At 28.7% G+C, this 58,842-nt stretch overlaps 8 protein-coding genes and 1 long non-coding RNA gene across 14 annotated transcripts; 4 read left to right on the top strand and 5 right to left on the bottom strand.

The window, feature by feature from the left end:
* Positions 1-7,785: 7,785 nt before the first annotated feature.
* On the bottom strand, positions 7,786-10,285 carry LOC113385014 (juvenile hormone esterase-like). The gene is made up of 5 exons (XM_026622810.1): positions 10,229-10,285; positions 9,906-10,153; positions 9,557-9,760; positions 8,734-9,479; positions 7,786-8,257 (listed from the first exon to the last, which is right to left on the bottom strand). The coding sequence occupies exons 2-5, from the start codon at positions 10,083-10,085 to the stop codon at positions 8,107-8,109; spliced, it is 1,281 nt and encodes a 426-aa protein (XP_026478595.1). The 5' UTR covers positions 10,086-10,153; positions 10,229-10,285; the 3' UTR covers positions 7,786-8,106.
* A 3,783-nt stretch (positions 10,286-14,068) lies between these two features.
* LOC113385476 lies at positions 14,069-14,675 on the bottom strand. Its single transcript, XR_003368001.1, has 3 exons — positions 14,637-14,675; positions 14,235-14,331; positions 14,069-14,157 (listed from the first exon to the last, which is right to left on the bottom strand). It is a non-coding gene; the product is annotated as an uncharacterized LOC113385476 (long non-coding RNA).
* A 10,493-nt stretch (positions 14,676-25,168) lies between these two features.
* LOC113386369 (aldo-keto reductase family 1 member C4-like) lies at positions 25,169-28,104 on the top strand. The gene is made up of 6 exons (XM_026624153.1): positions 25,169-25,227; positions 25,289-25,441; positions 25,760-25,948; positions 26,707-26,815; positions 27,472-27,630; positions 27,796-28,104. The coding sequence occupies exons 1-6, from the start codon at positions 25,169-25,171 to the stop codon at positions 28,102-28,104; spliced, it is 978 nt and encodes a 325-aa protein (XP_026479938.1).
* Positions 28,105-29,328: 1,224 nt separating this feature from the next.
* LOC113386368 (aldose reductase-like) lies at positions 29,329-32,070 on the top strand. The gene is made up of 7 exons (XM_026624152.1): positions 29,329-29,462; positions 29,583-29,729; positions 29,974-30,102; positions 30,175-30,382; positions 30,660-30,818; positions 31,286-31,455; positions 31,926-32,070. The coding sequence occupies exons 1-7, from the start codon at positions 29,329-29,331 to the stop codon at positions 32,068-32,070; spliced, it is 1,092 nt and encodes a 363-aa protein (XP_026479937.1).
* A 422-nt stretch (positions 32,071-32,492) lies between these two features.
* LOC113385472 (ubiquitin-like domain-containing CTD phosphatase 1) lies at positions 32,493-42,587 on the bottom strand. Of its 4 annotated transcripts, XM_026623322.1 has the most exons (8): positions 36,374-36,433; positions 36,137-36,299; positions 35,851-36,074; positions 33,936-34,121; positions 33,663-33,764; positions 33,441-33,595; positions 32,958-33,336; positions 32,493-32,581 (listed from the first exon to the last, which is right to left on the bottom strand). In XM_026623322.1, the coding sequence occupies exons 1-8, from the start codon at positions 36,416-36,418 to the stop codon at positions 32,567-32,569; spliced, it is 1,269 nt and encodes a 422-aa protein (XP_026479107.1). In that variant the 5' UTR covers positions 36,419-36,433; the 3' UTR covers positions 32,493-32,566. The 4 variants fall into 4 exon arrangements, with proteins under 4 accessions (XP_026479107.1, XP_026479106.1, XP_026479108.1 ...); XM_026623321.1 differs by lacking the exon at positions 32,493-32,581 and having other exon boundaries at positions 32,759-33,336; positions 36,374-36,451; XM_026623323.1 differs by lacking the exons at positions 32,493-32,581; positions 32,958-33,336; positions 33,663-33,764; ... (2 more) ...; positions 36,137-36,299; positions 36,374-36,433 and adding exons at positions 40,949-41,204; positions 41,336-41,547; positions 41,626-41,943; positions 42,199-42,587 and having other exon boundaries at positions 33,432-33,595.
* Positions 37,586-38,687, top strand: LOC113384753 (beta-1,4-galactosyltransferase 7). The gene is made up of 3 exons (XM_026622514.1): positions 37,586-38,056; positions 38,119-38,347; positions 38,417-38,687. Exons 1-3 carry the CDS (start codon positions 37,618-37,620, stop codon positions 38,685-38,687), a joined length of 939 nt encoding a protein of 312 aa, XP_026478299.1. The 5' UTR covers positions 37,586-37,617.
* On the bottom strand, positions 38,737-40,483 carry LOC113385475 (peroxiredoxin-like). Of its 2 annotated transcripts, none has more exons than XM_026623328.1 (7): positions 40,323-40,483; positions 40,184-40,244; positions 39,731-39,878; positions 39,520-39,655; positions 39,273-39,401; positions 39,047-39,152; positions 38,737-38,915 (listed from the first exon to the last, which is right to left on the bottom strand). In XM_026623328.1, the coding sequence occupies exons 1-7, from the start codon at positions 40,350-40,352 to the stop codon at positions 38,827-38,829; spliced, it is 699 nt and encodes a 232-aa protein (XP_026479113.1). In that variant the 5' UTR covers positions 40,353-40,483; the 3' UTR covers positions 38,737-38,826. The 2 variants fall into 2 exon arrangements, with proteins under 2 accessions (XP_026479113.1, XP_026479114.1); XM_026623329.1 differs by having other exon boundaries at positions 39,731-39,872.
* Positions 42,588-43,274: 687 nt separating the features above from the next.
* LOC113385474 (vesicular integral-membrane protein VIP36) lies at positions 43,275-45,275 on the top strand. 2 transcript variants are annotated; one of them, XM_026623326.1, is made up of 6 exons: positions 43,275-43,483; positions 43,639-43,754; positions 43,844-44,041; positions 44,108-44,270; positions 44,441-44,608; positions 44,919-45,275. In XM_026623326.1, the coding sequence occupies exons 1-6, from the start codon at positions 43,363-43,365 to the stop codon at positions 45,125-45,127; spliced, it is 975 nt and encodes a 324-aa protein (XP_026479111.1). In that variant the 5' UTR covers positions 43,275-43,362; the 3' UTR covers positions 45,128-45,275. The 2 variants fall into 2 exon arrangements, with proteins under 2 accessions (XP_026479111.1, XP_026479110.1); XM_026623325.1 differs by having other exon boundaries at positions 43,277-43,483; positions 44,441-44,604; positions 44,912-45,273.
* Positions 45,276-45,627: 352 nt separating this feature from the next.
* On the bottom strand, positions 45,628-50,721 carry LOC113384964. Its single transcript, XM_026622743.1, has 2 exons — positions 49,932-50,721; positions 45,628-48,525 (listed from the first exon to the last, which is right to left on the bottom strand). Exons 1-2 carry the CDS (start codon positions 50,708-50,710, stop codon positions 45,687-45,689), a joined length of 3,618 nt encoding a protein of 1,205 aa, XP_026478528.1. The 5' UTR covers positions 50,711-50,721; the 3' UTR covers positions 45,628-45,686.
* Between the last annotated feature and the right edge of the window lie 8,121 nt (positions 50,722-58,842).

Here is a 58,842-nt window from a genome sequence, read left to right as displayed (position 1 = left end):
AAGCTGAAAATGATGATGGATCGTCTGTAACACACCTTTGGAAACTGATAGGGTGCTTCATACTGTGCAAACGTTGGTCATTTGAGTAACAAGGTTGCTCGTAGGGTTTACAGGAATGTTGCAGAGCAATTAAAATTTGAACAAGGAAGATGTCCAAAGAATATGTTGCTTGCTTCGTTAATAGCTGTTTTAAGATTAACCCAATATCTTAGTTTCCTGAATAATAAGAGAGCCGTGCAAGAAAACAAGAAGAAAATGGAAAGCTGTTGCTGAACATTAAATTGAACTGAATTTTTGATGTTGTGAATGACCTTTTGTGCATGAATGATGATAATTGGTAGTTTTTAATTTAAATTGTGTTTTGTGAAACAAAGTCTGAAATGAAATGGATATAAAGTTTAATGAATAATTTTTATAAATAATTTGTTATGAAATTTTCTTATTCTTATATGATTCCAGAGTCATTAATTAACGGTCACTATATAATAAGCAATGGATACTATAATTTTGTATTTAAATTCTCTTTCTATCTAACTAACATTGCAATGAGTGACAATGTTTGAAAATTTTTGTGGGAACAACGTCTGAATATACGTACTGATTTCTAATAACAATAAGTTAAGATTCTTAAGGGTTCCTACTTATAATTATTTATTAATTATATTATTGCTAAAATAAAATATTATTATTCGTCTCATATTATTAAGTTTAATATATACATATAGACAGATTAGCAAAAAAGATAGCATTTAATAATATATGTTTTGTATACCCTAAGGCAATAATGTAGTGGAATAAAAAAATTGTTAGACGTAAATTTACATTTTATAAAGATATTGAATAAAATGTTATATAAATTATCTGTTTCAATTTAAACATACAACTTTTAAATATGTAAGAAGATAAAATTTATCAAATTGGGGAGTAAATACAAATTTACAATTAACCAAGGTTGAACTTAGTTTAGTAACATGATATTTTTTCGTGATTAAAATTCTTCGAGCACAGTTTTAAAATCTTGTTTTTTTATAAAACAGCATTTCAATCAAAATGTAATTGAAGAATTGAAATATATCAGAAAAGAAAAGCTATCGAATTTTACAATTGGCAAAAAAAGTGTCATGGTATTGATATTAAACATTACAACACTGAATGCAAAATAACCAAATTTATCGATTAGATTTTTTACAACTCTGTTTCACTTCTAAGCTTTTTATTAGTTTTTGCTTCAAAGATTTCATAAGCATGTCAATGCTTCAATAAGGTTTCTAATACACGATTTCATTTTCGATCAAAATTTTTGATTTTCAGTTTGATTCAAATTTTTTAGGAAAGTCTGTGAATCAATGGATATACAGGACTTCATTTTTTGAAGATGCTCTAAATGAAGATATAATCATCAAGCCTCATAAAAATCAAGACAATGAATTATTCAAGCAATTCTTCATTGTTTTGTATTTCGATTATGGTTTTTTATCTTAAGAATTGTGAACACACAACACACTCATTGTGGACTTCAATTTAATATTGTTAAATCCTGTGAATCTATTTAAATCTAATAAATGTAAATTTAATCCAATAAATATTCCGTGCTCAAACTAAAGAAAATGTATATACTAAACATAATACGATTATAATGCAAAATTTAGAATATTACAAATCATTAATTTTCATTTCAAATTCGGCGCCATTAATTTGAATGGCGATAACAGCGCCATCGCGTCGGAAAGTAGAACCGTTTTTCCTAGCTCTCTGAACGTAAATATCAAGAAAGAAAAACGTTTATTTAAATATATTATATTCTAATATCTAAGAGAAGAAAATATCTGAAAAGATTTGTCGATGCGACAAAAGATATTTCAATATTTGACATAAAATGTCAACTAAACTTTCCTGCCGACAAACGTTTTGTTTGAATATCTTGGACGTTATACAAATTTAGTCATTTTGGTAAAAATTTAAATTACACAAATTGCTTCGTTCAATTTACTCCATGAAACCAAGCATCATATCAAAATAAACTAAAGAAATCTATTATTTAAGTTTATCTATTACAATCACGTGACACGATCCTTGAAATGTCAAATTTTGAGACGAGTCCTGTCAAAATATATTATTTCACTTTATAAAATGACATGTTTTGGCAAATATAATGCAATTTATGCAACATAAATTGCACATAATACTAAATCCTTGATATCAACTCCGTTTATATCTATAGAAAGAAATTTAAATGACTCACCCTCCGCCAACATCCTCGCCATCAGTACAAACCTAATATATTGTGCAAAATTGTAAAAACATGATTCTGCAAATATATGCCGTATTCAACTTAAATAAAATGTTATAATACCTGCATATTGTGTTAATTATGTCGATGCCCATGTATAATGCACTAAAACCATCACTAACACTCATTTTAAGCACGTTTTTTATAACAAAATTGACACATACCACTTGTAACGTCCATGATTGTTTACAGAACGACATTTCGCAAAGACGATTTAACATGAAGAGGAAAACAGCATTACCATCCCAAAAAAAATCGTTTTTTTCAAAATGGCGGTTATATTCAAAATTGTAACAAATAATAATAATATTAATTATAGGTAATTAGTATTATAGGGTAATAATAGTAATTATAGTATCGTTATTAATTTAAGTGCCTCAGATTATATATTGAGATTTTAGGAAATAATATTTTTCAATGTGGAATTTTTACTTTCAAATAATTTTTATTTGTCCATGTGCAGGTTACTTCATTATATAAAGTCCATAATTATTTATTTAAGAAAATCAAAATAAAAATTATTAAACTGCAGCATTTTGCCTTAAGGCCAGATAATAATTCCGATAATAATTTTAATCAACAAAAATTAATTTTCAGCTATTTGGGTAAAATGTTCAACTGTTCTTTTCGAAATTATAATCTTTGTTTTAATTAAAAAATAATCAATACGATATCCAATTTGTGTTTTAGATTTATAGATTCTGATTAGAATCCTTTAATCTAAACTTTGACGATTATTTATAATTTAACCGCTTATCGTTCGTAGGCCTATATATTTTTGCATGAAATTTCAGACTACAAAATCTATCGTTATATAAAGTTTCATCAAAATCGCCAGAAAAAATTCAACAAATAATAATTTGGCCATGTAGATCTTTACCAAACGATAATCCAATGATATGTTTCAAACAGTTCTTGAATTTTCCAAATCGAATCAAGATTTTTTGCAAAAACATAAACAAATGATTTAGTACTTTTCTGCTAAAAGTCAAGTTCTTTTTCCACATCGACTGGCTTTTAAATTTTTGAAATCGTCTAATATAAATGATTAGTGAAACAACATTTTACCTTTCAGATATTTTTATTAACAAAACATTGAATATATGCATAAAATGAAAAGTCTGATAAAATCATATTGATATGTACAAAATAAAATTTTATATCCAGCCTAAATATCACAATTTACATGTCACAAAAGTATCTTAAATAATATAATAGACTTTTATCAACTAATACTATCGGCAGACAATTTCAAATCATCGCCTCGTCAATCACATTTAATTTTAAACAATACATGATAAAAAATTGTTTAGATAAATATTGTTTATAAATTTTGGAAATACTGTATGTATATATTCTAATCTAAGAAAATACTATTTACTGAGTTATTTGGATCGTATTGGACCTGTATTTTTGTGCTTAATATCATATATTTAATTTTAACACGTTATTCGCCATGTCAGTCATATGCGTCTGACGCTAAAAAGTTCTACATGAGTTATGTCAGACATACACGATTTCAGTTTTGGACAAGTCAGTCAAATATGTGCGACATAACAAATAATTTTTTCCAGGAATTTTGGTAAAAACAAATTTTCTTCGATACATTCTGTTTCTTTGATACATTTTTAACTAATTTATCTAATAAAGTGACCAAAACCCACAAAGAAATATTTCTGAAATATTCGTGGCGATTAACGTGTTAAGAACATTTCAAAAGAATATTCGAGATATTCAATTCTTACAAGAATCACATATGTTCTAATTTCAGATTCGTCAAAATTTTGATGAATTTGATGAAGTTTGAATTAATTGATGAATGTGATAGTTGTAACTTCTTTTATTTAAAAAAAACAATTTATTATATATATATCAAATATAAAAAAACTGAATATATAGTTTTTTCAACGATAAAACAAATTTGTATTGAATAGACGACCAATACTTCGAACTGAAAAAAGAAATTAATATTCTTAAACAATTATTAATTTAATTAATCATTTATACGTTTAAGAATAAATTATTTCATTCAGCTATATCTTCAATGTCAGTTTTTTTATTTAAAAACAAAAAATCTCTTTATAAGGTTGTGTTTCTACGATTTCTATAATTTGAGTCCCTTCCATTTGTTTATGCTATTTTTTGTTACTCAATTTATTCTTGTTTTATATTATTTTAGCTGAATAGTGGCACATATCAAGTGTCGAAACGTATAATTAAATAATTGTCTATATTTTTTTCATATTAGATACGAGTATATTGGTCTATCTATATAAATAATACAAATATGTATATAATGATGTATGTGACCCACCTCTTAATTTGTAGAAGTAAGTAGATGTGGATTGCGCCTTGGTATGAAAATGGTGATGACTGCACACGCTGAAATAAATAATAATCTTATATATAAAAATGGAGCTCTCTTTCAAATGTCCGAATAAAACTCGAAAACGGCTGAATCGATTTGGCCAGTCTTAGTCTTGAAAAATTCGTGCCAATCCAGAGAATGTCCAAAAGGTGAGAAATTATTTCAAATCCGTGTAGAAACTTTACATTTATAATTTGAAAATTTTTGTAGAAGCGTAATTTAAATAGAACAATGGACGGTGGCAATTTCGTGAAATGTCAAACGCTTTTGACAGATGATGTTCAATTACGTTTAATAGGATGTTTTACGCGAATATTATTTATTTGTGATAAATTTGTAGTAAGTAGTTTTGTTTGTAGTTTTATTTATATACAAAAACGTTAGTAAACGGGCCCCAAGTGTTACTAGAGACTCAAAATATAAACTTTTTCGATATGTTAATATGAAAATGCATTTTTGGCATATTTTTCTCAAACACGGTGCTCTGAAAGATCTTATTTGTATAATTATATGCTCATTGGTATTTATAAAACATTTTCTAGGTTGTTATATTATTTTTTATTTATGTTATTTAAATTCAGAACCTAAATTTGGTATCGATCAAATGGACCTTTTGTCGAATAACATTTTTCCAGTTATAATTTTCCAGAATTTATCGCAGAATAGATTATCCGGAATTCGGATTATCCGGAATTCGGATTATCCGGAATTCGGATTATCCGGAATTCCGATTATCCGGAATTCCGATTATCCGAAATTCCGATTATCCGGAATTCCGATTATCCGGAATTTCGATTATCCGGAATTCGGATTATCCGGAATTCGGATTATCCGGAATTCGGATTATCCGGAATTCGGATTATCCGGAATTCCGATTATCCGGAATTCGGATTTTCCGGAATTCCGATTATCCGGAATTCCGATTATCCGGAATTCCGATCATCCGGAATTCGGATTATCCGGAATTCGGATTATCCGGAATTCGGATTATCCGGAATTTGGATTATCCGGACTTCGGATTATCCGGACTTCGGATTATCCTGACTTCGGATTATCCGGACTTCGGATTATCCGGACTTCGGATTATCCGGACTTCGGATTATCCGGACTTCGGATTATCCGGACTTCGGATTATCCGGACTTCGGATTATCCGGACTTCGGATTATCCGGACTTCGGATTATCCGGAACCAATGGGGTTTATTGTTTTTATAATACTTCATTGTATATAGCATTCAAACAACACATCCTTATACACTTAAGGTATTAATATTTTTGATTCTCTAGAAATTGTCTAGAATATACCTTATTTAGCAAAACAACGTTTGCCGGGTCAGCTAGTATATAATAAATGTAATAACTAGCTGTAAGTGGAATTCTGTCTTAAGGCAATTAGGGCATCGTGCCTTAAGGCAAATTGCTGGAACTTCCCGTACCAAAAATTATTATTTTTTTAAAAACGATTAACATTTTTGAAAAAAAATTAATTAAAAAAAAATAAGATTTCTGAGAAACTATAAATTTGACAAAAAATTACTTTTTTTTGAAAAAAAAAATTTATATGAAAAAAAAATTTTTTTTTGAAAAAAAAATTTTTTTTTGGATACAAAAAATTTTTTTGAAAAAAATGTTTTCTTCATTTTGACATATTTTGGAAATTCTGAACTTTTTTTCAAAGCAATCGCACTGCTTGAACTGCATAGAGACGAAATGTCAAAGCGCGCATGTGCCGCGCCGCCGTCTAACGCATAAGCATTGGTACGGAACCCATAAAAATGTAAAAAAAAAATATACTTATTGTTAAAATCTCTATAAAATATCTGATAATTTGATGTGCATATGTCTAATGATAATTTTTAACCGCCGAATGGCATTATTTTTTACTTTTTTCATTAGATCTCCGAAACCGCTAGACCTGCCTCCATGAAAATTTGATCAATGCTACATCTTGTCAATACAAGTAAAATGTTTTTTGAATTATTCAAATCGGACGCTCCGTTCTCTTAAAAACGGAGGTACCGTTCTTGGCACTTTTTGCCCCGTATCTTCGGAACGGCTAGACCTGCCTTTGCCAAAAACTAATCAGCACGTCTCCTTATCAATACGAATCGAATGTTTTTTGAATTATTCAAATCGGTTGATCCGTGTTCCCAAAATCGTCGACGAAAATTTGTATCCGCACATACATACACACACATACATACATACATACATACATACACACACACACACACACACACACACACATACATCCATTTTTTCTAAGGTATGCCAAAATGTTCAGAAGGTTTTGAAACGTCGAGAAATGCAAAAATTTTCATTTTCGATTTTTTTGCGATTACTATAACTTACCCTACGGGAAGTTAATAAAAATCAATACAGTTGGGAATGTGATCAATATACTAGTGTTGTAATAAAAATAGTCAAATGTAAATTTATATTGTTCGTGGATCTATGGTAAGAGAATCCGTCTTGCAACCACAGAGTTTCAAGTTCAATGCCGGACAGCTTGATATCAAGCAGTGGTTATATTTGTATTCGCTGCAAAATACAAATATAAATCAAAGAAATAAATTAAAAATGTGTATATATATGAAATTACCTCCAATTTCATTACGAAATACTGACACATTAAAAGGCAAACACATATTTCCTGGTAAAGTGGCATCCAAAATGCCTTCCCATGGTACTGCCTTTTGTGGTGGCTAATAAAATTGTAAAAATAATTTTACATCATAATAAAACATTTATATAAATAACATAAAGTAAAAAATGACTTACCCTAAATCTAAGTTCTCCTAAAGGAGGTTTAGCATAAGGGATACCCGTAAAACTATAATATTCCTTTCCATTGACATTGATCAAAACTTGACCAACTAATTCTCCTTGTGGCAGTATTATTGTCGGTGAATCACATTTTATATAACAAACATTACTTACAAAAAGCAAAATTGCAACAAATTTATTGAACATGTTTTAGACGTTATTTTGGCACCAACTGAAATACTTAAGAGATGATCAAATTGTGATAGAAATATAAAAAAGTGATTATTCGTGAAATTTGATTATTGGAGTTCACAAAGTTCAATGTAATTTTTTGTGATTTTTCTATAACAAAAATAAAAATATTAGACCACAAAATGCATATATTCATTATTATTGAATTAGTTAATATAAATAATTTTAGCAATAAATAAACCAATATTAAAAAAATGTAATAATTATAAAATTACACTTTACATAATATTATAATTAATTTACAAGTCAATCAAACATTTAGATATGATTAAATTTTCAAAAAATTCAAATTCCAAACAAATACTTTTTTATTAGTAGACGTTGGTTTTGTAAGGAATTAAATTTACTAAAAAGGCAACAAAGAATTGTGAATGATTATTAATATTCCTATACTATTGTTATGTAAATTATTGTTGGTATAAGTAATTTAATTATTTTATTTTTTTCCAAAATTGCATACGACTTTTTAGTGGGTCAGTACTCAGATTTAAATCGGTGTCAATTAGAAGAAAATTCATTTTTTCTTTGGATGCAGGTTCCCATTTTATTGGAAGTGTATCCGTAATAGTAGGTGTAGGATTTCTAAAATTATAGAAATTAATTAGTATTTCTTAGTTTTCTCGTAATTTCATAGAAATGTTAATATAAAGTAATAAATCAGCTCTGAAACCATTAAGTGCAATATATTTATAAATTAAAAAAATAGTTTGTAAAAATAAATTCTCGAGTATTTACCTTCTCTCTTGTAAACAAGACCAAATATGGAAAAAAATATTATGAGATTTTATTTTATGACTACATTGTGAATAAATATTTCAAACTAAATAAAAACTTGAAATAAATAAATGTGAAAAATTAAATTTTCATATGCATACTTATTGTATGCTATTAGGGATATAATAATGATATTAAATTATTTTATTTCAAAATCTAAATGCATCGTCATTTAAGAAATGATTAAAGTTATTTCCTAAAGTATTTGATTTATTGCTCATGTGGCATTTGTGAAACTATTGGTAATTTCTAATATAATATAAATATCATATCATTTTACATACCCAAATTTGGTAAAATTAGTCCACATCTCCAGCATCCTTCTCTGAACCAACACAGCATTTGGTGTTTCCTTCCCAAAATTTGCACTTTTGGCTTTAAATATATTACCCAATTCATCAGCATGACCACCGCCTTTTATTCCAAAATCACCAAAAACTTTCCGACTTGGAGAATTTTCATCAAAATTATAAACATAATAAAAAACTGGTTCTTCCTGATTTTTAACAGTTAACTTTACTTGCTCATCAATTCCACGTGTAAACCAATTATCACTTAAAACATCTACAAAATTCTGCATATTTTCTGATATGGTTTTGTTTTGGAAATAAAATTCCCTGATTGCTTCACCCAGTGCAATAGATTTTTGTGATCGCAAAGGTAATTCTAAGTCAGTTGGTATAAATCTTTCAAAATCAGCTTCAAATTTATTTAATAAATCTGGATCTGTTTTTAAGTACATGAAAAATAGATTGCCTTCGGCACTGTTGTAACCTGTCAACAATGGAACTTTGTGGAATTTTCCTGAATTTATTATTGATATTGGCAAGTCAGTTAAGTACGAATCTTGTTCTGGAAATGTTTTTTCAATCGAAGGTACAAACACGAAGTCATCCAGCAGTTGACCATCAATTTCTTGGGGTAATTTGGTATTTAACAATGTTTCTACTGGTAGGTTTTTCAAAAAATCCAAGGCTTCTTGAGGGTTGTTTGTGGTAAGGCCTAAGGTTTTGCATAGTCGAAGTGCATTCTGAAAAGTAGAAATTATTGAAACTGAAAGTAATACCATTCAATAATAGTTGACAATAGGACTAATTTTTTATATACCTTAACAGGATTTTTTTGGAAAGCCCAGGGATTAAAAGCACTTCCACTTTGTGCTATAGCCTTGTGGAATAAACCTTTGGTAAGTTGTGACAAAATGTGATAATGTACACTTGCAGCTCCAGCAGTTGCTCCACAAATTGTAATATTTTTTGGGTCTCCACTAAAGGTTGCAATATTTTCATTTACCCATTTTAGGGCTGCAACCTTCAAAAAAATAATTGACATTGATATTTTGTATACGATCAAATAATTCTAGAGGATAAAATATCATTCATTTTCTCTGATGATAGATAATAACTGGTCTTCGAAAAGTACCAAAAACAACTTTTTATTACAATTCTATTCTTACTTGATCCATCAATCCAACATTCCCAGGCGCATCTTCGATTTCCAAATTAAGAAAACCAAGTGGTCCTAGACGATAATTAATAGTTACTAAGATAATATCATATTCTATTAAATAATCAGGACCATGTATATCAGAATTTCCTGATCCGACCACAAATGCTCCTCCATGAATCCAAAACATTACTGGCAAAGGATTTTCTGAAGTGTTTTGTGGGACATAGATATTTAAGTAAAGGCAATCTTCGCAACCTGGTAAAAAACAGTAATAATTCATAAACATACATACATACTTTGTTTCTATTTTAATTTTTTACTAATTATTACCCCCAGCTGATTTCAAAAACCATTTCCCAGCAGCACAATTATTTCCATACTGAGTGGCGTCAAAAACACCATTCCAAGGATCAAGTTTTTGTGGTGGCTAAAATATATTAATATTAATTTTATTATAATACCAACATAATACTTTTGTTAAAATTTATTATACCTTGAATCTGAGATCATTTACAGGAGATTTTGCATAGGGTATACCTGTGTAACTATAGTAAATTTTACCATTTTCGTTTACAACTTTCTTGCCTTTCAGAATTCCATATGTTGTTGTTTTTAGTAATGGATCACACATTATAAAATGTTATTATATATCCAAAATATAATATGGTTTAATTTTATACTAGCTCAAAAATAATGTAAATCATAGCCAAAACACACACTCATAAACATAAATAAAAATTTCTTTTCGATCATAAAAAAAATATTTTTTTATAAATAAAACTATATATATTTAAATTAAAATTAGATTAAAATAAAAATTAAATACATTTATATCAAATAAAATTATTTACACTGTGAATTACTGTTGTTCATTTGACATATCAATATCAAATACAACAGCAAAAACAATTCTCTAGATTGAGTTTTCCTTATCAAATACATAGTAATTATATTAGATAAAAAGTGTAATATTTTTAATGTAATATTCGGTAATTATATATGCTGGGAATGGTATGTATATATCCATAAAATTTAATGTATTAAATTTTTTGCTAGTTACATGATAATAGTATTATTAAAATTAATTTAATTTTAAGTTACATGCAGTAAGTTTTAAGTTAGAAATTTGTTAAAAATTAATACATATCTGAGTCAGAAATATTTTTGACTTATTTATACAAACCAAGAAAAAAATTTGGGTGAGGTATTCAATAAAATTTCGGTTTCAAATAATACAAAGTTTTTATATTATAGATCCCCAGATTCTATTTGTGCCTCAACATTTTCCCAAAATTCCATTCGTTCTTGTTCAGGATAAACACCCATAGAAAATGTTTCATTTATCGACAAATAGTTCAAAGATTCACTTGTGGCTGGTAACCATTTTACTGGTAAAATATCCGTAACTTCGGGAGTTGGATCACTAAAAAATAAACCAAAATTGAATAAAACTTATAAGAAAGTTTGGTAATTGTGTAAATCTAGACAGCCAAATGAGTAAACCAACAAATTGTTATTGCTAAAATAAATTTGCGAAAATGGTGACCTCAACGTGATACCAATTTGGTAACTTCTGTTCAATGTTTCCGTTAGTATAATAAAATGTTTTATTTACTTACCCAAATTTAATAAAGTTGGTCCACATTTCCAAAACTCTTTGTTGATTCAAAACGACACTTGGAATATCAGTCGCCAAATCCATCCAAGTTCCACTCAAAAAATTTGCCAACTCGTCACCATGAGCGGCTCTAGTTTGATTAAAATCACCATAAATTCCATAAGTCGGTGGAGCAACAGCAAAATAATATTCAAAATAATAAACTGGTTCAGTAGAATTTTCCAAAGTCAACTTAACATGTTTATCTACACCTCTTAAAATCCAGTTATCACCCATAATATCTACAAAACCGTGGAGATCTTCTGGAACAGTTTTGTTTTGGAAGTAAAAGTCTCTCATTTGATCAGAAAGATTTTGGGCTTCTGTTGTATTTAACTCAATGTTTAAGTCGTGTGGTATAAATTGTTGGAAATCAGCTTCAAATTCTTCAAGTAAATCAGGGTTGAAGTTTATGTACATGAAAAACATGATTCCTTCGCCGTTGTTGAATCCGGTCAACAGAGGAACTTTGTTGAAATTTTCTAAGAAGAAATAAAATTATGTATTTGTTGGTAAAATATAAAGCTTAAAGTTAAGCTTTTTTGTTATTTTAGAAAGAAGTTTTAGACAAAATATATGACTGACACTACATATATAAAAGCCCTCACCAAATGATCACGTGGTCTTAAAACTGGATGGTGAAAAAAATACATTACTCCTATTTTTTCAATTTTTTTATTATAATCAACAAGAAGTAAATATAATATATGTAATATTTTTAATAACTACAAATAATATTTCCACAAAAATGATAATTACTTACCTGACTCCATTCTAGAGAGTGGCGATTCCGGCAAAAACGGTTCATGAGTAGGAAATACCTTTTCAACAGTAGGGACAAAAATGTAATTTTCTATTAATTGTCCTGGTACTTCTCGAGGCATTTGCACCGAATATAAATCGTCCACAGGAGCATTTTTTAAATATTGCAAAGCTTCTTCAGGATCTGTTGTATTGTAGCCGATTCCTGCAGTCAATTGGAATGCTCGCTAAAAATAAGAAAAAATTGAAGAAAATCTTATTGGTAAATGATAAATGTTGTACGTGATAATACTATCATATATTACAATATGAGTAAAGATAAACACATATCTTGAAAAAAAAAGTAAAGAAGAACGCGATTCTCTAAAGTTTATTGACTTCTATTTTTTGCGTAACAATATTAGCAGTTGAAATTTGCAACAAACTAGTAAAGTGCTCTATTTGGAATTTATTTAAAATAATTATTATTAACTTTCCGTAAGGCAAGTTATAGTAATTGCAAAAAAATCGAAAATGAAATTTTTTATATATCTTTACGTTTTAAAACTTTCAAAGTTTTCTGAACTGAAAAACATTCGATTCGTATTGATAAGGAAACGTGCTGATTAGTTTTTAGCGAAGGCAGGTCTAGCCGTTCTGAAGATATGGGGCAAAAAGTGCCCAAAACGGTAACTCAGTTTTTAAGAGAACGGAGCGTTCAATTTGAATAATTCAAAAAACATTATACTTGTATTAACAAGATAAAAAACTGATCAAATTTTCATGAAGGCAGGTCTAGCGGTTTCGGAAATCTAATAAAAAAGTGAAAAAAAATGCCATTTGGCGGTCAAAAATTATCATTAGACATATGCACATCAAATTATCAGATATTTTATAGAGATTTTAACAATAAGTATAAATTTTGTTTACATTCTTATGGGTTCCGTACCAATGTTTATCCGTTAGACGGTGACGCGGCGCTTACGCGCTTCGATATGCAGTTTAGCAGTACGATTGCTTTGAAAAAAAGTTCAGAATTTCCAAAATATTTCAAAATAAATTTTTCTTCAAAAAGTCTTTTTTCTTCAAAAGAAAGTAAATTTTTGTCAAAAATTGATAGTTTCTCAAAAATCTAATTTTTTCAGAGTAATTTTTTTTCAAAAATGTTGATCTTTTTAAAAAAAAAAATTTTTGGTACGGGAAGTTCCAGCAATTTGCCTTAAGGCACGATGCCATACACAACTAGTTTATAATATAAATCAATTCTAAACCTCCATATGATATTCTTGAAACGCCCATGGATTCAGAGCACTTCCACCTTCAACAATAGCCCTTTGAAAAAGACCAGATGTCATATCTGACAACATTAAATAATGTGCACTTGCTGCACCTCCAATTGTTATTCTTGATGGATCACCTCCAAAATATTCGATATTATCATTTACCCATTTCAATGCCATAACCTGCAATGAAAATCAAATATCATAGTTCAAAAAATATTTCAAAATCGTCCACAAAAGCAATTAATTTTAAACCTATCAAAGAATTCGGATGATAAAATTTATTACTATTGATAATTTTAATTTTATAGATTTCTTTCATAGTTTTACTACCTGGTCCATCAAACCCATATTTCCAGGACAATCAGCTAATTCCAAGTTCAAAAATCCGAGTGGTCCCAACCGATAATTAAAAGTCACAAAAATTACATCGTAATCCATCAAATACTCAGGACCATTTTTATCAGCATTTCCAGACATATAAATAAATCCTCCGGAGTAAATCCAGAAAAATACTGGAAGTGGTTCATCCGATGATGTTTCTGGGACGTATATGTTTAGGAATAAACAATCCTCTTCTCCTAAATAAAAGTATAAGAAATAGTAATATTTAGTTGAATATCAATTTGAGTTACTCTTGTGATTGGATGTTAATTACCTTGTATTTCTCCTGTGAATATATTTGCTCCTTTGCAAATATTTCCTTCAATAGTTGCATTGTAGATACCTTCCCAAGGTTCTGCAGGTTGTGTAGGCTGCAAAAGTAAAAATAAAACTTTTATTTTTGAGTTTTGAGTATGTTATTGCCTATTCATTTTTTTATATTTTAATGGAAGATACTTTATGTAAATTTGCAACAAAATTTGATTCCTTTTCAATTGCAATAAAATGTCAAATATGCTTTTCAAATTCCAATATTTTCCAAAAGGCTGCCTATTACAAGTTAGATAGTAAATGACATAAACCTGAATAAAACCCAATGAAAAAAAATCATTCATTATAAATTATATATGTATATACTTATTTACATTTAGATTTTTTTACTAAATACTATTATTACCTTAAATTTTAAATCTCCAAGTGGCGGTTTAGCATAAGGTACACCTCGATATCCAGTAAAATTTTTGCCATTTTCATTTGTCAACTCGATGCCTTCTAAAGTTCCTTGGGGAATAGTTACTAATTTTTGACATAAAACATAAATTTCCAAATGCAATAAAATTAAAACTACACAAAAAAGAAATTTTGAGATCATTTTGTAAACTATCTAGATCTAAACCTAAAAGACTACTACCCAGATTTAAACATAAAATTTTAAATGCATACTTTTTTATAGTTGAAGGAAGCTATTTATGTGCATGGAAAATTTTTGTACAAAACGTGAGAAATTTACTTCGATAATTTTTTTATAAATTAGTGTTGTTTACGAATTCCATCACGTTGTATGTGCATTTTCTGAAAACTACATATATAAGTACATGATGATATAAATATTTATATACAAGTGATGATATATATATATGTGTGTATATATATGTATATTAGGGTGGTCCTTAATATGGACATTTTCGAATTTCCTTGCTCCCAAGGGCACAAATGATTCCAAATTGGTAAAAAACAATTCTCTGAAAGGTTTAGCTCTTAATATTATCTTTTAGATGGAGCGCAACTCAATCAAAGTTTTGTATGGAAATAGCATGAAAAAATTTTCAAAAATTTTGCAGAGCGTCGAATTTTCAATAAAAAATGGCACGTATTTTTACTTTTAATTCATTTGTCGCTGAGTTGTACCTAAAAAAATTTGTTTTTAATTTCCAATAATTTTTCCATGCTATTTCCATACGAAGTTTGATTGAATTGCGCATTATCTAAAAGTTAGTATTAAAAGCTAAAACTTTCAGAGAATTGTTTTTCATTAATTTGGAACCATTTGAGCCCTTGGGAACAAGGAATTTTGAAAATGTTCATATTAAGGACCACCCTAATGTATATAAATCCCAATTAATTACTTAATAATCAAGAATAACTACAGATTGTATTTTTTTTTTGTCTTGAAAGGGAATATAGAAAAGTAATAGTATTAAAAAATATATAAATGAATATAAACAAATTAATAAATTTAACTGAAATCATGGAATGATATGTATTGTAATAAATAGCACAAACTTAACAAATTTTGTTAATTGAAACGTGGTACCTATTAGATAGTTGTATTTATAATTATTTATATTAACCTAATTAGGTATATATTAGTATTAATATATAATATATTAATTAATATATATTATATGATATGTTAAACATGTTTAATTAGCTACAAAAAGAAATTAGTTAAACTTTAAAAAGAACTTAAAACTTTCTTAGATGTGTAAAAATTTTGTAAAATAAGTTACAGCATCAAAAAATGAATAATTTAATATGAACGATAATTCTTAATTCAAATAACAACAAAAAATTAAATAATCATGAAAAAAATATAAAGAGCCCACAAACTTGAATGAACAGATGATTAACGAATTTGAATTTTCAAAAAAAAATAGTAAACACTAAAATAAAATAGAGTATAAATTAGCATAGAGTACAAAATTCGAAGAGTAAATAAAATTCTATACGTACTGTTTTAATAGATTACCATATGATGATATACTTAACAATTTAATATTAGTAATTATAACATTAAATTAACTCTAATATACTTAAATTATATTATTTGGTTATTATTACAATTTATATCGTTTAGTTACATCTTCCCAGAAACTCATTCTTTTATATTCAGGATTTTTACCAGTACTAATATCAGAGTCTATATTGTAATAATTAAAATCGTTTTTAGACATTGGTTCCCATTCTATTGGTAGAAGTTCTGTCGTATGAGGTGTAGGATTTCCGAAACAATAGTAAAATAAGTTTATATCACTTAACATTTGAAAAATACTGCACGTATTTTTTGCATATTCATATTTTAATTATCTTACCCTGATTTGATAAAATTGGTCCAAAGTTTCAACATCCGTTTCTGATTCTGAACAACACTGTCTGACTGATTTGTTAAATTTATAGAATTACTTCTAAATAAATTTGCCATCTCATCAACATGTGATGCTCCTTCCACACCCAAATCTCCGAAAGCCAACTTACTTGCAGTGTATTCATCAAAACAATATTCATAAAAATAAATATTTTCATTTTGTTTCTGAACCGTAAATTTAGCCTGGTTATAAATTCCTCGAGTAAACCAGTTGTCGCCCGCAATATTCACAAAACCTTGCAAGTCTTCCGAGATTGGTTTGTTGTTAAAGTAAAACTTTCTCATTTCTTCAGCTAATTGTACTGATTCTTCAGACCTCAAAGGTATTTCCAAATCGTTTGGTATAAATCGTTCAAAATCATCCTCGAACTTTTGTATTAAATCAGGATCAGCGTTGACGTAATTGAAGAAAAATATACCTTCAGCATTATTGAAGCCCATCATAGTAGGAACTTTGTTGAAATTGTTTGATTTAATTTTGTTGATTGGGGTTTCGGTTAAAAATGGTTTGTGGGTTTGAAATTCTTTTTCCACAGAAGGGACAAACACGAAATCAAATAGGAGTTGACCTTCGACTTCTGGAGGAATTTTTGCATTTAAAATATCATCTGCTGGGGTTTTTTGCAAAAATTCTAAGGCATCGAGAGTGTCTGATGTTGGATGGCCAAGAGATTCACATAAGTCGAAAGCACGCTGAAATAATAAAAAAAATATCAAAAATATGATGAATTGGCCAGATAATCAAATAAACTAGTGGTGTATGGCATCTTGTCTTAAGGCAAATTGCTGGAACTTCCCGTACCAAAAATTATTTTTTTTAAAAAGATTAACATTTTTGAAAGAAATTTACTGCGAAATAATTAGATTTTTGAGAAACTATAAATTTCTGAAAAAAAATACTTTTTTGGAGAAAAGACTTTGGAAAAAAAATGTTTTCTTTATTTTGAAATATTTTGGAAGTTCTGAACTTTTTTTCAAAGCAATTGTGCTGCTTTATCTGCATAGAGACAAAATATCGAAGCGCTTAAGCGCCGCGTCACCGTCTAACGGATAAACATTGGTACGGAACCCTTAGGAAAGTAAACAAAATTTATACTTATTGTTAAAATCTCTGTAAAATATTTAATAAATTTATGTGCATATGTCTCTAAAGATCATTTTTGACCGCCAAATGGCATTTTTTTTACTTTTATTACTAGATCTCCGAAACCGCTGCCTTCATGAAAATTTAATCAATTCTTCATCTTGTCAATACAAGTAAAATGTTTTTTGAATTATTAAAATCGGACGCTCCGTTCTCTTAAAAACTGAACTACCGTTTTTGGCACTTTTTGCCCAGTATCTTCGAAACGGCTAGACCTGCCTGTGCCAAAACCTAATCAGCACGTCTTCTTATTAATAGGATTCGAATATTTTTTGAATAATTGAAATCGGTTAAACCGTGTTCCCGAGATCGACGATGAAAATTTGTATTCGCACACACACACACAAACTCACACATACACATACATCCATTTTTTCTAAAGTATGCCGAAATGTTCAGAAACCTCTTAAACGTAATGATATATAAAACTTTTCATTTTCGATTTTTTTGCGATTATTATAAATTGCCCTACGGGAAGTTAAAACAATATTATAAAGGGTCGAACTAAAAATGTGTTATATATTTAAAAAATTAAATCATTATTGAATGTCTTAGATTTTCATTTTCCAAAATTATTAGTTATATATTGGCATAAATATCCCAAAAGTTTTATGTATATATAAAAATATTGAATTCTAAACTATTATATTTACTATAATATTTCTTTATAGATTTTAACAAACCTTTAAGTGTTTTCTTTGAAGAGCCCATGGATTTAGAGCACTGCCACTTTGCAATATTGCTCTTTGAAATAATCCTTTAGTAATATCAGAAAGGATCATATAATGAACACTTGCAGCTCCTGCAGAATTTCCAGCAATTGTTATCATTTCTGGATCTCCACCAAATGCAGCTATATTTTTGTTCACCCATCGCAATGCTTCCACCTAAAAATAATAAAAATAAAAAAAAATTATTTTATTTTATTTAGAGAAAATAATTAATATTTTTTTCACACAAGTAAATCAACATCGATCGTCAAAATCAATCTTTTAAATCTATTCTACATAATATCGACGTGTATATTATACAAGTTACTTGATCCAGCAGTCCCAAATTTCCAGGAGCATCCTCCAACTCCAAATTCAAAAATCCAAAAGCGCCAACACGATAATTAATTGTGACTACAATAACATCATAATCCATAAGAAAATCAGGACCAAGTTCATCAGAATTTCCTGAACCAGATATAAAACCTCCACCATGAATCCAGAACAAAACTGGTAGAGAGGAGTTGTCTGATGTTTGTGGAACGTATATATTGAGGTAAAGACAATCTTCATAGCCTGGTAATAAATTTGGAGATTTATTTATGAACTTTAACAAAAAGTGATATAAATTGAAGTAATTAATATTAATAGTACCTTCAATTTTGTTAGTGTACATGTTAACCTGTTTACAGATGTTTGCAGAATTTGTGACGACTCGAACTCCTTCCCATGATTTTAGTTTTTGAGGAGGCTGTAATAATATAGTTTAAGTTAACATATTTTTATATGATATCTAGTACATTTAATTTTACAATTATATATACAAGCAAATCATAAGTACAATGAATATACTCTCAATATTCACCTTAAATCTGAAATTTCCTACAGGTGGTTCAGCATACGGAATTCCAGTAAAACTATGATAAACTTTTCCATTATCATTAATAATTTCTTTTCCATGTAAAATGCCTTCTTTAGTCTCCACAACAATACTTGCATTAACATTCGCAAAATAATAACCAGCTAACAAATTTATTAATAATAATTTCAACATAATTATTTCTTGAACTCTTAATTCATACTGAAGCAAAAAATTGATTCAATAAACTAATATATGAAAAGGTTGAGTACATCTTTGCATGTTTGGATATAAAAACAAATAAATTACAAAAAACGATAATTTCATGGAAAACCTTGGTAATTGTCTCTAAATTATATATTTGGAATATTGTTACACTTGACGGAGTTTTATAATAAATATGTTTAAAGTACTAATATTTTTATAAAAACAAAACATAATTGAATATTGATTGATTGAGACTTTCATGGTGTAATGGTTAAGAATATACTAAGACTAGCATAAACCAGTGACAAGTTCGACAAGCTCGGTATCAAGCAGTATGATATCATATTTCTATATGAAGTTATAAATATCAAGTGAAAATCATCTTTTGTGGACATTTCTGCAACATATATACGCCAACACTATTAATAACACAAATTTTTGAAAATATGGAAAATAAAAAATAATAAATATTAATTTTGTTTCAAATTTAAACTAAAGATTTATGTAGTTAGTTTCAAGGATAAACAGTGGGGACATAATTAGAGAAAATAAAATACAAAAATATGAAATATAATCAAAAAGATTAATTAAAAAACACAACAGTCAAAGATTTGAAAAATTATTTAAAAAATAGATAATATTATAATAAGAGTCATGTACTAACAGAGCATAAGTTTGTTTATTAACGCAAAGGGGGTTTAAAAAGCTAAATACAGATTCAGCAAATTTTCTGAGGTCACCGTTCTTTTCCTTATGTAAAATAATAGGATTTTTGGTATTGAAAGTATGATTTAAACTACTAATGTTATGTTCAGAAAACATTGTCTTAAACTGATTTGGATTTTTTTTTTTTTGGTGTGGTATGTATCAATTTTTTACTTGTCATTTTTTTATCTATAATATATTTTAAATTTAACCCTTTTTTAAACTTTGTAAAAATTCTTTTAGATACTGTAAAACACAAAAAAATTGTTGAATTATGGCACACAACAGTGTCAAAACGTATAAATAAACAATTCATTATTTATTGTTTTCTTTTATTTCGACGATTGGCTGAAAATCAACATTCAAGATAATATATATATATATATATATATATATATATATATATATAGTCCAGTCGTAAACAAGTGGTTGACCGTTGGGTTGCGCTCTCGAGGAAAAAAATAGGTTAGGATGAACGATAGTAAACACAGCTGATAGAACATGCAGTTCTGATATCTGATAAAAAATAATATTGATACATCGATATTACATGGACATCAGTATACAAAAAGACATATCAATAAATTCATATCAATTTAGGGAACATACAGCTTTTACTGAATAATTCTCCAAATAATACAAAAGCCATGTAAGGTACAAAATTTACAATATTTTTTATACATTTTAACTAGAACTTGTTTATGGTTTTAGTGTGTTTTTGCCAAAATTGCATTCGGTGATGTTCAGGATTAACACCAGCAGTAATATCGCGATCTATGGATAAATAATTTAATTTTTCTACAGTAACAGGTTCCCATTTTACTGGTAGAAAATCCGTTGGTTCCGAAATTGGATTACTAAAATATAAAAATATATGAAACATAGTAAAAATTTTGAATGTGAACTAATGACATGAAGCATGCTTATGAAAAAAAACTTACCCATATTTAATGAAATTCGTCCACATCGTGATCATCCTGTTTCTAGTCAATAACATAGTAGGTGTTTCTTTTACAAAAGTAACATATGGAGGAATTCTAAAAATATTAACCAATTCATCCATATGGCAAGCACCATCAATGCCATGATTTCCAAATAAAAGCTTGCTTATGGAATGTTCATCAAATTTATATTCGTAATAAAAAAGTGGCTCGGTTTGTTTTTCAACAGTTAATTTGACAAAATTATCAATACCACGGGTAAACCAATTGTCACCTGTGATATTTATTATTCCTTGTACATTACCAACAACAGATTGATTATTGAAGTAAAATTCTTTCATTGCTTTTGAAAGCTCCCTAGAAGCTTCAGATCCAATGGAAATACCCAAATCCAAAGGTACAAATTGCTCAAAATCTTCATCAAACTTTTCCCAAATATTTTCGTCCTTTTGGCTCAGCAAAGTCAATAAACCTTCAGCATCATTGAATCCTACTAAAACTGGTACTTTGTTGAAATTTCCGGAAAGCATTTTTGATAACGGTGTTTCGGTTAAGAATGGTTCGTGGGTTGAAAATTTTTTCTCAACAGATGGTACAAAGGGGAAATCTGTCAGTAGTTGTCCATCAAATTCTTTTGGAATTGTTGTAGTTGCTAATTCTTCAGCTGATATTTTGCCTAGGAAATTATAAGCTGCTGAAGCGTCCCATGGCTCAAAGCCTAAAACTTTGCATAGATCGAAAGCTCGCTAAGAATTATGAAATATGGAAAATTAGAAATATAAATAACAAATAAGATGCTATAGATATTACCTTTGTATGATTTCTTTGAACAGCCCAAGGATTCAAGGCAGTACCACTTTCTAATATTGCTCTTTGAAATAATCCGTTAGCACTCTCTGATAAAATCAGATAATGGACACTGGCAGATCCTGCAGATTCTCCTATTATTGTAATTTTTTGTGGATCGCCCCCAAATGCAGCAATATTTTTATTTACCCAGCGTAAAGCCATAACCTTGAAAACGATACATTTATAAAATAGTCATTTTATTTAAAAAGAAAACTGCATTAGTGTTTAATGTATCGAAAATTATTACTTGATCCATTAATCCCATATTTCCAGGAGCCATCTCATAATCCAAATTGAGGAATCCAAACACTCCTAACCTGTAGTTGATGGTGACGACAATGATGTCATGATCTATGAGATATTCTGGTCCATAAAATTCCTTGTTTCCTGATCCACTAACAAAACCACCTCCATGAATCCAGAATAACACAGGAAGGGAACGATTTAGGGCATTTGGAGGTGTATACACATTCAGAAATAGGCAGTTTTCGCTTCCTGAAACAATAATATTTAGATAATTACAACAAAATAAACCTTGAAAATGAACAATGTTCAAGCATATTTATTTTATGTGTAATTTATGATTTATGTTTTCTGAATTGAACAACTCACTCAGATAATTTTAGTTTCCGAAATGTATTGATTAAATAAAAAAAAGACTAAACAACCAATGGCGGTATGAGACTAACAAAATATGCAACTAATAAATCGTGGAATTAACTGCTTCAATACATAGATATAATTAATTTTAATTATTTAAACCTCTGAATTGTTGAGTAAGCATGTCCATTGAAGTGCAGACGTCTCCTTCAACAGTTGCATCATGAATTCCATCCCAAGAGTTTGGTTCTTGAGGAGCCTATGAATAAAATTGTAAATTTGTGAATAATGCATTGTGTTCTAAATTGAATTGCTTAAACGTTAAGATATTTGATAAGGCTTAAATAACCATTACAAAAATAATTTTACAGCATTTAAAGAATTGTAACTTTTGAAGTATAAAAAGACCTCCAAAAACTGGTAAAGGATCATTATTACAATTGAAAATTTTATAAAATTTGGATTGTATGAAGATTTTATGAAAAAATTAATGCAATTTGTTTGATAAAGCAAAAATAAATGTAAAAATCAACCAAATTTATTTATTTATTAGAAAACTAAAGTATTTTTAGTATATTAGAGTTTCATCAGAGTATTGATAAGAATCAGATGAAATCTAACTAGATCGCTTGTTTCTTTTTATAATTCACATATGACCTTATTATTTAAAACTATTAATGAATTATAAATAATGATTTACCTGAAATCTTAGTTCGTATAAAGGTGGCTTAGCATATGGAATTCCAGAAAATTGGTGATAGATTGTTTCATTTTGTTTAACGACCTCTTTTCCTTTCAAAACCCCTTGTTCAACTTTCACTAAAAGATCACAAAAAGTGCAATTAAAAATACTAAATATAATTAAAAATAATAACGTAAAATTCATTTTTTTTAATCTTTATGAGCAAATGTTATGTTTCAATACAGATTTATGATTGAGGATATTTTGTTTGTATAAAGGTCTTGATTACAATACACTATCTAATCTTGTAGAAATTTCTTGCTTGTAATTGAAATGTAATTTAGATTCATTAGATTTTGAAATATATTGATTGAATCAATATTAAATTAATTAACAGATAGTGTTGCAAGCAAAACAAAAAAACAAAGCACTATTTAAGGAAAATTTTAAATAATTAAATAATTAAACCTTGAATATGTACATTCAAGTAGATAATCTTCAGAGTAATTATTATATTCAATTTAATTTAATCGCCAAATTGTTGATGAAATAATATACTAAAAGAAGCATATTTTCTTTCGTAAATAAAACATTATTAGAACAGCACTAATATAATAATTAAGACCACATCATTCTAATTATCATATTTCTGCGTTTTCAGAATTCAACATAATTCTTTGATTGATGATCTTATTCCTAGCAATTTCCTTGATTATATTTTTGAAAATTGTAAATGATTTCCAGATTTAAAACAAAATAAAATATTAAGTTTAAGTAAACTTCGATTTAACATGCCAATATATTTTAAAACAAAAATCAAAAAAATTAAAATGTCAAAAAAATATAAATATTGAAATTAAAAATAAAAAATAAATAAAAATTGTTATGTAAAACAAGAATGAATTTATGACATCACAAGGTAAAAACGTTAAATATAAAATTACCTGAAAATATTTACTATAAACATCAAAGTATATGTAGTTTCCTAATGAAACGATATAAATTTTCATTCAATGAATTTTCAAGTTTAATCTTTTAGGTTTTGTATGAATAATATAAGTCTATTTAGATAGAATCTAGAACAAAGCTCATTTTATGAAACAAACTTCAATAAATCCATCAAAAAATTCCATTTCAGTGTTGGGAAATGCCATTTGTGCAGAATTTTTATAAATATGCTTATTTATTATAGTTTCTTTATACAAAGTATGCTATAATTATTATAGTATTTTTACAGCCCAAAATATGAAAACATACTCTGTATGAAATTTTGCTAATTCTCAAAACGCTTTTAATTTAGAAGCGAATGAGAATGATAAAATAATAATAATAATTATTATAATAAATAAATTATATAATAAATTATTGAGAAATGTTATATATTCAGAAATTGTATGTATTGTGTGTATAATATCATAATTTGACTACCCTTATAAACGATACAATGAAATTTAGGATATCTGACAATTTTTGTACTTTGCTGAAGTGTTTACTGCCCGCGAATATATAAAGATAACCAGAGTCAAAGCAAAAATATCTGAATTTGTGTTTTTCCTCATAGACCTTCTAGTGAAAAATTGTTTTATAATTATATAAATTTATTAAACTATTAATATTTTTTTCCAGCTACTTGATGCATGGAAGTTTCAGACATCACGGAAATTTTGCCGCCGCTCGATCTATGTTTAAGTTTTGCAGCCGGATTTTTTATAGGATTTGTTGTCGGCTTCTTTAGTTGGATTTCAAACTGGATCAATTGAAATTTTATTCTCAAACTGAATGAGGAATTATTTATATTATTTGGAAAATCCAGAGCTAATCCAGAATGGCATTGAAGCTACCGCGAATCGGTCTTGGGACCTGGAAGATGACGGATTCTAAGGAAACCGAGAGATTTATCTTCAATGCTCTGAGATTAGGATATAGGTAGTAATAGACTCTTAAAAAAAACTTATATTTTACGTCCTTAATTTTATTTTTTCAATAGGCATATCGATACTGCATTTATTTATAACAACGAACGCAGCATTGGTCGAGCTATAAAAATGTGGGAAAAATTGGATGCGAATAATTCTAGAAAAGATCTTTTCGTTACGACCAAGTTACCACCTTATGGTAACAGATCTACAGAAGTTGAAAGGTAAATTAAATAAACAAATAAAAAAAATTAAATCACAGTATAAAACGAAAATTATTAATAACCTTATAATCAACTATAATATTCTTGTCAACAATGGTAAAGCACAAAGAAAAATATTACTTATAAAAAATGTATTATAAAATTACAGATGCTCTATCTGTATCATTCTGGTAAATTATTAATAACAAAACATATAACTAAGTTTTTTAAATGCCAAGATTTATTCACATATAATAATTATTTTTAGTATAAATACCTGGTAAATGTTTTGCAGTGATCTAAGACATTTTTCATCTTTTTTTTTTTAATTTTTTGTAGATATTTAGAAGAATCTTTACGTCGTCTCCAATTGGATTATGTAGATTTATACTTGGTGCACCATCCATTTGCTCTACAAAGTTTTGGTTTCGATAATATGAAATCTCTCGAATGGGATCCTGGTGATTTGATTTCACATGAATCTTTATGGAGGGCTATGGAAAAACAAGTTGCCTATAAAAAAGCCAGGTACATAATTAAATATCTCATGATTAATTATAAATGATTTTTATCTCAATAAAATATAAAAGTCAACTATATTATTAAAAAAATTACCTGCATATATATAGCCATAGTGTACTAAAAAAAACACGGAAAAAGTGATTTCGCAAATTTATGCTAAAATTTAAAGACAAATATTGAATAATAGCTAGAGTAAATATGATATTTAAATTTTAAAAAAGCCTTCAATGAGAATAAATATAAATTATTTATTTGGCTTAACATGAAATTTTTTCATATAATATTTTTAAAAATGTAAAACATATTACATCTTAACGTCTGAATATTGAAGTCAATCTTGAAAAAAGAATTCTTGGATAAAAATACAAACTACATAAAATATCTCTGTTAATTTCTATCAATGAAGTTTACAAAGCTTAGTATTTCATAAACTAAATTTTATTTTTTTAAAAGTGAGAATTTTTTTCTATATGAAAAATATGAATGAAATTGTAAAATTAGGAATGTACTACTATAAAATATATATTTGTAAGATAAAAATGTGTTAGAGCAAAAAACTAGCAAATCATATACAAAATCATTAATGCTCTAAAAACTATATCAAGTTTGAAAGAAATAAGAATTTGAACTTTGATCAACATGTAAATTAATTTGCATCTAACCAAAATATCATTTTACAAAATGTGCTCTTCAACAATAACATTATTAATGTTGTTATCAATATTACTATTATTTATCAATATTTTATTTTAATTTTGTTACAGATATATTGGGGTATCCAATTTCAATAGGGCTCAATTGGAAGTTATAATGAATAATTCAAACATTAAACCTGCAGCTCTACAAGTTGAACTACATCCTTATATGCAACAAGTAATTTTAAAATTATTTTTTAAAATACAATAAATAGATGATAATTAAGTTCATGACAATATTCCGTAAAAACTATTTGAATTTGGAGAAAATAATATAAAATTTTCAATGAAAGTATTGAGCTTAGGCTTGTACTTGATCTTTTAGCCCAGTCAAAATAGACTCAAAGAATCCTTAACTTTGGAATAATTTGTAATAGAATGATTTGTAATATTTTCTCAAACAGAACAAATAACACTGTTCTTTGAAGGTTTTGAGCAAAATTTGAAACATATAGTGAACACATTATTATATATAATATTCATTGTTCGAATATTATGACACTATTCTATTCTTCAGATTTACTGTTTTTTTTTTTAATTGAAATTAAAGAAACTTATTATAGCAGTCAAATAGACTAATACCACTTACTATTGAGAAAATTAATAAATGTTACCTATCTCATATTGGTTACAATTTTTTAATTTTTTTTTTAATTTGGTATACTCCGTCATTAGTACTTTTTTATTACCAACTATATCTCAAAAAATCCCGAATTTTGAGAGCTGTTTAAGTTTCAAAAATACACATTTTTATTTATTATATACGCATACCAAAGCAAAAAGTATTTATTACGATTTTTTATAATTTTTTTTCAATTTATTTGTATTTTTTAGCAAAATCTAAGAATGTTCTGCAGATGGTTCGGAATAACTCTGATTGCTTATAGTCCATTTGGCTCTTATGGCAATTTGGTGAGCCAAGAATTTCCTTCGCCATTAGAAGACCCTTCCGTTAATAGAATTGCCACTGAACTTGATAAACCACCAGCTCAAGTAAGTAGAAAAAAATTTATGGAAAAAAATTAAAAACAATATAACAAAAAGTGCCTCACTATGACTTGAAACGTCGGAAAACGTAAATTTAGCAAGTCGGTTTTTCGTCCAAAAATAACCCCTTGGGAAAATTAATAATATTTTATGTTTTATTATTATTTTTAGGTCATCTTATCCTATCTGCTAAATCTAGGAGTGAACGTGATTCCAAAACCAAGCAATTATTGCCAACTGGTGGAAAACTATCATGCTGGAAGTATAGAGTTGTCTTTATCACAGATGAAATCTTTAAGAAAAATCGATAAGGATACTGAAGGCAGAATTTTTGACTTCAAATTCTGGAAAGGTGTCACAGATCATCCCATGTATCCATTCCCGGACGTCATTGCAAAAATGGTAAAGGCCGAGGCGCAGAAAAAAGAAAATTTCGAAGGAGCCAGATTTAATAAATATCAGGAGAGACATGACATTTAGTATCATGAATTTGAAAAAAATTGTATATGTTTATTTAGTTTTTTTTAATAAATATCTACCTATGAAATAGATAATGTTTCTGAATTGAAATATACCATATAATATTGATACCAAATATATTATAAATACAATATCTGGATTTTCATAAGAAAATATTTGCGTATCCAATAGATTCGAATTTTTTTATAATAAAATATTTTATTCTAATAAAATGATTGAATTTTAAACATGTATACATATTCATTTGTTACTATCAAAACAAAAAAAATGTATAAATAAAATTTAAAAAATCTAATAAAAAAAATTAATACATAATGAATTTCTAAATCTTATTGTTTCAGTATTATTCTAAATTCGAAGTTTTACAAATAAAATAGCAAAACTGTAAGTGTACTTTATATAATTAATATTAATAGTATTTTTTTTATTTCTGACATTTATACTGACAGACTAAAAATGATTACATAAAATTCAATTTTGCACAAAAAATTAAATTTATGAACTTGACGTGGATGCTATAACATTTATCACATATAACAATTAGAATATGATAATCTGACTACCCTTATTACGGTCATCAAATCAAATTTTGGATATAATAACCAATTTAGAAATAAAATGATAGTCAATTTTTGTCTGTCCGCAAACGTGTTAAACTGAATATGTATATCTAAGATGAAAAAATAAAAGACATAAAACTCTGAATTTATTGCGCTTTTTATTATATTAATCGCAACAAAATCGAAAATGAAAATATTTATATACATTTACGTTTCAAAACCTTCTGAACATTTTGGCATACCTTAGAAAAAATGGTTGTATGTGTGTGTGTGTATGTGTGGGCGTGTGTGTATATGCGCGGATACAAATTTTCCTCGACGATTTCAGAACCACGGGTAAACTGATTTGAATAATTTAAAAAACATTCGATTCGTATTGACAAGGAGACTAAAAAAAATTTTGGTATAGGAAGTTCGAGCAATTCGCCTTAAGGCACGATGCCATACACCACAAGTTTAGTACGATTTCAAAAACGACAGAAAAAACATCATCTACTCTCCAGAAATAATTAATAATACATAACTTTTTTTTATCATTACCTATTATTACAGAAAAAAAAATTTGCCTATATTATTGAATTTACGGATGTGTTATTCCAGAAACGCTCTAGAAATCAATATATTAAAAAAAAAAACAATTATTTTTTTAGAGAATTAACACATCATGTCGTGCAAAGTTAAACCAAGTCAATTAGGATGCAGAATTCGTATGCCTAGAATTGGCCTAGGTACTTGGCGTATGCAAGATTCTGAAAAAAATGAGGAGGCACTTCATAAAGCCCTAGAAATTGGCTATAGGTTACTATTTGTATAATAACTTTGCAAGGATTAATTTCCACATTTCCTATGAAAACTATTTTATAAAAACAGTTTTGGAAAATATTCCATATGTACAATTTTGGTCAAACTTATTTTTAGGCATTTAGATACAGCTTTCATATACGGAAATGAGACTTCAATGGGAAAAGTATTAAAAAAGTGGTACTCAGAAGGGCATTCTAGAGAAGAAGTCTTCATCACATCGAAATTACCACCTTTTGGATTGAGGAGGGATGAAGTTGGCAAGTTCGTATAAAAGGATGATCTTTTATCCTTATTTTGAGTCCATTTGTTTATCTAATTATCCATCCATCTATGAAATAAAATATTTTTACAAATCGACGTGTTCATCATTATTTATGTAAAAAACGATCCATGGACTACAATTTTTTGTCTTATTGATGTGGTCAAAAAACACTATGATTAATATTTTCTAAATTGTGTGTATTTTTAACATAATTATGTAATTATTTATTAATTTTCTTTTCAGATACTTATGCATGACTCTAGAAAAACTTCAAACGGACTACATAGACTTATACATTGCCCACATGCCATTTGGATTTTATCCTCCAAAGAATTTAACTTTGGATCCATCACAATCTGGTGCTTTAGATTGGTAAAAATTACAAAAATAACATTTTAAATTGAGAAAACTATGTGTTTGCTAAAATATTTTTTTTCCTATTAGGTCTAACGACCCCAATGAGAAAATTAAATGGGATTACTGTACTGATCATGTTGATATGTGGAAGGGCTTCGAAAAGCAGTACAAAGCTGGACGAGCTAAAAATATAGGAGTTTCAAATTTTAATGTGAAACAATTAGAACGTATCATGAACAATTGCGAAATTCGCCCTCATTGCTTGCAAGTCGAGATGCATCCATTTTTGCAACAGGTGAGATAATGAAAATTTACTAGTAAAACGAGATAATGGAAATTTACTAGTAAAACTTTCCAATTTTAAAAGTTTTTATTAGACTTTTTGATAGTTTAGATCAAATCTTACAATCACGTATCACCAAATTAATGTTACAAAGCAAAATTTGGTGATATATTTCAACCATAAGACTGATAATCAAAATCTAAATTGGTAAAGTGTAAATTATAAATTATAAATATTTTGCATATTCAAATTCTTCAATTTTAATTATCAAAATTACTTTTATTTTTAGCAACATTTATCTTGCTATTGCCGTTGTAATGATATGGTGTTGGTTGGATATAGTCCTTTTGCAAGTTTTGGAAATGCAGTGGCAAAGAATTTAAAAAGTCCATTTGACCATGAATCAGTTAAAAAAGTTGCCAAAGAAATTGGCTGCACACCTGCCCAGGTCAGTAACTAATGATAAAATTTGAAAATAAATCCTAGAGTTAAAAAAATCAAGAACTAAACAGTTCTTTGTAATATATAAGTAGAGTGTCATTAAAAATGCCAGGCTCATTTTTGAATAACTTTGAGTAGATTTAAAAGTTTCTGCTTCTATTTGTCTTAATGAAAGAACAAAGACTAGTTTTATTTAAGTTTTAAAAAGAATAACTTCATTTTGCCAAATAATCACTTTTATACTAAAAAATTTTAAAGTTTACCGATCATTCTCTCGATTTTTTGCACATATCAAAACATTTTTGCAAAATTCCTTCAGGCAGTTTTACTATTACAAGTGATTTATAACTATAATTCTTAAAGATATGTGGCTGATTTTTTCCTAAAAATACCATATCAGAGTACATAACTTGAAGCTTCTAAGCAGAATAAGTTTGGTTTTTAAATTAATATATTACAAAATTATTTCTTAAGGCAATATTGGCTTTTATTATGCACTTGGGGGCAATTCCAATACCGAAAACAAATGATGAAAAACAAATGAAAGAAAATTTCGAAGCACAAAACATTGAATTAAATCTGAAGCAAATGAGGTTGCTGAAGAAACTTCATATTGGAGAAGAAGCCAGAGTATTTAATTTTAGGTAAGAAATAAATTAATAATAAAATGAAATGAGAAAAATTTAAATTAGATTTTATTTAAATGTTAGAGAATCTAAAAATTAGAGAAACACAATAAGATTCTTATAAGACATAATAATAAAATAAAAAACATAATAAGATTCTTATGGGCCATAATAATAAATTAAAGAAACATAATGAGATTCTCATGAGGCAATAATAAAATGGAAAAACAATATAATAAGATTCTTAGAAGACATAATAATAAAATAGAGAAACATATGAGATTTTCAGAAATAATTACAAATATATTTTTTTTTAAATGGTTTGCCGAGGTAATGAGTCTATTGCTTAGTACTAAAAACTTTTTTAAAAACACTTTAAAAATTATAATAAACTCTTATAATGTTTTCATATTAATAATTAAAAAAACTTAGAAATTAAATTATTATATATTTCGCTTTATATAATATATTAAATTATTATTATTCAGGGAATGGGATGGCATTTTAGACCATCCTGAATATCCCTGGAAATTACCTGAAAGCCTTAGATGCAAGTCTCATTCGAAAAAGAGCGGAAAAAAGTCAAAAGCTGGAAAAAAAGAAAAAGCGCCCGAGAAGAAAGCGAAGAAATAAAGTGTTAATTCAACATGTAAACATGTCCATATTTGAAAAAAATATTCATCTTAAAAATTGTAAAATGAATAGTTATTATATCAACAAAACTGTTTCAGAGTGAAAATATATTGCACTAATATAAATGAAAACTTTAGAAAAATTAGTGTTAATTTTAGTATAATGCATCAAGCTGATTAGTTTTCATTAAAGATTGGCTGAGCCAATTCATAATATAAGAATATGAAATAAAAAAAATTTGAAATACTAGGATAACTTTGAGATCTGATTATACAGATTTTTATAGTTTAATTTTATCAGTAATAGAGTAGTTAGTTCATAGTACATAACTCTAAAAAAACTGTTTAAAAAATAATCTAAAAATTGGTTCATACCTTTACATGCCTGTAATTCCAAAACGTTAGATATAAATTAATTTGTTGAGTCAAAATGATGGTCAAATTACTAAACACCAAACTGCAGTTTTATTCTTTTAGAAATTTGTTAATGTTTTTCTTCAATACTCTCTTCTCTGTAATATAATTAAAAATGTAAAATTATAAATTGATTAGTCTGAATAAAAAATATACAAAAATAAAACAACCAAACATTGCATCTAATATATTTATTACATAAATCAATATCTTTTGTATAGTTAACAAATAAACTATGAAGTACGTTACATTACAAATATATCACAAAATAAATCATTTTAGTTTATGACTCTATTATACAACTGTTTCTTTTTCACTCAGAACCCGAATTCCGTGTTCTGTAAATATAAATTTTATTATATCTTCATAGCTTTTGGAAGACTTCATACAACTAGTGCTATCAGATACATGTAGCTTTTCATTTCCATCAAAATGTGCAGAATTACTACCATCTTTAGTGCTATAAGTACATACCTCCGATTTTAAAACTGTATGGCCGCCTAGAGAATCCGTTACAACCTTAACGGCTTGTCCGGGATGAAGAAATTTTTTATTAGATTTTCCTTCAGTTGTTTCACCACAACAAAAAACGTTAGTTTTAGATTCTGGTAGTTTATTGGTATTCTTAGTTAAATCTTCATGTTTAGTGACTTTTTTGTCAGATTTTGGTTCGTTATTTATAATGTTTACTCTTGTTTCAGTAAAATCAGTTTCATCCATTGAATAGGTATGTGAAATTGGATGGAGCCGTATTTCAAAGTCAGATGGTGATTTCATTAAGATGTCGGCAGGAGAGGGAATGCCTGAACTTATATTTCTATTTGTATTATAAGTTGGAGTTAAGTTATACTTACTACATCCACGAGAGCACAAAAAAAAGAATAATGGTTTATCACAATATCCTAATAAAGACTAAAAATGCATCGAACACTTCAAAAATAATAATTATTTTCTCACATAGTTTTTGCTCCATAAAGTTCGTTCTTTATGCAATAATCTATCACTTTGTCGTCTATCAAATATTTTACTGACTCGTTACGGCTCAGTAGCCTTCGGATCATGGAAGAACTTACTTCATTGGGAACCCAGTTCGTTACTATAGTTATATTTCTCTGAGAACAAATATTTGTTTAAAGACCTAATTATTTTTTTAATCTAGGGTAACCAAAAAGTTCTTACCCGGTATTTTGTCAACTGATCAGAGTTAAAAATAAATTGTTCAGGATTACTACCGTATCTTGTTATGACAACCAACCCGTGATCACCTAGTATGGCTTCCAACTATGAATAGATACTTGAATGTTTAGTATAATATATAACGGCAAGACTTTATTATGCAAATTAACTACCGAAATATATATGCATTAAAAAATCAATTGATTTCTATCCAAAGAACAAAATTCTTAAAAAATTATATGGGTATAATAAGTAAAATGTAAAAATAAGGCTTACATCATCATAATTCCACAATCCTGGAGTGGCAAAAGACTCCAATAAGTCAGCCCCACATAGGAGCTTTACTGTAACCCCTTCATTACAAAACCCTTCTGGATGATTTAATAATGAAAAAGGCATCCACTGGGGTATTTCCACTTCATTTATTGAATCTCGATCTTTGAGAAATGCATTTATTTTATTCTGTGGAGAAAAAAAATAGAAATATTATCACAAAACTAATCAAATAAAACAACTATATTTAAAATTACATTTGAAAACTAGCTGTAAGTGGAATTCTGTCTTGAGGCAATTATGGCATCGTGCCTTAAGGCAAATTGCTGGAACTTCCCGTACCGTAACGAAATGTTCGAGGAATATTGAATGTTTTCAAATAGATTATTATAAATATTGTAACATTGTCTAATATTTATAAGAATTATATAAACTGAATTTCCAAGTTTAAGTTATTTGTACTAAGTATATTAGAACTTTAGTCAGAATTAAAAATAAAATCTGAATTATTTTCGATATACAAAAAATTAAAAAAAAAAAAAAAAAAGTTGAAATTTTTTTTTCCAAAATCAATTATTTTGTTAAGACAAGCAGAAAGTTCTTTGAATCATTTAAATTGGACGCTTAGTTCTCTCAAAAACTGCCATTTTTCACATATTTAGCTCCGTATCTTCAAAATGGCAGGATCTGCCTTTGCCAAAAACTATTAAACACTTCTCCCAATCATTACTAATTGAATGTTTTTTAGATCATTCAAATCGGATACTCCGTTCTCTCAAAAAGTCGATTTTTATTTTCTGCACTCTTTGCTTCGTATTTCCAAAACGGCGGGACCTGCCTTTGCCAAAAACTAATCAGCTCTTTTCGCTATCAATAGTAATCGAATGTTTTTTGAACCATTCAAATCGGTGGATCCGTGCGCCCGAAAACGTGACTGGAAATTTGTATCCATACATACATACACACACACACACACACACACACACACACACATCCATTTTTTCTGAGGTATGCCAAAATGTTCAGAAACCTTCAAAACGTCGAGAAATGTAAAAATTTTCAATTCCGATTTTCGGCCCATTACAATAACTTACCCTACGGGAAGTTAATAAGTTTAAAGACCTGATAATAAAAAGTTAAGATGGAATAATTTTAATAAACAAACAAAGTTTTAATAAACAAATGTTTAAATAAAATCTGAAAAGTAGATCAACCACAAAATGCTTTGAGAACTATCGTAATCAATTTTTCCAAAAACCTCATAAGGTTGTACAAGATAAATTGAAAAGTGGCGCTTAAAGTAAATAAAATGAATGTTACAGTATGATTTGTTATTTATTTACTTAACTAAATTAAAGATTACTAAATCTTTATTACTAAAAACTAAAGTCCGGTACACACGAAACAAGTATTTCTTGTAAGAGGATTTCTGTCAAGATTTCTGGTAAGGTGTGCAAGAATTTTGCGCCAGATATTTACTTATTTTATAATTAATAATAATTTTGTGCATTTTCAAATAGATTATTATAAATATAGGCCTAAAATGCACTAAAACTTAAAAATGTACAAACAGAGCATTGTGTGAAATGTAGCAATAAACATATACGTATCGTATCTGATTAGGATGAATTCATAATATGATTTAATCTCATATTTCTAAAAAGTAAATCAAATAATAATAATAAAATAATAAAATGCTGCAGCTTAACATAACAGAAACTGAATAATAGAAATTATATCAAGGATGCTGCCGTTGTGAATAGAGAGCTTAAATGTTAAACCTAACTGGCAAGATCGTAAAATATGTCAGGCAATATCGTAAATTATAATTTATCAAACTAATCAGGAAATCTGGTGTCTTCTGTACCGAGCTTAAGACTTAAATTTGAACTACTAAGTGGCAATATCAAATAATTACTTGATGGTATTGTAAAATAACCCTGGTTCTCGACCATCCCTCCTGTTGACATTCCCAAGACGATAACTTAATCCAGTCGCTTGACTGTAAAGCTAATTTAAGCATTTGGCATCGATGTGAGCTGGGTGCAAGTCCTTCTTTTGAATAAGCATCATGCACTGGAGAGGCTATACCTCCAATTACGGAGCAAATATTCATACTGTGTAAATAGTCCCTTGCAAGTTCTATAAAATGAATTATGATAAGATAACAAGAAATTTACTTTAATATTATAATTTCTACATACCGAACATTCGAAAATGCATGGGTGTCGGTGGGCTGAAGGAGCCACATGCTAGTAAAATAACCTTATTGCTCATGTTTTTCTTAATTGGCGAACATAGCACTTTATAAATGTTTTGATTGATTAAATTAACATTTGATCTTATCAACTCACTTAATGAAGATTTCTGTTAAACGATAAAAACATATTATTGTTGCAATAAACGAGAATCAAAGCAAAGTTTGACGTTTATTATTTAACTTTGGTATGATAATGATTTTTCGTTACGTCACATAGAAGGTGCATTGAAGCTCATTTTCCTACCGTGAATTTCTTATGCAAGTTATTCCAAATGCCATTCAATTTTTTCACTTTGAAACAGTCAAAATATTTCATTGTAACATAATTTTATGCTTAAAATTACATAATAGATCATTTATAGAAATAAATGTTGCTTATCACAATTAGTTGCTTTTGAATTTAGCGCCTTTGTTCGTACATCAATGTTAGGTTGCGCTCACACGAGAAGTTTTAATTGAACATTGGACATCACTGTCGGATATCCGCAAACGGAAATGATTATTATTAATAGTTATTATTAGTTTAACTTTTAAAATAAATTACGACTAGTGGGGCGCATGGCATCGTGCCTTAAAGCATATTGCTGGAACTTCCCGTACCGTAATTAAACATTCAAAGAATAAAATTAATAAGTCAACAAAAATGTCTATGAATAAAAATTATAAAAACTAGAATTTTCATCATTTGTTCCGACAAAATGTGAAAACTTATTACGACTAGACAAATAAACAACTAGATCTGCCTGTGCCAAAAACTAATCAGCACGTCTCCTTATCAATACGAATCAAATGTTTTTTGAATTACTCAAATCGGTAGATTGGTGTTCCCGAAATCGTCGACGAAAAATTGTATCCGCTCACACACACACACACATACACAATTGCACACACACATACATCCATTTTTTCTAAGGTATGCCAAAATATTCAGAAGGTTTTGAAACGTAAAGATATATAAAAAAATTTCATTTTCGATTTTTTTGCGATTACTATAACTTTCCCCACGAGAAGTTAATAAAATAACTTACGCATAGATAAGTAAACATACTTACGGTTAATTGAAGCAATAATAAATTTTTTTGAAAATTATTAAAGACATTGAATAAATAAAAACGCTGATCATGCTTATCAAGCCTAACATAATATACATTCGGGTTATAACCTTAAAAATGGTTGTCATTAATTTATACATAAATAATTGTTTCTACTTAATCTCTGGTGTAAAAATTAGATAAGAACTCATATCTTATCTTAATAGTATTTAAAATAATTTAAATATCCGATAGCTTGTGCTGCTGTTTATATATTCATACCAATGACAGAAAATGCAAAATTATATTATACAAAGTTTTCAATGCAAAATTTTACATAAATCCATAATTATACAAAATGTAGATTATTTTAGTTAGCCAGCTTTCGGGCAAAATGTCTTTCAAAATTTCAAGTATTCAATTTTTATTAGTATGTATAGGGATTACATTTTTCTTAACTTGTACAATAAATCTATTCACAAAGTTCGACAACTGTAATTGTGCAAATGAAAAAGAAATAAAACAAATTATATCAAATCCTTATACCAATTTTAAGCCAATATTTCCTCATAAACTAGCAGTATTAGTTCCTTTTAGAGATCGCTTTGAAGAACTTTTAGAATTTGTTCCTTACATATCAACATTCTTATTCAAACAAAATATTGCACATCACATTTTTATTCTAAATCAAGTAGATTCATATAGATTTAACAGAGCGTCTTTGATAAATGTTGGGTTTTTAGAAACATTAAAAGATTATGACTATATAGCGATGCATGACGTCGACTTGCTTCCTTTAAATAGTAATTTATCCTATAAGTATCCTGAAAAAGGTATTACATTGGGTTGAATAATTATTTATTTATGTTAATTTTAATGTATGTTGATTTTAAAGGACCTCATCATGTTGCTGCTCCATCATACCATCCAAAATATCATTATGCAACATTTGTTGGTGGAATTTTACTTATAAAAAGAGAACACTTTGTTCTTGTTAAAGGTATGTCTAATCAATATTGGGGATGGGGCTTAGAAGACGATGAGTTTTATGTTAGAATAAAAGAAGCTAGTCTTTCAATAACAAGGCCAGAAAATTTAACTACAGGCACCACCAACACATTTAGGTAATAGAAAATCACTATAATTATTTATTGCCTTTTGATAATTGTTTAATTTCTTTCTCCCTATTTTAGGCATGTTCATAAAGCAGAACACAGAAAGAGAGATACTGCCAAATGCTACAATCAAAGAGAAGTTACGAGAAAGCGTGATAGAAAAACTGGATTGCACGATGTGCAATATCAAGTTGTCGACCGTAAAAAAATTACCATAGAAGATTTCAGCATAACAGTTCTAAATATAAAATTATCCTGCAACAAATCTCTCACACCTTGGTGTGAATGTCCAGATAATAAGAGCAATGCAAAAAAACCTGTAAAGACAAATTCAGACATGACAAAGTAAAATTATAATTATAATTTTAATATATTAATCTAAATATATAAATCTGTGTTTTATTTATCCCATAACAATCACATTTAAATAATTCAAAATAAAAAAAGTATTAAAACAAACATACAAACATCACCGCTCATTTTACATTCTAACTTTTTGAGAAATATTCCTGAGATCCTTTAGGATCTGGTTTAATTGTTGCAGGATTTGTTTCAGGATTCCAATTTGCTGGACAAACTAGAAAAATATTTTCAATTAAAGAAACTTAATAACTACTTGAAACTTTTAACCTTAAAAATAGTTATAAATGTTAAAAAAGATATGAAATCTTTTTTTCAGCAAATTAATATTTTAATCATAAAACTTACCTTCGCCGTGTTCTTCCACAAACTTGAATGCTTTTATAATTCTTAAAGTTTCTTCTACTGATCTTCCAACTGGTAAATCATTTACCGACATTTGTCTCACCAAACCCTGCAACATAAAAATATTGAGATAAATAGGGAATAATATCATTTTTGCTTATCATATCCTAATAGACAATAAAATTGTTAAAATCTTATGCTTGTAAAAAGTAAAAGTATCCATATTTACCTCCTTATCGATAATGAAAAGACCTCTCAATGCTATTCCATCTTTTTCAAGTAGTACACTATAGTCTCGTGAAATTTGTTTATTGAAGTCCGAAAGTAATGGATAATTCAAACCACCTAAGCCGCCTACCTATAATTGTAATCAATTATTGAAAAAATGGAATTTAATATCAAATTCAGCTCAATATGAATTTCAATGCAAATTTTATATATAATTAATATAAAAATAAAACTAAAATTATAATTACTTTTCTATCCATGTTAATCCATGCTAAGTGGCTAAAATGTGAATCCGTTGAGCATCCAACAACCTCAGCACCGATTTCCCGGAACTGGCCTATTGCATCACTATAAGCACGAATCTCCGTTGGACAGACAAAAGTACTAAAAGTATAAACTAAATTAGAATTGCATAAATGATAGATAATGTTATATCAAATAAAATTTCATGTAACTCACAAATCTAAGGGGTAGAAGAACAATACCAAATATTTGCCTTTATAATCTGTTAAGCTGATTTTCTTAAAATCACCATTGACAACTGCCATACCTTCGAAATGAGGGGCTGGACTTTGCACCATCGGTGCTAGTAGTCGGCTTCCTATTTCTCATAAAAAATAATTTTAAAACTAATAACCAAAATTTGTTTTAACATTAGTTCCTTTTGCATGCAAAATATAAATAAAGATCCTAATATTTGTATACGGTTCACTATTATAGTTCAGTATTTTGTTGATATTGGATAACCATTTAAAATCTGTATATAATATTAAAGTTTACATAAAATATCCAGAACAATAGTATCAAAAGCTTAAAACTATTATCAAAATTACTGTTGGAAACAGACAATTACAATTTATAATAATTTGTTAGGTTACATCGATTAAAAATTATTTTGAATTAAATAAATACCTGTGTGCAAATAACATTTTTTTACATTATCACAAACGACTCTTCCAGTATTGAAGTTAATCTGAAAATAGAGGCAAAACATTCATGGTAAAATTGATTTAACACTATTGCATATAGCATAAAAGTCATATATAAATACTTTAGAGAGAATTTTCATAAAAGTCGTCATTCTGTTACAATAGTTATTGGAGAAAGTGTGAAAAATAATTTATGTTTTGGTGTATCACGATAAATCAGTACTAAAAATTTACATTCATTAAACTAAAAATTTTAATTATTTAGGAGAGCTGGCATTGCGTAATGTCATTTGAATGTTGGTCCCAGGGTTGCCATTGTGGAATAATTTAAAAAATCTAATTTGTAGCGCGCGATTCAAATAATTAAACAATAAGTGTGACTACATTGAAACCAATGAATATAAACAAGCTATATTTATGTTTATACATAAAACTAAGTAATGTATATTTACCAGATCATACAAATTGAATAAACAGCAAAAAAACATATTATTACTTTATAACAAATCATATTGAATTATTGATAAATATATCACAATTTATTCAGGCAAGAGATATGCATTTAGGCATTATACACATTTATTACAAATAATTAATCATAACCTGATATCCTTCAAACTCAATTGAAAAAAACATGATTAAAACAATTAAGGAACCATTTTTTACTCTACTAACCTTACAAAAATAATAAAGTACATATAAAAACTAATGCTAATTCATGAGCATAATAGATCACTAAATCATTTACTAGGCGAATACTTTTCCCACTTTCTGTGATTCAATTCCTCAAAATTATCACAATGAATAGCTATATTCTTGAGATAAATAGCTAGATATAAAAGTTCTTTATCTTTATCTCTATTTTGATGAGCATTTCTAAATGCACGTATTCTCAGACCAGATTGTGGGTTCATTAAAAAATTTCTGCGAATATCATCAAACATAATAGTGTTTTTTGGAGAATATTGTGAAAATTTTCCCCATATCACGGCAAGTGGTTTTACCTGGAAAAATTATAAAATAATTTTGAAGACATACTATAAAGGAATTTCTTTAGTATCATATTTAAAGTTTTTTTTTCAATAGTTGAGACATTACTAGTATTTTACTTTTGATGTTGATAAATACTACATACATCAACAAGTCCAATTTTTGGCAAATCAACACTTATCATAGCACGTCCATCAACATGGCACATTATTTTATAATCTGGATTATTGCTAACACCTAGTAATTTCATTTTTTCATCTATCCACTTCATTCCAGTTGCAGACCAAATAATAATATCATAATCCTCATAGGCACTTGCAAGAAATTGATGTAAGTATGGTCGCATCAGTTCTAGAGCTAAAAGTTAAATTCATTTTAATAAATTGCTATTAACACATGATAACAATTTTGTTTGATATCAATATTTATCATTACCAGATTCTGCAGAAGATCTATGATCAAACAAAGTGTAATCAATATCAAGTACTAATAATTTCTTTCCTGGTCTTGGTTCATTAATAATATCGATTTTGTACTCTTTAATTCTTTTATCAATTTTGGCTTTGTATATATCCCTATGTTCAATTGGTACTTCAACCTCTTCAATATCGAGATCGCTAAGAACTTCGGGTATATCTGTAGGAACTTTAGAAATATTTGCAATGTCTTCTTCTAATGATCCCATGAGCATCAACTTAAAACCAGGTTTGAACTTGAAACTATCGAGAGTTGCATCATCCGTTGGAGTTTTACCTGTAAAAATATATGTTTGTTTAACAAAATTATAATATTAGAACATATTATGCTTCATAATAATAATAACGTTATTATATATGTTTCATGCAATTATAAAAGGCATATTAATAAATATATATAGGTATATGTAATATTATGGTGCTATAAAATTAGTTAAATGTGAAAAATGATGTAAAAAGACTATTATGCTTGAATAAATGTAAATAAAAATTGTTTGTTATATTAGTATTTATACCTAACATCAAATGATACCTTTTAATTTCAAATTAAGTAGTTTTTGTCTATCAGAACGGACACCAGTTTGCTTCTGTATGGCATCTTTCAAATCAGCAACAGTATCATTTTGGGACAAATTTAATATTTCATATTCCTTCCCGTTCCATTTTACGATTAATTTTACTTCGCAATCCATACTTATAATAATTTGTACTTAATTTGTACACACGTATTTTGTAATTCTTTCCAACCAATGTAAACTTGCACTCCAAATGTAGTAACAAAAGTAGTCTTTCGAAATTGTTTCAATTGAGTTGAAATTTATTTATATATATTTATTATGCTAATATATACATTGAGCATTATTGGTTGTTTAAAAGTGAGTAATAATTCTTATTTATTTCATGTCATTTATGTTGATCTGTTCTGTCAAGCTCAAGCACTTATTTGACAGATGATATGAGGACAGATGACAGATGATATGCAAAAATGATATGAAGTTAGCGGCAAACTTTTATATTTTGCGGATTCAAGATGGCGGACGCGGATGTTGATGAAACAAATCCGATGAAAAACAACCCCGGCTTGAAATTTCAATTTAAATCAAAATATATGAGCAAATAACAGTGTTTGGCACTATAAATATAGTAACAGTAACGAAAAACATAATTTATTAAATACTATTTGGTCAGTAAATAAAAATTACAACGACCAGTATAATTGATTAATCATAGATATTAAAAAATCTATTTTTATTGATCGGATATCAATTTTCACTTTAACACATTTTAATATTCAGTAATATAAATCATAAACATATTTGGGAAATATAAAATATTTGAGTAAGTCGCTTACTAGCCTTCGTCTAACTTGTTTGTGCATTTTTGTATCTCTTTTATCTATGTTTGCATGTAGGATTCAATGTCAGAGAATTTACTACATGAGCTGTCATTTGTGTTCATATTTTTATGATTATTCATCTTAAGTACATAGTTCGATAATTTTATACGTAATTAGGGATCAATATAAAGTCTATTTATTAAATTATTAAACTGGTGATAATCTTGTTAAGCTTTTATATATTTCCATTTCATCTATTTCAACAAATATTTGTCGGCGTAAGAGATTAAAATTTTATAGGTTATGTCGAGTTAATTCACAATTTAAATTGATTTTGCTAGTTAAAACAATTAAATTAAAATGTTAATATTTGAGTTTTTACTATTTTTGTGGTCTATTTCGTGGACGAATTTTGTTGCTGCACAATGGAATACAAATGATTACATGAAAAGAGAACATTCTTTAGTGAAACCATATCAATGTAAGTAAAAAATTAGATATAGTCAATGTAATGGACAGAAAATGTAATATTAATTTTCAGCTCATATTTCTATTCATAAAAATATTAAAAATTTTATATAATACATGTTATAGACGGAAAATCAATAAAATATTTATTTTGTGTTGAAATTCTAGCATCTGGTATGGCGATACCATATTGGGAATTTATGGGCAGCACAATGGTTACCACAAATTATGTTAGAATAACGCCCGATCAGCAATCAAAAACCGGAGCAATATGGAATTCTGTTGTATGTATAAATTTCTTAAATTACATATTTGTAGGAAAACCTAACTTTAATAATTAACTTGTTTACTTCGATGTTGTTTTATCATTTAGCCATGCCAAACTCGTAACTGGGAATTACAAATACAATTTCACGTTCATGGGAAAGGCAAAGATCTATTTGGAGATGGAATGGCAATATGGTACGCAGAGCAAAAAATGATTCCGGGACCAGTTTTTGGAAACATGGATTTCTTTAGGGGTTTAGCTGTTATATTGGATACTTATAGCAATCACAATGGAGCACATAATGTAAAGCTGTCAAAATTACATTTTTAAAATTTTAATTAGAGTAAATAAATACAACTTATCTTTTAGCATCAACATCCTTACATATCTGCGATGGTAAATAATGGTACATTACATTATGATCATGATAGAGACGGAACGCATACGCAACTTGCAGGCTGTGAAGCTAGATTTAGAAATTCAAATCATGATTCGTACATACGTATTCGTTATGAAAATGATGTTCTTGGTGGTAAGACTTATTTCTTATAAATATTTGTCTGTGTAGAATGTCTTCTATATATTCTTTACATATAATAAGAAATTTCTCTGTGTTTTAAAATATTTAGAAGTATGAGTTAGAAAACATAACTCATATTTTATTTATATGATAATCAAAAAAATGTATATCTTGAATTTTAGTGGCAACTGATATGGAGGGCAAAAACGCGTGGAAAGACTGTTTTTCAGTAGAAGGTGTAAAGTTGCCAACTGGCTATCATTTTGGAGTATCTGCGACCACGGGAGATCTTTCTGATAACCATGATGTACTTTCCTTCAAACTTTACGAATTGGATCCACCTGACGTATGTTGATAACTCATACATAACAATATTAAAATATATATACACACACACACACACATATATATATATATATATATATATATATATATACATATATATATTTAAATATAATTAAAATTATACTTACCAAATATTTGCTCCAACATCTCAACTTTTATGTCCATAATAGCCCATTTTTGTGTAGCATTTGACGAGCCACTATTTTAATTCATTTAGCATTTAATACAAAATAATTTATACCTACAAAAATACAAATATCTGTGTTATTATATAATTGTCTATCCTATAATTTTGATTCTTTTTTTAGGCTAAAGATCAAGAAGACAGGTCAAAAATAATGCCATCTGCTTTACTTTTTGAACCACCTCGTGATCATACAGAAGATCCAAAACCATCAAGTTTATCAGGACTTAAAATATTTTTGTTGATGCTCGTTGGAGCTATAGCTTTAATAGTGTGTGTGGTTCTTGGAATAATGTTTTACCAAAAACATAAAGAAAACAGCAGGAAAAGGTTTTATTAAATAGAAAATAAATATTTTCTGTATATCATGTGTATTATAATGTATAAATATTTCGATGTATTTTTTTTAAAGAGAGCTATTAGTTTTAATGAATTTTAATAGCATATGCTGAGCGTTGAGAAATAACACTTAAATGTAAGATTTTTAAGATGAAACGATTGTATCCTTTGTCCATAGACTGAAACTACACGTAATTAACAATGGTAGAAACTATAAGATTTATAAAGTGTGGTATTTTACTAAATTATTGTTTTTATTTATTATTATTTGATATAACTTATGAGTTAAAAATAAACAATAATTAAAAAAATATTTTAGGAATAGATTTTTATTAAGCATAATTGCCTTTACAGTAGATAAGCTCAAGTAATATGTTATATGTTATATGATGATAAGCTTAAAATTCACTTCCACTATGTAACCTAAGCAATATGTATAATACTATTAATTTAACGTGAATTTTAATATGGCAAATTAATTTTGCTTTGTCATATACATATGTATATATGTATATTGAATTTTAGGTCTTGGGTTACCATTTTCAATCTTGATATCTTCTTCAAATACAATCTTTCAAAATATCTTTCACTATGGCAGCAATATCAATATCGTCACTGAAATTTTCCTGGTCTAATAACACGATGATCTCTTCCAAATACATCATTAATAAATACGGCACATTCTTGTAGTTTTCCGTCATTATCGCATTGTATATTTCTGTTTGAATCTCTGATACATTTAAAAACTCATTAATATCGATTCCATATAATTCCAAAGCAACATTTTCAAAGTTTTCAATAATATTCATCGATATCAATTGGGCTTCAAAAGGATCAATTTCTGTACTTGGGTTCATATATCGTTGTTTTGTGAGTTTTCTCGCAATGACATCAAGAAGAAGAAGGTTGCTGTTAAGTTGCAAGTTACTTCTATCTATTCTTGTAATATTGCTGGATGCACTATCAAAACCATTATTACTAGTAAGACGTGGAACTTCAAATGTATCAGTAAATTCTGGATGTATAAGGGGTTTGGTAAGGTTTTGCACAAAAGTAGTCACAGCATTTATAGGACGGCGGAAAAGTGACAATATGCCGAAACGTCGGCTTATATTTTGATTCAGTGCGTTTTTCGATTGTTTTTCATAACTATCCAAATCTTCGTCATAAACATTTATTATAGAACGTTTTTTTGGATTTTTGCCTTCTTCAGTTGCAATTAGTATTTGTTGTTTAGGTTTATATAACATATAATATTCTTCAAAATCTTTCTGCCATTCGCCCAACTTCTCATACCATAAAAGATCATTTATTTTAATCTTAGTATTTTCTTGTATTATTTTGTTATATTCTGCTTTGGGTACAAGATTCATTTGATCACTCAATTTATAGCTCAACATAATTTCACCGTCTATAAAACCCTTTCTTGCTACTTTTGAAAATTTCGGAGGAGTTTCAAAATAACTACTAAGGGCTTTAACTTCTGCACTGCGCAAAGGATCGTTTTTTATCCAGTTACTTTCCATATTTTCGGTATACTTTGCTAAGCCTTGGTCCTTATCAAGTACTTTTCCAATAGCATTATTTTGAACTTCTTTGATTTTATATTTTATATTTTCTAAAGTTTTCAACTCATGATCTATTTTGAATTTGGCTTCATTTATTTTATTATTTGTCACTTCTGGAGAATCATCATTCAAAATTACAAATTGTTGATCAATTTTAGCTAGTATTTTATTCTTTTCCTTCAAATCAATTGAAGAATCGAGGATTCTTCTCTTATTGTGCAGCATTTTGTTTATTTCATTTTGGTTTGAAGAAATTGCATTATCAAAACTTGAGCGTACAGCACCTTCAACATTCTTTAAATCCACAAATCCTTGTTTTGTAATTATCTCTCGAAGTACATCCAAATTTTTTATTTTATTTTGTGTTATATCTGTTTGATAGTTAGATAGTACGGAATCAACATCCAATGCTTCATTTATTTTAGGAATTATATCTGTATCAAATATTTGTATGTTTTCTCTTTTTAAATCTAGCTGCGTGGTCTCTATTGCCTTATGCAATAGATTATTAACTGCTTCGTTATTACTGAGCTTTATATTAGTGGAATAATCTCCTTGATTTTTGTTATAATTGATAAATTCTGCGTTTGATTTCTTTTTATCAGTCCACATAACGAGATCGGGGCCATTATCGGTTTTTATAACTACCGTGTGGAGATTCCCAGTTTTATAGACTGCAATATCGGCTCCGGTAAGATGAGTTTGATAATTAGTATTTAAATCTTTATATATGGCTACAGCATGATTTGCAATATCGTTACTTTGTCTAATTACTGATTCCCGGTATTGTATCTGTCCTATATGTTTCGCCATTCGTCCTGCGTCGATATAATCATTACTTGATGTCAATCCATTAATGATACCATCGTAAGTGGAAACATCTTTAAAATCCCACTTTCCATCTGTTGCGGCGTCCCCATGCAAATACACAGAAACTCCTAGTGTGGCCACACCGCCAAAAAGTTTTGTCCCTAGTAATAATGATGCAACAATTTTTTGTTTTTTTAACTGTTTGTATAAGTTGACCAAATTTCTAGCGTAAAATTCTTTAGAGTCTTTAAAAAATTTAGGTACTCCGGATGCTCCTATAACTGCGGAAATAGATCCAACCCAAAAAGCTGGATTATTTATGTCCCATTTTGTTGCAAAACCGTTCAACACGAAACTACCAGCTCCAGAACCAATATTGATAACTACTTTACCAATAAAAGCAAATTTTTTTAATACACCTAGAGTGAGAAACTTTTTAATATCTAAAACAAATGATTTCAAACTCTTCGTAACACTTAAAATACCAACTCCAGACGTGGCACCTAGAAACAATGAACTCCACAATTCAGGAGACTTAAAATCCCATTTTGCTGGATTCCAACTGCCTTGACTTGATGCAATTTGACCAAACGCAAATGCAACTCCCGTTGTTGCGACAATACCCCATGCTGCAGCTTGAGAAAGACCAAGGCTGACCAATAATCCTGCAGATTGTACTGCAGCAAATGGAGCAACAGCGCCAGCAATTCCTCCACCTATTATACCCAACCAAGTTGACGTGCTTTTCCAGTCCCATTTAAGTGGATTCCAAGATTTATTTGCTGCAGCTCCACCTAAGTAGGCCCCACCTATGGCCAAACCAACAGCTAAAAAAGGCAAGAGAAAAGCAAATTCGCCATCTGGATCAATAACAGACACTGGCGAATTTCCTGCAAATTTATAGGGACTAGGATATTGATTGCGTGGATCGACTTGGAAGAAACGTCCGATTTCTGGGTCATAAAATCGTGCTCTAAAAAAGTAAAGTCCTAGTTCTTCATCCCATTCCTGTCCGGTATACCTGAAATAAGTCACAATAATGATAAATTCAATCTGGTAGGTAATGGCAAATTTTTAACTTCCCGAAGGAGAAGTTTGTTTTCATCAAAAAATTCGATTCGTTAATTTTGTTGTTTTCTCGACGTTTCAAGCCATTCCGAATCGAATGAGACCAAATTTGGAGAAAGTATGTGTGTGTGTGTGCGTGTGCGTGAACAGATTTTTTTTACCGTAAATCGACGTTTTCTCAAAAACGGCCGAACCGATTTCAAACATTTAAAAGCCATTCGATGTATCTCGAGGAAGACTATCGTTTGTCAGTTTTGCGCGACGATCGGCCGAGCCGTTTCTTGTAAATCGCAGAAAGGTGAAAAATTTTCCTTCCACGTTTTAACCCGCAAAGAATCGATTTTAAAAATTCAAAAACTGTTCGAAAGATATTGATTGGGAATGATACTAATTAGTTTTTGGTATAGATTTGCTGGCACAATTTTTTGCAATTAACTGTCGATAAAATTTTTGCCGACGATTTTTATGAAATTTTTTTTTTGATGGTAGATACCTTAGTCTTATAGATTATACTAAAATATTACGGACCTACGACTAGTCGTTTAATTTAAAAAATTCGTCAAAATTTGCAGAAATTAGTATCATTTTTTGTAGTTTGCCAAAATTAGACCTTTCATCAACGATCGCCCAGAAACGCCTGAACCGATTTCAGAAATTTAAAAGCCATTTGATGTACCTCGATGAGTATTAGTCGTTTCTTTGTAATTTGGACAAAAGTGTTAAACTTTTCGTCCACATTTAAGCTCATACTACCGAATCGATTTAAAAATATCAAAAACTGTTCGAAAGATATCAGTTGGGAATAATACTGATTAATTTTAGGTGAAAATGTACCGAGCCGTTTTCTTGTAATTAAATGTTGAAAAAAAATAAGCCGATTTTTATGGAACTTTTTTTTGGCGATATATATCATGGTCTTATTAAACTTACTGAAATATTACGGCCTTACGACAAGTAGTTTAATTTCAAAAATGCATCAAAGTTTAACAGAATATTATAGTCAAAATTTGTATCAAAAGTTGCTTTTGTGATGTGATGAGTCGAATATTATCGATTTATCAAAATTTAATAGAATAGGCTATCAATTTAGGGCATACAAGCACGTGTCTGTGCAATATAATTAATATAATTACAGATAATTTACATGTATTTGAGAAAGTTCTATTGGAAATCCCAATGTTTAGATTTGATTGAAAGCGATAACTTTATTTTTGAAATAAACAGTTGAAAATTTTATCTAATATCTAGATTTCAATTTCAGTTCATGCAACCTGCCTTAAGGCAAAATACCAATACCAACTAGTTAATAAATTAATTAGGAAAAGATATTTATATAATCTATGATAAATTATCACTCACCTATAACGGACTCCAAGTCCCTTAGAATCGAGTTTTCTCATTAGCCCTCCATATGGAAGGTAATCATAAGCTGCTACTACTTTATTATCTTGAACCACCAGTCTAGTGGATCCTTCATGATCAGTCAGAACAACAAAGAATTTTCCATTCCTGTAAAATCCTAACATCCCTCTTGGTCCGTAGACATAAACTGTGGTTACTTCAATAAGAGGAATATCGTCTCCCATATTAACAATTTCCTTTTCAGATAGGACTCTGCCGATGGAATCTCTGATGTATTGTATTTCCCGCAAAAAATTGCCATTTGCATCAGTGACACGTTTTGAAACTCGAAAACCTAAAGCATCATAACGGAAACTTATTTGCATCCCATTATCTTTTATAAATCGCGTCACGCGGTTTGATACTTTGTCGTACTCTATTTTTTTTATGCCTTTGTGAGATGCTTTAATCACATTTCCAAGATCGTCATGTTCCATTTCATGCGATATTTCCCTTGCAATTTTATGAAAGGATTTTTTACTAACAGCTTGGATTTGATTGTTGTTTTTATTATATTTCATTTCATATCTTTCATAGCCAGTATAGTAATGTTTGTGATTTCCATTTGCGTCGATGTCATAAGATTCAACATCAAATTCTGCTTGTCCCAATTGTGTTGCTTCATGCTTTAGAAGTAAGCCGACGACTGAAGCAATTGTAGAATTTGAATACTTATTCAAATTATCTTTGAACTCTTTCGTCAGAGGATCTGACAAATAATTTTTATCATTCAACATATTCCATAATTTTTGAATAATCGATTTGTTAATATTTTTGGGGTATATCCAATCAGAAACCAATTTCTCTAAATCCGACGATGTAATTTTTTTTCCAGCTGAGTATATTTTGAGCAGTACATTTTCAATCATAGATGTTAGGATTCCTAAGTCTGTATTTGTTTCTTTCAAATCTGAATATAACTGTTGAGGGACAAAAGATCTGCCTCTTTTAGCATGAGCATGTTTAAGAGCAAAAGAGTCTTTATTTTCTATAATATAGCCTTGACTCTCTAAGGAGCTCCATATATCTAGTGACTGCTTTTCAGTAATTCCGTTAATGTTAGAAAATGAATAAGGTTGCAGAGGCTTGATATTTGTATTATCGATGTAATACTTAGCTTTGGTCATTTCTTTATAGTTGCCATAGTCGTACGTGTGACCATATTGTCTTGGAAATCCTTTTGAACCTAAAACATGAGCAATATACCTTCCAGATGTTCCTTTGCTGCATGCTATAGGTAGATCTATTTCTAAATCAGGATAAAACACTTTGGCTTGATGTCCCTTGTCATCTATATATCCCTTTTCTTTCAATTTATTGAAACACATCTCTGATGTTTTTGCTGATATAGTCGGTGATATAAAAGAATCCTCATTGATTGTTATATCTTGCTGATCTGCCCATTCATGCCAAGTCGCTAAAAACTTTGTTTTTGAAACTGTTCCATCACCGAATATTCGACCACCGTACGTACCGTTTGTATACGATATTTCTTCCGTCAAATACCTATCTTTTATTTTAGTTAAAAATTTTGGTTCATTATAAGTGTAATCCCTCACTAGAATATTTTTCGAGTTCGGTAAAAGAGTTTCCCGTATAATTATTCCCGCAGCATCATAACCGAATGTAGCAAATTTGTTGGGATGTTCCGGTGTTCCTATTCCGATGATTTGTCCTAATTTATTATATTCATACGTAATCACAAATGGTTTTCCATTGACCGTTTGTGGGTAATAAAGTTCTTTCAACTTTCCAAGTAAGTACTTGGATTTAATTTCCAAGGTAAGTGCATCATCAAAACTAGATACTGGTACAATCACACGTTTTGTTGAAATGTTTTCATTAATATCGAGCAAGGATTCTTCAACCAACGGTTCATTACCATTCATAGTAATAGTTCGTTTTACTGAATTTCTCAAAATCGGTTCACTAAGAGACTCTCCATAATTAAATTGTTGGAATACTGTCTTTTCAGGAAGTTTTGATCCATTTTCTAAAATAGCTTGCAATTTCTTTTTATCTAAGGGTTCTTGTAATACTCCTGTCTCTATGACTCTATAATGAAAATCATACTGGTAATATAAAACTTTTACCACTTCATTCTTCAAATTATAATAAATGGTAAAGTATAAATGATTATCTTTGAAAATATTTTCAATTTTAGCACTATCTGGCGTTTCTCTAGATATCAAATTACCATCTAGGTCATATGCCATTTTCTCAGATAAGTTATTTGCATTATTTTCATCATAATCTTCTGCATCGACACTGAATAACAATCGATCGTAATGCAAAGGTTGCACCATTTTCAATAAGTTACCATCTTCATCGACGTCGTATGTGGTTAACTGGTCTTTTCCTTCAGGGACACGTACATATTTTGCAACTGTGTGCTCTTTGAAATTCAATACTGATATAGTTTCCACCTCATTATCAGTGCTAAATTCCACGGAATAAGAAAATCCTTTAGTTCGAGGATAATGTGTAATGACATACAAACAATCCGTATCGGTAGAAAACTTTTTCGAATATTTACCATTGAATGAGAATTCTTCACCTGGTTTTGCTTCGGCTATTTTGGTCTCTAAAGAGTCATCATCATATAAGACTCCTCCATAACCATAATATTTATTCCCAGAATTGTAATCATTTATTAAACCAAGAAGACGTCCCGTTTTCCAGACTGAATCGGCACTCAACGGATTTCCATTCTTTACAAAATGTTTATGATATTGTAAAATATCCTTGTTTCTTTCCAATCTTGTTGGTTCAGTTGTTATCGACTGGCGACCCAATTCATCATAAAGAAATTGTTGAATTATGACTTGATTTTTATTTTCCAAAATGACATCTTGGTCTTTTTCACCAAATGCATTATGATAAGTGATCTTCATCCTAGGATTTTTCATAACTACAACGTTGTAAACAATTAATTTATTTATGGCGGTAATATTTATATCCACAGGATTCTCAGACAGCAAATCTTGATCATAGTACAAGTTACCATTTATCCAGATAAAACAATGACCATTTTCCATAATCCACAATAGTTCACCATTAACAGGAATATTATATGCTTTTGGTGATGAATATATTTTTAATTCTGAGTTGGTTATCTCAAATAAATTTGAAAATATTAATTTACCGCCACCAGTACTGGAAGGTCTGAAGTCAAATTTAAGCCTAATACCAAAAGAAGCATGATTCAAGTTTAAAATAATATCATCAGAAGTGTTGCTGAAGTGAATAATTTGACCAGGAGCAACACCCCAATTATTTGAATTGAATATCGTCCACAAACCGTCAAATGATGTTGGTGAAAAATCTTCAACAAATCCACTTTCTGGTTCGATCAGAATTTCGGAAGAACGTTTATCTAAACTTTTGCTTCTAGCTTGAAATTTATCCAGAATACCATAAGCGTTAACATGTGCAACATTGTCCTTTAGAACATCATAAAAATTGCGAGACACCAAACCATTGCTATGAATTACAGCTGATATTCTGTTGTTATCATAAACATTTATCTCAAATTTACTATCAATAGGTAGTAGACGTATATGATCGATATCTAAAGTCATATATAATCCAGAAGTTATAGTTAATGTCATACCTATAAAATTCGATGCATTTCTGTTGTAGTCTGTATTATTTACGATGATATTATCTAAAATAGATTTAGCATAAGGATATTCAATAACACTTTCCAAATAAAACCAATCACCAGATTTATACTTTGCCTCGGATAATATGCCATAAAAATTGTACCCACTTGAGTCAGTCAAAGCAACTTTAAAGTACGGAGTGATTTCTCCTAGGATAAAAGTCGTGTTGTGTGGACGAACCCAGCAAGATGAAATAAATGTTAAATTTTGATTTCTTGGTTGAAATGATCCACTGAATACACCCTCATCTAAGTGTAAGTAATTGGAGCCTGTGTATGCAAAAGAATCTTTGACGATATTAGTTTTATTAAATATCCACTTCTTACCACCGTTGATGGTAATTTCATCTTTCTCGTAATCTTCAAAGCCAAAATAACCAACTTCTTCATCGTCCAGTTTGTTTGGATAAAATTGTGCAATTTCAACACTTGAATACTTATCCGTCAAGGTTGAATTAATAAGCAATTTAGCATTTTCTTCTACTTTTTTCTGCTGTTCTTTTTCCTTTTCATCAGAATCAGCACTTCTAGTTATTTGTTTAACAAGACGGCCACGTGCGCTGTATACATTCTGATAAGACTTATCAGCATTTTGCATATCAAAATATTTTTCTGTTAATCCGAATTTTATTCGATCGTCGCCAGGTATTTCTTTGGATTTTTTATAGTAAATGGTACCAGCTAAGTAATCCGAACTGGTAGGATCATATTCGTAACCAGTTTTTCTAATTGACCCATCGTCGGAGTTTAAAACTAACTGGTTAACAACCGCGTTCTTTTCGTTAGCTTTTAAATTTTTAAATACCAACGAAGAAACATTTACTCTTTTCTTGTCTTCAATTTCGGTTATGATAAAATTATAACTGCTCCAAGGTGAATATTTCTCATTCGGAGGAAACGCGTATTTATTTATAATATCATCTCCGTTCTTATTGAACTCAATAATTTGCGTTGCATTTTTGTAATCGGTATAAGATATATACTTAGGATATTTTATATTTATATTTTGTATGTTATCAATTTGTAAATTAGCTACAAACACATCATTCATGTTTTGTTTGCGGTATAATGCTACCTGTGATTTTGAAGTTTTTTGTTTAAGTACAAAGTGAGAACCTAATTTACGAGAGGTATCTTCAGTTTTATGATTTTGCGTGTCCTGTTTCCAATCATCGCCAGTAAATTGATAGATTGTACTGTTAGCAGCTACATAGTTTGATGCCAGTTCTGCTAAATAAGGCGATAAATCTAATATAAATTCTTTATTCTTTTGGATGTCTGTGGTTATATTGGCTTTAGTTTCTTTAATTATATCATCTACTTGCTTATTAATTTCTTTGGCATGTCTACGATCGTCCTGAATACTTTTCGTACGCTCTTTTTCTAATTCATCTATAAACTTTCCTCTAATATTTTTACAAACGACTTTATAAACTCTTTTTATCCATTCTAACCCAAACGTGATAGTATTTCCATCATCTGTCGTCATCTCCTTAGATAGCATTTGGAGATTATCTTGTTTAACGGTAAAAGTTTTATATTTTGCTATACTTTTGTTGCCATCGAAGACAAATGTATAAAGATTTGTGTACATTTGTCCATTGTGCAAACTCCAAGAATACAAGAGTGCAATATTGTTTGAAAATTGCAAAGAATTTCGCATAAAAAAGCCTTTTATATCACTTTTTGTAATATCTTTAATATCAAACATATCAATCGTTCCAACCATATTTGAAATCACATTTTTAACTTGTAAAACATTTTTAAAGTTCCAGTTGTCGTGAACATCTTTATAACCAAAGTATAAAGAGTTATCATCGTATACTACGAATTTATCATTGTTAACTGCTAAATACATATATTTTTTATTAGTATTATACTCACGAACTATTTGCCAATTCTTCTGAATTTTACCTTCAATAATGATAACTTTAAATTCTTTGGCCACAACTAAGAAATTACTTCCAAATATTGTCAAATCATTAGTCGAATATCTGAATTTTTGTGAACCCTTAGGCCAAGTTCCATTGGATTGTTTTTGAAATATATAAATTTCCTTATAATTCTCATAAAAAGTTGTCAGGGCAAAATAATCATCGCCTTGAGCTGGAATATAACTTTTACAGTTTTTAGATGTTATGGAAGTTGTCATAAGTTGAGTCATTTCTGGACTGAAAACAGTGATGACCAAGTTTTCGTTGCCTTTTATATAACTGACTGCTATGAAATCATTTCCATATAAAATTCTAAGATCGTTCTGCACTTCAAACTTAGTCAATTCCTGGTGCTGAAATGCTTGCAAGTTTTTATATGCATAATTAACCATCAATCCATTAGGAAGTACAGCCGATTTTATCATCCATATTTCGTTGATTTGTTCATATTGGAAACTTAAGATAGGGGACTTTACATAATCATCAGATTGTGAAATACTTGATAATAACCGTTTATCATTTTGGACTTGGTAATGGAAAATTATAGTTTGATCATATATTTTTGTTTTCAAATTATATGATGATAAATATTTTGTTTGAACTCTGGCTGGATTTATTCCATCTTTGCTTATCACCTCCGGTAAAATAAATTCTGTTTTAATGCGATCATTATAGTGAAAAGTGATAGAATTGCCTACATTATCATCAACAGACTTCAAGTAAATTTCTCTTGTATATTTAACACCAGATCCTGGAATTGTTATATCAACTGAATAGTAGTTATAATTTATAATGTTTTTGGATTCTTTAGACACATCAGCACATAAGTACCACTGCTGAGGTGACCTCAGAATAGATTTCACATCTGTACCAGTTCCTCGATAATTTTTCCAATTAGCAGTCCATGTAATAGCATTACAATCGTGGCCTAAATTAGATTTACCATAATGATGTTTAAATGCTGGTACATCTAATTCCCAGGCTTCGTTCTTGATTGTGTACTTCGCAGTGATTTTTTTATCATGATTACTTTTGTCTTCTATATAGAAGTAAAGTATTTCTGATGTTGATAAGGTGTTATCTTTTTGAAGAATTTGAGGGTTTCCACGATAAAACCAATAATAGTTGTGATCTTCCGGAAAAACGCTATTAGAGTCATATAGTGCTATATAACTCATTTCAGTATCCCATCCAACTCCTACTGCAGTGTTAGCATTATGGACGTTATAATTCAAATTCCAAGAATCTAGTGGAGCATTTAATTTAACCAAAGATAATTGAATTTCTGGTTTTCCAGTTAAAATGTCCACGGATTTGTAAAACGGTTGTACATCCAATAGATCCCGTAGAAGCACAATTTCTTTGATGTTCTGCTTAACAACAATTTTTGGTGCTACAAATGATTTGTTCTTGTGCTCGGGTAATAGATCAATATCATGATTATATGTTGGCAATTCCTCAGAAAGTTCATCATACTTCAAGTTGGAAATGTATACTTTGTTATCTTTGGCAACAAGTACATCAGACAAAAAACTGTTATTCGAGATATGGGTGATCTGTAACACTTTGTCGCAACTAGAATCTGCATTTAAGTCTTTGTCAAAGACATCATAAAACATATTAGAGTAATTATTATACGTGAAAATACTAGGTCCAAATGGACCAGTTAGTACTAAATCATCGAGTCCATCGATGTCGACATCTGCAATTATGGCATTATCCAAATTATGTTTACCAAATCCTCTATATGTTGAAAGTATTGAATTATAAACCGCTTTTTCGTATTTATTAGTTTCATATTTATACATGTGAATTCCCGCATCATTTATATGGATTATATCTTTTGCTGCTGAATTAGTCACGTTGGCAAAAAATATTTTGTCAAATGATGATTTGCGTTGGCAGCAATTTAAGTTTAGGATCTGATAAATTTTACTATCTGAAAAAATAATAAAATAACCTGGCGTAAGTCCAAGCATTGCATTTTGCTACAAGTTTTTTTTAATTCCTTGAGTGCTTGATCAACCACAATATTATATTATATTATATCTTGCATTGCAAAGTACCAGACCGAAAAAAATGGGACTTTGATTTGTCAAAATATATTTAAATTAAACCATATTCTCATGGAAACAGATACTTGAAAATAAATGAGAATGAAAAACATCTACGCCCTCAATCAGACATAAATAAGATCTATAATGTTTATAAATGCCTAACAATATATAACTTTTTTCTTAATTATTCATGCTTTTAATCAATTTGAAAAACAAAAGTATTTAAACAACATAAATATTGTTTTTGAATAATCAAAATATAATTATTTTTGCAACTTTCATTTCATTATAAACCTTAAAAATAACGTGTAAGAATTCAATTATTCCTAAAAGTAATTTAAAAATTGATTGTTGAAGATATTAGTCATTATCACCATCTTTCAGTATAAATGAAATGTTTAATCTTAAATTAAATATTATATCAAAGCTAAATTATTATTCTTATCTTATCTCAACATGTATTTTTATTTATAACATATCCCAAACAAAATAAACGACTTCTGAAATTTATGATTCGTAAATAGTGAAAATTCATATAGAAAGATTTTAGACGATCATTTCCTATTCTATATAAAGATTGAAAAGATTTTATTTGAATCTTTGTATAATGATAAACTTGTTACAACTTTACACATAATTTTTTCAAACAAGAAATAGTGTGAATTTTTCAAAAAGGACAAAAAATACATGTCATAACATATATATGTTGCATAAAAATGTTAAACTTACATCTAAATAACGAACAAAGTGAGTTATCTAGACACAAGTAATAATTATTATTAAAAGAAATTGAACAAAGAATTTTTTTGGCTCTATAAAAGCAATGCGGTCTGCAGATCATGTTAATGTAGGAAACCCACTTATTGCAATAATGTAAACTTGTTCCAACAAACATACTTCATCTTTCACCCTTTGGACCTTTTCTAAAAATCAGTATGAACCATACTGTTATGACTATCTCCCCCTACTGACCAAAAATAATTATAAAAATTAACAATAAATTATTACCTTTATCAATTTTGAAAACAGCAATTCCTTTTCCTGATCTGACAATGAGCTGATCTTGACCTGCTTTAAATAAGTCGTGCACTAACAGTTCGTTATTGGAGTTTGTCAAAAATTCAGTAATAAGGGTATAATTCGCTTTTACAGGAAATACAGATGGCTGTTTCTGCATCAATTTCTCCTTCATGACACCGTAAAATTTGGGCTCT

This window comes from Ctenocephalides felis, unplaced genomic scaffold (assembly GCF_003426905.1).
Source record: "Ctenocephalides felis isolate EL2017-DRISC unplaced genomic scaffold, ASM342690v1 CF-g0.4_SCAFFOLD_03571, whole genome shotgun sequence".
NCBI classification, from domain to species: Eukaryota; Metazoa; Arthropoda; class Insecta; order Siphonaptera; family Pulicidae; genus Ctenocephalides; species Ctenocephalides felis.
Note: the sequence above shows the minus strand (reverse complement) of the source record. Positions and strands in the feature narration are given on the sequence as shown.

What these genes read in the sequence shown, in the direction of transcription:
- LOC113385014 (XM_026622810.1), bottom strand. Translation starts at nt 10,085, where the DNA reads ATGTTTTGGATTCATGGAGGAGCATTTGTGGTCGGATCAGGAAATTCT. An exon ending in ATGTTGGATTGATGGATCAA is followed by an intron (nt 9,761 to 9,905) that starts GTAAGAATAGAA and finishes ATTTTTTTGAAG; the next exon opens with GTTGCAGCCCTAAAATGGGT. An exon ending in TCCAAAAAAATCCTGTTAAG is followed by an intron (nt 9,480 to 9,556) that starts GTATATAAAAAA and finishes TCTACTTTTCAG; the next exon opens with AATGCACTTCGACTATGCAA.
- LOC113386369 (XM_026624153.1), top strand. Translation starts at nt 25,169, where the DNA reads ATGACGGATTCTAAGGAAACCGAGAGATTTATCTTCAATGCTCTGAGA. An exon ending in GCTCTGAGATTAGGATATAG is followed by an intron (nt 25,228 to 25,288) that starts GTAGTAATAGAC and finishes TTTTTTCAATAG; the next exon opens with GCATATCGATACTGCATTTA. An exon ending in TTGATAAACCACCAGCTCAA is followed by an intron (nt 27,631 to 27,795) that starts GTAAGTAGAAAA and finishes TATTATTTTTAG; the next exon opens with GTCATCTTATCCTATCTGCT.
- LOC113386368 (XM_026624152.1), top strand. Translation starts at nt 29,329, where the DNA reads ATGTCGTGCAAAGTTAAACCAAGTCAATTAGGATGCAGAATTCGTATG. An exon ending in AGGAGGGATGAAGTTGGCAA is followed by an intron (nt 29,730 to 29,973) that starts GTTCGTATAAAA and finishes TTTTCTTTTCAG; the next exon opens with ATACTTATGCATGACTCTAG. An exon ending in CAATCTGGTGCTTTAGATTG is followed by an intron (nt 30,103 to 30,174) that starts GTAAAAATTACA and finishes TTTTCCTATTAG; the next exon opens with GTCTAACGACCCCAATGAGA.
- LOC113385472 (XM_026623321.1), bottom strand. Translation starts at nt 36,418, where the DNA reads ATGCACCTTCTATGTGACGTAACGAAAAATCATTATCATACCAAA. An exon ending in CATGCATTTTCGAATGTTCG is followed by an intron (nt 36,075 to 36,136) that starts GTATGTAGAAAT and finishes TTCATTTTATAG; the next exon opens with AACTTGCAAGGGACTATTTA. An exon ending in ATCAGTTGACAAAATACCGG is followed by an intron (nt 33,596 to 33,662) that starts GTAAGAACTTTT and finishes ATTTGTTCTCAG; the next exon opens with AGAAATATAACTATAGTAAC.
- LOC113384753 (XM_026622514.1), top strand. Translation starts at nt 37,618, where the DNA reads ATGTCTTTCAAAATTTCAAGTATTCAATTTTTATTAGTATGTATAGGG. An exon ending in CTATAAGTATCCTGAAAAAG is followed by an intron (nt 38,057 to 38,118) that starts GTATTACATTGG and finishes TTGATTTTAAAG; the next exon opens with GACCTCATCATGTTGCTGCT. An exon ending in GGCACCACCAACACATTTAG is followed by an intron (nt 38,348 to 38,416) that starts GTAATAGAAAAT and finishes TCCCTATTTTAG; the next exon opens with GCATGTTCATAAAGCAGAAC.
- LOC113385475 (XM_026623328.1), bottom strand. Translation starts at nt 40,352, where the DNA reads ATGACGACTTTTATGAAAATTCTCTCTAAA. An exon ending in AAAATGTTATTTGCACACAG is followed by an intron (nt 39,879 to 40,183) that starts GTATTTATTTAA and finishes ATTTTTTATGAG; the next exon opens with AAATAGGAAGCCGACTACTA. An exon ending in TGTGGAAGAACACGGCGAAG is followed by an intron (nt 38,916 to 39,046) that starts GTAAGTTTTATG and finishes ATATTTTTCTAG; the next exon opens with TTTGTCCAGCAAATTGGAAT.
- LOC113385474 (XM_026623325.1), top strand. Translation starts at nt 43,363, where the DNA reads ATGTTAATATTTGAGTTTTTACTATTTTTGTGGTCTATTTCGTGGACG. An exon ending in TTTAGTGAAACCATATCAAT is followed by an intron (nt 43,484 to 43,638) that starts GTAAGTAAAAAA and finishes TTGAAATTCTAG; the next exon opens with CATCTGGTATGGCGATACCA. An exon ending in ACGAATTGGATCCACCTGAC is followed by an intron (nt 44,605 to 44,911) that starts GTATGTTGATAA and finishes TTCTTTTTTTAG; the next exon opens with GCTAAAGATCAAGAAGACAG.
- LOC113384964 (XM_026622743.1), bottom strand. Translation starts at nt 50,710, where the DNA reads ATGTTGAATGATAAAAATTATTTGTCAGATCCTCTGACGAAAGAGTTC. An exon ending in GGACTTGGAGTCCGTTATAG is followed by an intron (nt 48,526 to 49,931) that starts GTGAGTGATAAT and finishes GACTTATTTCAG; the next exon opens with GTATACCGGACAGGAATGGG.